The sequence below is a fragment of the Lonchura striata genome, chromosome 28 (assembly GCF_050655825.1).
Source record: "Lonchura striata isolate lonStrDom1 chromosome 28, ASM5065582v1, whole genome shotgun sequence".
In the NCBI taxonomy this organism is placed as follows: domain Eukaryota; kingdom Metazoa; phylum Chordata; class Aves; order Passeriformes; family Estrildidae; genus Lonchura; species Lonchura striata.
Window position 1 is genome coordinate 7454835 of NC_140730.1, and position 71596 is coordinate 7526430.

Sequence of the window (71596 nt, forward strand, 5' to 3'; positions counted from 1 at the left end):
AGAGATCCTGGAGTGACCTGGAGTACTTGTTGTGTGAAGAGGTGGGAGAATTCCAGGGAGGAGTTGCAAAGAGAGGCAAAGATAATGGGATTCTGAGAAATACTGGGATACCAGTAGTGCCTGTGGGGAGAGAACTGGGTGGATTCTGATGTGTAGAAGACAAAAAGTTGTAGTCTAAAGAATTCTGATGAGAAAGGGATAATCACTTCCCTTGGCCTGCTGGCCCTGTCTCTGCTAACCCAGTTCAAGTTTTGTTGCCCTCCCTTTGCTGCCAGGTGTACTGCTGGACCTTGTTCACCTCTCTGTCCACCAAGATGCACAGATTTTTTTTCCACAGCTCTGCTGCCCAGATGTCTGTGCCCCACTGTTGGGGCCTTCAGACTGTGCCAGCACTGGAGCTACTTGCCTCATTGTTTTCTCAGGAAAAAGGAATAGAGAGGATGCTGTGGTTAGAGGACAGCACCAACAGTCAGACTAGTGCCTCCTTACAAACACAGTATGTGTATGTCCAAAGACACACTTGCACACCAGACCTTCACCAGCAGACATACTCATGCTGGCCAAGCACAGGTACATGTTCCCACCTGTGGAGCATGGGGAACTCCAGTAGTTAATTTAGCAGAAGGCCATGCTGACTCACGGCAGTTTGCCAATACATTTAGGGCAATTAGAAACTGCTTTTCAGGCTGGAAAAACGATTCACAGGATCTAGCTGCTGCATTTATGCACAAATTTTGGAGTGAGCCATTCGACCCCCACCTGTGGTGACTGTTGCCTTGTTCTCTCTCACACCTCCCAAAATGTTTGAGTGACATCTAGACAAGTGGTCACAAATTTTGGCCAGCTCTGGAATGCTTTGTCCTAGTGTAATCCCTTACCAGTCATATCTGTGGCCCTTCAAAGCCTCCCACCCTACTCCTCCATATCCAGCCATCCCATAATGGGTCATGCAAAAGCATCAACACTTGCACTTTCCTTATTACCTGGCAGTGCAATGCTTTTTCCTGTGTGATTCAGTACCACAGGGAAGAATCACGCATTTGGGGCCAAAGTCAGGAATAGGAGCATAAGTGTGCAGTTTTGAATGCCAAAATACACAAAGCATCTAAAGCTGTTAAAGAGTATCCAAAGGAGGCCATGAAATGGGGAAGGGTCTAGAGAGGAAGGGTATGAGTAGCAGTTGAGGGCACTTGATGTATTCAGTCTGGAGGACTTCAAGGGGAGACCTCATAATGGAGACCTCCCCTGAGGGGAGGCAGAAGCCAGCTTTGACCTCTGTTCTCTGAGACCTGGGGCAGGACCCTCATGTACCCCCCGCTTGAGGGCATCCCAATGGATCAATATTAGGAAAAATTCTTCCCCCAGAGGGTGGTCAGGCACTGAACACTCTCCCCAGGGAATGGTCGCAGCTCCAAGGCTGCCAGAGCTCCAGGAGTGTTTTGACAATGCTCTCAGGCACAGAGTGGGATTGTTGTGGTGTCTTTGCATGGCCAGAAATTGGACTTGATCCTCAGGGGTCCCTGCCAACTCAGGATGTTCTAGGATTCTGGGATTCCATGGACTTTTCTTCCCTGCCTTCACTATTCCAAATACTGAAGACAAATTTCTCATTCACTGCCCTGCCAGGACTTGTGGCAGGTCAAATGAAATCAAACCAGCACCCCTTTTAAATTCAGGCACAGGATATTTATTATGTGATTAAGAACCTGGCACTGGGTAGAAAGTGTATTGCATCTTTGTGTGCATAATTTGAGCAGAAGCAGTTGTGACAGAGCTCAACATAAGTTCTGCTTGCCCACACTCATCCCAAAACTAGGCAGTGGCAGCCCCAGACTATCACTGACCAGTTTGGGACATTATCTTCCTCAGTCAAATACCCAAGTAATTATTTTAGCTCTGGAAACCTCAGGCTGTTTGAGAATACTAGAGGAAGGAGCTGGATGGCTTCATCCTAGGCAAGTAGATCTTTCCTTGTAAAACAAAGCATATAAAGCAGAGTCATGACCCTCAATCTCTTCCTCTGAGTGCACAGAAACATTTACATGGTGTTACCCGCATATTTCACTCTGACATCACCAATGGCCTCAACACCCCTGTCTAGGCTGTAAGCAGATGGGGCCCTCAGGAACCTAAGATCAGTGACCATCAGCTTCCTGGAGAAAGGCTTGACTGATGTATGCAGGGGACTGTGGTGAACCCACAACTCCTTTGTGGTGCAGAAGGAGTAAGTTGCAGGACTTCGCTGTATCTCCAGATCTTTAATTGTGCAGTAGGTAACCTCAGGGCACAACTCCACTTCCTTGATTGTACAGAATGTGGGTTGCTGGAGGGGGATTTTGAAGCTGCTGAGATGCATAATAGGGTTTCCTGTTGACTCCCTCCATTCCAGCAGTGGATACCACACCTCTTGGGTCTGCAGGGACTGGTGCCAGGAGGGTTGTCCCACCAGACACATCCATGCCAGCCAACCTGCTAGAGCCAGCATGGTCAGGACCAGCAGAGCCAAGGAAGCCAGGTAGAGCACCCAGTGCAACAGGCAGCAGTGCCTCAGCACCCACTGCCCCCACTGCAGACCCTCCCCACCTGCCTGCAAACGCAGCACAGGTACAGCTCGTCCTGGGATGGAACAAGGGCAGAGGGGAGGAGGAGCAGGTAGGAGGGAACATGCAGGTTGGGTGAAGTGTGTGGTGTCCAAGGGAGGTGGTAGTGTTGGGGCATGTGTGGAAAGCATGGTGTTGGCTGACATCAGAGGCTGACATGGAGATCTGACAGTGGAAGAGGCCTCTATCATGGCAGTGGAAGGCATTGCTGTGGAAGTGTTGGGAAATATGCCAGTGGACCCCATGAGGCTGCCATAGATACTGCTGGTAGCAAGGGTGGTTTGGGAATGGCCACTGGTGCTAGAAGGGCTGCTGCTCATAGTTGTTAGCAGTGAGGTGGCATTGTCAAGGGTGGCAGGTCCATGCAGTTTGATGGTGGTAGCAGCTGTGAGAATGGTGGCAGTGCTGGGGGTCTGTGTGGGTGTCATGGTGGGACTGGCTGGTACAGGAGTGGTGGTGCTGGGAGTTCTGATGCTCGTCAGCATCACAAGCAAAGTGTTTGGGGAAAGGGTGGGGGTACAAGAGGTGCTGAGGGAAGGTCTAGTGAGAGGAGATCTTGTGGTAGTAAGGGTGGGAAGGCAAGATGAGGTAATAGCGCAGGGCATGGTAGTGTGCTCTTTGGGGATGTATGGATGTGGGGGGAAGGTGCTCGTGGTAGCTTTCTCTGTTGTTTCTTCCCCATAATTATACTCATCCCCTCCTTCCTCATCCACATCCTCCATGATGCTGCAGTTAAGCTTGAAGCGAATGATGGGCTTCTGCCTATGCTCAGCAGGGCTGTGGCACAGTACCTTCTCAGGTGCAACCTCCACCTTTGTTTCCTCCAGGCCCCGCTCTGGCTGATAAACAATGTCAGCATTCTTCTGAATCCAGGTCTGGAGGTAGTGCAGGTCACAGTCGCAATGCCAGGGGTTCTCAGTGAGGAAAACATACATGAAGAGGTGCCCCTTTGGGAAAAAGTCAGTTGGTAGGGTCTGAAGCTGGTTCCCTGAGAGCCAGAGGGTCTCCAACTTCTGCAGGTCCTGCAGCAACTCCTTGGGTAGCTCCTTCAGGAGGTTGTCTGAGAGGTCCAACTCCTTGAGTGCCTTCAGCCCTGCAAAGGCCTCCTGGGGCAGCTGCTGCATCTTGTTCCCTCGCAAGTCAAGGTTCTGCAGCTGTGGCACTGTGCGGAAAGCCCCTGGGGCCAATGTCTCCAGGCTGTTGTGAGCCACAGCCAGGTGGGTGAGTGCAGGCAGGCCCTCCAGGATGGGTAGGGCTGACAGTGCATTGTGAGAGAGGGTTAGCTCCTTCAGGGACAGCAGCAGGGCCCCTGTGTGCAGAGCCACCAGCCCATTGTTGGCCAGGTCAATGTCCTGAAGTTGGGTGAGGGACAGAAAGGCAGTGGTGGAGAGGGACTCCAGGCGATTGTCACTGAGCAGCAGGATGCCTGTGTCTGCAGGCAGGTCTGGGGGCACTGTGCTGAGAGCCTGCCCCGTGCAGTTCACCTCCAGGAGGTCCTTGACCTTGTTCATCTCTGAGGAGCAGGGCTGGGTGGGGGGGAGCAGGGCCATAAGAGTAACCAGGGTCAGGGCAAGGACCTCCATGACCTGGAGGGGGAAGAAAAGAGGGGTGTGGGTGCAAGCAGGCACGCACCTTCACATTGCCTTTCTTCCCCCACAAGCACCATTTGCAGCAAAACTGGTATCCCCTACCAGCCCTTCTGGCACCCTCTGAGCTCTGCAGCTCCTCCCTGGGATGGTGTAAGGGAGAAATTAATCCCACACCTACTGCCATCTGGTCCTTGGAGGCCAGCAGATGATATTTTGGCCCTTTTGCTCTCCTCATTCTCTTCCATAGTGAGGAGAATCTGACTGATGGGCCTCTTCACAGCAATGCCTTCTTCACTGCAGCAGCATTGCTTCCCTCACCACTGTAAAAGTCATGCCTCTGCAGTGTTTGTGTCCCAGCATACCCACACCCAGCTCAACCCTGACAAATTGTGTGCTAGAAGATGCTCTCCCTGAATATGCTCTTACCCAACACCAACTAAGCCCTCTGCTAGATTTGGAGGGTAAGAGCATGAAATACGAGAAAGGAGCTTACTGTGCACAGATGTGTCCTCCATGAGCAACCAGGCCCCTGTGAACACTGACTCACCTGCAGATCTTCCAGTGTTTGCTCTTCTGCTGCTCTGCCTCCTCCTGCCCACAGACTAGGCAATGCTCTGGGACAGTACTAGCGAGGAGCTGCCCAGCCCTCTATCAGCACCCACAGTTGTGGGAAGGGAGCTGTGGTTTCCTGAGCAGCCAAAGCCATCTCCTCTCCTTTTGTACAGCCCTTGCTTTGGCTGCACTGCCACATCACCATCTCTCCTTGCAAAATGTCGGCAGGCATTGTCCAAGCAGCAAAGGGTCATGGCCCACTACAGTCAGCACTGGATCCTGCTTGTTCTGCTGCTCAAGCCAGTTTTCCCCTTATGATTTGCAGGAGTGCCTGCAGAAAATAATTCCATTGTCTTCTGGAGAGGAAAGGGGTAGGAACATCGGCCACAGCTTCTGAGAGCTGTGGTGGCTGAGGTGGTAACAAAATGACTCTATGCCCATGATGCTGGAGAAGCCCTTGCATCTGGATGCAGGCAGACCCATCTGGACCAGGATGCCTTGAGGCTCAAGATGTCTCTTGCTGTCTGTGATAGGAGTGGGATGGACTCTGCTCCCTCAGCAGCTGTAGTTTAAGGCCCTTTTCTCCAGCTTGGCAAGCCTGTGAGTGAAGATACTCTCTGCCTTTTCTGACAGATGGACTGCATCTGCCCTCAGCACACTGGGTTGTTCAAAGCAAGTCTGATGGTCTAAGCAGCCAAACTCCTGGCTGTGGCACCAGTCCTGTAACCATTTGTCAATTCCCCAGATTGGACTGGCTCTTTCAGACTCCTTTGCTTTGACTGGGAAGGTTGCTGAAAAAATTACCTGTGCTCCAGAGTCAGCAGCTACTGCTGCTCCCAGGGCTCTGTAATCCTTCTTTATGCTGCTCACTGACACTCACGTGAAACAGCTGCAGCAGGTAATGGTGGACTGTGCAAGGCATGGTAGTCTCTCAGTGACATCTCTGATATGAGTCTATGGTAAGCAGCATAATCTGGAGAGTGCAGCAGGCCAGTAAATAGTGACCCTATGCTTCTTACAAGAGAGTCTCTTTCAGCCTGGTTGCTGGAAGACAAAGCTTAGATGCAAGTTATGAATGGTATGTGTGATGGTAACTGCATTGGGGTACTCATCTGCAGATGCATTTCCCTCTGCCATGGAATCATAATCTCTAATAGTATCTGCAGAAGAAATGGAGTCTGAAATGATGCCTACATTTACAACAGTAATTGCAATGGCATCTGTGTCTGCCTACAATACATGAGTTACCTAAGTTTGGAATATAAGTTGTTATTAATATTCTTGCCCTCTTTTATTTTTCTTTTTTTATTCTCCTATTCTCCCTTATCCAAACAAAGAAAACATAGACAGGGTCTTTGGGGATTGAGACAGGAGGTGTCATTTTAACTAGAACCTCTGATTCCCCAGGCTTTTTTGCTTCTTTTTACTTTTCATTTTTATAGTTCGATACACCTGTGTGCTTTGGCTGCTCCATTTCCTAGACCCAAATGTTGGAAATTATGAAATTTCTGTAGTTTTTAAATTAATTATCTTCTAATTATTTAAAATATTTTAAATTATATTTTAATTATTTTAAAAAAATTAATCATAACCAGTATTAAAGTTATGAGTAGTGTGTTAGTCTTAAATCACTTTTAGCCAGCATTTAGTAAAGTTTTCATATGCTCCTTTTATGAGAATATAGCTTGGGAAAATTACTGAAACTTTACATTTTGCTAAACTAACTCTGATATGCTTCAATGAACAAAATCAGGCAGAGGGAAATATGTTGTTGAAGCTGGACATCTAGAATGCAGAAATTATGGACTATAAGGATCTTTTCACAGAAACCAGAAGATAAAGAACTAACGGAGATTCAGTATATGTGTTGGAAAGTTCCTACTGGAGGAAAAAGATGCTAAAAAGACAAAAATAAGGACTAATTAGCATAAGAAGCAAAATTCAACAGCCAATAGAAGATAGAATACTAATTATGAGAGTTACGTAATTTAGAACCAATGGTCATTAATTCCATTAATTTATACATTGCTAACAACGTATAAATAATTTAAAAAGTTTTGCATCGATGTCTGTATGGAGGCTGCATTTTGTTGGCCATACACACTCCTCTGGACCAAGGATAAAGTAATGCCTTACTTGTTAACACTGAAAAGACAGTGTTAGAGGGTTTTATTTATCCTGATGGTGTTGGGGGATTTAGTAACCAGAAAGATAGCAGAAACATCATGATAAGTAAGACTGGCTTACCCCTGTTTGTTCTCTTTTATATATTGCCTGGCTCACACCTCTTTGCCCACTGCTGAAGCAGTGGTGTCACTGCAAAAAGCAAGTGCAGAGTGTATTCTCCAGTGGAGTCTGGAGATACAAACACTGGCTCCACTGCAGTTATTGCTGGCTTCTTATCCTCTTCTGCAAGAGGATAAGGGAAGGCTGTAGTAAGGTCCATGTTGAAGCTACTTGAATATCAGATATGCAATGAATGGATTTTTCTTGTGCATGTTCAACAAATGCAGTATGGGCTGTGAGTGTCTTCTAGTGATCATTTCAGCTGGAGCTGCTGCTAGGCCAGCAGTAGGCTGGAGGGGCATTGCTGGGTCTCTCCTCTCCACTGTGATCCATGGTGTCTCCTCCTGCCACTACCAGAAAAAAAGTGTCTGGCTGAAGCCCCTGTGGGCTTCACACTGTCCCTTTACACTGTGGGCTGTGTAAAGCCCTGAAGCCTTCTGCATAGGATGAGGTGCTTTGTGCCCTTAGCATCTCCCTGGGCATTGAGTGCTTGTGCAGTTCCCCTGCAGCAGTGTCCCCTACTGGCTGATGTCCCTCCAGTACTAAAGAGGAGGGAAACATGTGGGTGTGGAGGGGGCAAACACCATACATGGTGTCGTATTGTGTATATTTGGTGTGAGCAGTGTTGAGCCCTGCTGTGCTATATGTGTACATTTGTAATAGTGTTGCTGTCTCCACAGAACTGTGCAATGCTATCGACACGTGACAGGATCTCCAATGCAATCTGCATATGGAATGCTATATGTAGCACTTGTTATGTCCAACCGAGTGCAGATAGCATTGCAGATGCAGGTAAGTATTGAAGGTTAAGTTGCCATATGTTGTGGTTTGACACTGGCCAAATGCCAGGCACCAACAACAGTAATTTGCTTACCCTCTTCTGCTACAGTCAGGCAAAGGAGAGGGAAAAAAAATGAACAGCAGGCTTGTGTGTTGAGATAAGGATTGGGAGGAAAAATCACTCTAAGGGCAAAACAAGTTCAAATTTAAAGGTATAAAGTAAATTTATTATTAGCAGAGTCAGAGGAGAATAATGAGAAGTAAAATAAGCCTTTAAAACACCTTTTTCCCTCCCAACCTGTCCCTTCTTCCCAGCAACAGCACAGGGAGACAGAGTGTGGGGGTTTTGGTCAGTTCATCACTCAAGATCTTCTGTTCATTCAGGGAGAGGAGTCTTTTTTCTGCTATGCCATGGGGTCCCTCCCACAGGCAGTCATCCCAAACTGTTTGGCTCAGGTCACTCATCCCTTAGGGGTGCAGTCTCCTAAGGATAGGCTGCTCTAGTTTGGAAGCAAGGGGTCCCTATCTCTGGAAGCTGGGGCCCTCTCTCTCTATTCGGCTCTCCCACTGGGTCACAGCTTTCTCTGGCATCCACCTGCTCCAGTGTGAGCACTTTTCCCACAGACTGCAAGTGGCTATCTTCGTTCCCCATGGACTTCATGCATTGCAAGGGAACAGTTTGTTTCACCACAGTCCTCACTACACCTTGCAGAGGAATCTTGGCTCTGACCACTGGAGCACTTATTCACCCTCTTTCTTTACCACTGATCTTGGTGCTGCCATTTTGTTTTCCCTCACAAGTCCTCGCTTCCTCTTCTCTGACTAGAAGAACTGCTGCTTGTAGGTACCATTGTCAACAAGTTTTGCTAATTCAAAGATTCCTGCAGGATCCCACAGTGCTGAGAAGCTGATCTCGTCTAGGTTCCACACTGGGGAATCACCTGTCATGCTTCTGCTGCAGCCACGCGGCCCTGCTGCCATTGCTCAGGCAGTGGTGGCTGCCGCGGCGCTGCACCATTCAATGCCTCTCCTTGTGCAGGGCACCGGGAAGGGGAAGCTGCCACTGTCCCCGCCCATGGCATAGCTGGCTAGGAGTGGCCAGGTGGGCAAGGCTCTCTCTTGGCCACACTGAGATGGCTGCAGCTGTGGTATATTGCTCTGTGCCGCTTCAGGAATGGCCTCCAGTGGTGGCACCTGGCCACCCCTGGAAAAAAAATTGCATGAACGCTATTTTGATTTTCTTCTCAAATATGTAATCACAGAGATGTTACCAACCTCTCTAATTGGGCTAGCAGCATGCCCATCTTCAGAGACATCAGAGAATGGCTTTGTTGGACATGGTGGAAGCTTCTAGCAGTTTCTCACAGAAGATAACCCTGTGGTTCCCCCTGCTATCAAAAACCAGACTGTGCCAAACCAACACATGATAGCAGATTCCATTGCAGAGGAGGATGCCCACTATAGAGTTATCATTGCAGATGAAGATACCATTACAGACAATCTAGAAAATGCAGATGCTATGTCAGATGCCAGTGTAGATTATAAAAACACCCTTTTCCACTAGTGATTTGAATTGTTGGTTTGAAGAGCTGAAAAATTTCAGGGAAGACCCCAGTAAAGTAACAAAATTACTTGATAGTCAAGAACCAGGACCCAGACTGGGGTGATATCGATTTAATGCTGACAGAATTAACAGAAACTGAAAAAGAATTAGTGATTAAAACAGCTTAAGCAGATTTGCAGGGACAAATTGCTAGTGGAGCCCTACGGGTAATGTCAACGTGCTATTCCCTACCATAAATTCCCTGTGGGATCCGAATGATCGAGGTGAATATGCCTCGCTAACCAGATACTGGGAGTTAATAAAATTTGGATTAGAGAATGCCATTCTGAAAGCAGTAAATTGGGCATTAATGTATAATTTTAAACAGGGACAGCATGAGTATCCTACTGATTTTGTAGATAGGCTCTGAGTGGCAATGTGAAAGTTTACAACCCTTGATCTTTCTTCAGAAATGGGGAAGCAGCAGTTAATCTCCTTGATGCTAGGACAGTCCAGCCCAGGTATCACAGAGATTAAAAGAGCCAGGTAATAGAAATTTAGAAGCAATCATGGAAGAAACATGGAGGGTATGTAACAACTGAGACAAGCAGGAGAAGAAAAACTCACAGGAGCCAGTGACAGCCTTAGAGCAGCATCAAAGAAGAGAATGTGGTCAGGGACGAAGCAGAGGCAGAGGTAAAGAAATAATAGTGATGGCTCAAATCAATCCCAAGGGAAGTTAGGATCAAATCTGTATGTTTACCGTAAGAAAGCACTGGCACTGGAAATGCCAGTGTCCAGAGTTATTGAACACTCTACAGAAAGCTGTTGTTGCAGCAATAGATAACAGTGAGTTACACTGACCTGCAGATCTTTCCTTACTGGACCCGCTGGTTAAGATAGAGCTAGGGAATTTTAAAGAAGTTGAATTCTTAAATTCACCAAAATCCCTATTAGACAGAAATCTCCTTGAAATTTAGAGACAGCAATTGAATTTAGAGAGGGAAAAATGAAATTTAAAGTACCCAAAGGCAAACTGATTTTAGCATTATGTTTGGCCATTGATAGAGGATCAGTAAACAATAGCAATTATTTGCAGCAAATAATGAATCAGATATACTTAGGAGTATGGAATACCGATGTCCTGGGAGGTCAAAATTGGCTGACTCTATTAAGATTGAATTACAGACAGGAGCCAGGCCAGTAGTTAGGAGACAGTATCCCTTGAGAATAGAGGACAGAAAAGGGATTGAACCAATTATTAGCAAGTTTTTGACACTAGGATTGTTGGAAGAATGTGAATCCAAATTTAATACTTCTATACCAGTGAAAAAAACGAATGGAACTTATAGATTAGTGCAAGATTTGCGAGCAGTCAATGGGATTGCTAAAAGTATCCACCCAGTGGTTGCAAATCCCTACACTTTGCTAACTAAACTCTGCAATGATCTAATTTGGTTCTCGGTGATAGATCTCAAAGGCACTTTCTTCTGTCTGCCACTGGTGAAGAAAGTCAAAACATACTTGCCTTTGAATGGGAAAACCCTAGCACAGGCAGGAAAAACCAACTTATCTGGACACTGTTATGTCAGGGGTTCAAAAACAGTCCCACAATTTTTGGGAATCAATTGGGCAAAGAATTGGAACAATGGCAGTCTCTGCCTGGGGAGGAAACACTCCTAAAATATGCAGATGATTGCTACTAATTGCTACAAAAACTATCAAAGAGTGCCTTATATAGACAATAAGTTTGTTGAATTTTCTTGGTCTGTATGTTTATCAAGTGTCTCAACAGAAAGCTCAGCTGATGCAACAACAGGTGACCTATCTTGGATATGAAGTCTTTGGAGGACAACGAATCCCTGTGAACTGCATGGAAGGAGGCAATCTGCCAAACACTGAAGCCATAAATTGTAAGAGAACTCTGCACTTTTCTTAGAATCACAGGTTGGTGCCAGTTGTGGATATACAACTACAAACTGATGGCAAAACCTTTATATGAGCTAGTGAAAATTTCTAAAAATATTGTGGTGTGGACTCCTGAAACAAATCACACCTTTGAAAAGTTAAGTGCAAGCTCATGAGGGCCCTGGCCTTGGGACTTCCTGGGGTAAGTAAACAGTTTTGGTTATTCTCACATGAGAGGACAAGGATTGGCCTTGGGGGCTGGTACAACACCTGGGTCTTTACAAATGGGCAGTAGCTGATTTTTCTGAACAACTCAATATTGTGAGCAAGGGCTGGCCTCCCTGCCTTAGGGCAGTAGCAGCAGTAATTGTGAACATTGAAGAGGAATGGAAGTTTACACTAGGACAAAATATGACTTAGTGTCACACATGGTGCAAGCTATTTTAGAACAGAAGGGCTGTCATTGGCTATCTCCTCCAAGGTTCCTAAAACACCAAGCAGTCCCGGCCAAATCTGATGATATTGAAATGAAAGTGACCAATGTTGTTAACTATTGGGATACACAGGACAGATGATGGACTTGGGACCTGGTTAGCATAAGAGATTTGGTAACAGGATGCCTTGGCAAGAACAGCTTTGAAGATTGCAAGAAGATTAAATCAGATGGGTTTGCTGAAAATAGAAAATTACATCAGACTTCTGCAAGCAAGAGATGTAAATTTGGATTCTTTGACCAACACACGGAGTCCCCATCTCTCTCTCTCTCTTCATTCCCAATAGTTAACCCTGCCTCTTTTCTGCAAGGAAACTCTGAAGCTGAACTTGCAGTACTTGACTACCTACAGACTATCAAAACTGTGTACTCCAGCCACCCAGACCTAAAGGAAGAGCAGCTCCCAGGTGCCATGAACTTGTTCACTGATGGCAGTAGTTTTATGAGACAGGGAGTGCGAATGGCAGGATACACCATGACCACAGTATCGGAGGTAGTTGAGTCAAACCCATTACCAGTAGGAACCTCAGTACAAAAGACTGATCTGACAGCCCTCACTTGAGCATTAGAACTGGCAAAAGGAAAGAAAGTTAATATTTGGACTGATTCCAAATCTGCTTATAAAATTGTTCGTGCCCATGGAGTCATATGGAGAGAAAGAGGACTCCTGACTGCACAAAAGAAGATTGTCAAACATGCAACTGAAATCCTCAAACCTCTTGAGGCAGTGAAGCTCACATTTGCAAGTGGCAATTTTACATTGCTGAGGGCACTCTAAAGGTAACACTCTTCCAGAAGCAGGTAACAAATTTGCAGGTTATGAAGATATAATCACTGCTGAAAGAAATTAACCAATTGTGGCAGCTGTAATACCTACTGTAGCATCAACCAAGCAGCCTGTAGAATACCAATCCTCCAATTACAAATGGATTAATGAAAATAAAGGAAAACTTTTAGAGAATGGTTGGGGATAATTAGAAACAGGTCAACTAATAATACCATGAAAGTTAATGACATATTATGTGATATCTGAACATGATAAGACTCGCTGGGGAGCAGAACCCTTACACCAATATTTAAGGGAATCAATTGCAGGCCCACGCTTGCAAGATATTGTTAAAGAAGTAGCATCACTATGTATGACTTGTTTGAAGAATAATCTAAATACAACAGTTAGACTAGAACAAGGAGTTATTAACAGAGGAACTTTTCCTGAAGACTTATGGCTGATAGACTTTTCTGAACTCCCAAGAAACGAGGGTTTTTGATATTTGCTGGTACTTACTGATACCTTCTCCGGGTGGTCAGAAGCATTCCCTTGTAGGACATATAAAGATAGAAAAGTATTAACAGTAGTGTTGAATGAGATCATACCTAGATTTGGAGTAAATAGGGAAATATCCTCTGATAGAAGATTGCATTTTTGTGCATAAATTGTACAAGCTATCAGCAATACCTTGGGAATTGAGTGGCAACTACATACTCCTTACAGGTCACAAGACAGTGGTCAAGTAGAGAAAATGAACTACATGCCTAAACAACAAATAGCTAAGATCTGTCATGAGACAAATTTGTACTGGTACCAAGTATTACCAATTTCCCTTATAAGAATAAGGATAAAGCCAAGGCCAAAAAAAAGGGTTAGCCCATTTGACATTTTGTGTTGTAGACCTTATGGATTAAATGCCCCTCATGATGAAAACCTGGCACAGGTTGGGAATCAATATATTTATGAATACTTAGAAGCCATTAACACTTAGTTGCATCAGAAGTATAATATTGTATTTGAAAACCAAGCTAAGCAACCAAATTATAAATTGCACATGACTGATCCTGGTGATTGGGTGTACATTAAGAATTTTTCAGGTGATCCTCTACAGGAGAAGCGGGACAGACCATTTCAAGTCCTCCTGACAACCTTCACTGCAATTCAACTGAGAGAAAAACCCAGCTAGATTCATTACACCTGAGTGAAGACATTTCCTGTTGTACCTTGGACAGTAACAATCATTCATAATGGTGGACTGAAGCTGACTCAGCCATAAATCATTAATACTTTGTTATGCTTTGTTGCTTTTTGGCAGATTGTAGTAACTTTTGATGTAAATACTGAGGTCATAACTAATCATACTGGAATAAGAGATTGTTGGCTGTGTGGAGAGGTACAACAATTACACTTACCATTGATAGGGGTATCCTCTAGTAATTGGATAGAATGAAGCCCATGTACCTTGTATAATATTTGTACACAATGAGAACAAATAGGTTCATCTTTAGGAAAACCCCTTTTTCAGTTATCACTCATCAATCAGTATGTTATTTATGTGGAGTCAAACTTTATAGGACCAACTGGCCAGTTTAATAATACTACAAATTGGACCAGAATTACTACCATTCTACAAAACATACCAGATATAAATTTTAAAGATCAATTTGCTCAATGGCATGACTATTTGTTTGCAACATGAGCATTGCAGCTACCTGTGATTTGCCAGATTATTTTTGGTGGTTGTGTGGAAATGGAATAGCCCTTAAACAACTACATGGAAATTGGACAGGTCAGTATACTATGAGGTATCTCATCCCACCTATACAAGTTATAAATCATATTAGTTTAATTACAGGAATCCTTAGAGGAATTTTGAGAAACCAATTTAGTCAAAATATGCCTTCTAATCCTCTGACTAGATATAATCCAGGCTTCCACAGTTTTGTCAGAGCTTTATTCCCAACCTTAGGAATTGTACACTTAGAAAAAGCAATAATGAACATCTCAGCAGAGATGGAAATAATTGCAAACTCAATGGTGCAGGTCCCATTGGATGGTTGCAAAGAGAAATTAATTCTTTAAAAGAAGTAGTATTTCAAAACTGTATGGTATTAGATATCATCACACAGCACAAATGGGACAAGTCTGTACATTGATAAATACTAGTTGTTTTATTTATATAGGTCAATCAGGTAAAAAACAACAGATATACATACAATCTGGCAACATTCATAGATACTCCATGAAGTAACAAAGGATGATAATCTTGGTCAACTGATTTATGGGAGACATTTACGTCTTGGCTCCCTAAGCTAAATTGGTTGAAACAATTATTCATGGGTATTTTGTTAGGAATAATAATTTTGTGTACATGCATATTTAGAAAGTGCTTTTTGTGGTGCTGTCAGTGAACCACAATGTCTTATGATGATTGGAAGAGATATAAACTGAGACACAGAGTAAAAAGAGGAACATATTTCCAGAGAATAAACACATGATAATTTGTGAAAGAACTCACAAAAGTAAAAAGAAAGGGGGGATTTGAAACCTAATTGGTGCGTAACAAAAAGTTAACCACAAGTAATATTGTAACAAGATGTGCAGGTAAAGCATACAAGATAGTGGAGTGAGTGAGATAACATGTGCAAGCAAAAGCAAGTAAGATAGCAAGTTTTAACAGAACTTGAAAGCTGCTAAATTAGCTCTAAAAACAAGTTAGACTGAAAAACAAGAAGCAGAGAGCATGTGCTGAAGACAGAGGTAAAAAGTTAAAATGTGAGAAAGACTACAGAAGCCTTTATCAAAAAATCACCAGAAGACTGGAAGACCACTACAGAAGGAACTGACATGCATGAAAGCAATGAACTGTTACAAAACCATAACACAACTTTATGCAAATATGAATATGCTAATGATATGTTATAATTGTGACATTGCACAGAATGACTGTTAAAATGTAAGTGAAGGCTAAAGAAGTTTGAGTGAGTTTTGTGGCTGGGGGATCCCCTCACTCCCAGCATTGAATAAACAAATACCTGCTCTGTAGCTGAATTGACTATAGAGTTTTATTTTCTTGCCTAGTTTTGGGCATCACCTCATGAAGTGTTGGTGATCAGCTCCCTTCAGCGCTGGCTGGTACTGGGTGATTGATTGGGTATCTGAAATCATCCAGGAGACAGATGAGATGTGGATCAGGGGGATCCATGAACAGTCCATAGGAAAGGACCACTGGACATGGATGCCCAGAGTCGGGCAGTAAGGGAAAGTCAAGAAGGGTCTCGGCAAATCCTCACTGGTGCGTACAAGTTCTGGGAGTAAAACATGGCAGGACACCCAGAGTGGACGACAAAAGAAAGTTGAAAAAGGGTCTTGACTATGGGGCTGATGATCCCAAAATACCTCTGAAGGGTCCTTTGGGAGAATGTTGAGATGGTTTGTGCATTCTCCCAGAAATAATTGAAGGCATAGACGCCCAGAGGGGACAATAAGAGGAGCCATAAAAGGGTCTTGGCAACCCACACCCAAAGGGGGCAATACGATGTTAGTTTGGGAACGGATTGGTTGAAGAGGAATGTGGAGAAATATGGCTAAGGCAAATAGCACAGGGGGGCTATGTGATAATGTGATAAGGAAAGAACAGTGATGACTGGGATGTTCTCCACCTTCTCCTGTCTTCAAAATCTGCAGTGTAATACAGGGCCAGCTGTAAGTCTTTTTTATTCCCAGCTTCCAGGAGAAGGAAAATAGGCAGGTATTGTTCCTACACCCCTACTCCTTCCTGGGTTATTATGGAGCCTGAGTGGAGGATTGGGGTTTGTCTCCTTGTTTCTCAGGACTTGAGACAGTTTCTTTGTGGTGAGGAATGCCAAACTCAGGTGCAGATATTCAGGATTGGCAGCATGAGCTGGGAACCTGTGGGGGAGGTGTGGCACTGAGCTGAGGCTGTGGCCAACACTGTCACCCCTGTGGGCAGAGGCCTCCCCAGCCCCATGAGTCTGGTGGGATGTTCTGTCCACTTGTCCATCCCTGTAGCACCATCAGCTGTACCCACTCACTGAGCTGTGCTGGCACCTCGTGCTTTACAGTTTGTGATTCTTGGAGAACGACCCATATGTGCTGTAGGCGTGCATTTAAACACTGTGGTTTGACAGGCACCGGATTTGGTATACATTATAAGATACAGGGAGCAGCTTTGGTGTGCACAGGAAGGTATCACCAGGGATTGAGTGATTTTGCAGAGAGTTCAGCAGCTGCAGAAAGTGTTATAGATGAGTAATGTAAAGGTTGGCTCTCATAATTAAAGGGTGAATATTATGTGTATGTATAGTGATGTTATTGGAACATGTCCTCCCATAGTCCTCTTTCCCCTCCCTCTTATAATAGCCTTAGTAGTCAGGACATTTGGAGAGGGCCAGGAGGCATGGCCTAACAACACCTGACCTCCAATCAAGATGTAAGAAAGTCATCTCCATCAATGGACGGCAGAGAAAGAGCTGACTGACAAAACTTTGGGAGGGGCTAAGGGTATAAAAGGCAGAGCATCCATTTTGTAGATGAGCTGATAGCCATGGAGACTCCCAGTACTGAAATTTTTCCTTATCCAGTCTTTTGTTGTATATTTTTGTTAAAGTTTAGTAAACCTTTTAAAATTTTAAAAGTGAGAGTTGTTTCTCACAGAAGGTAAGAGCCCACAAACAGCAGGAGGAGGGGCTGAAGAAGTGGCTGAGTGGGTCCCTGCAGCAATTGGGTAGAAAGGCACCTCAGGTACATGGAAGATGTGAAAGAGGGGACAAGGAAAACATGATATGTGGATTGTTAAGGGTGTCCGGAATCTGCTGTTGTGCTGGGGAACCACACTGGAACCCTTACTGAACCAAGAGGTATGTTTCCTGGCAGACACAGGAACTTCTCAAACTAATTTGAATTTTATGTCAAAGGGGGAACAATTGTTGTAATGTTCTTTTTATAAGTATTATAGGTAATAAAATTATAAAGCCAAATTAATAATTAAAAAATAGGTTTTTATTTTGTGACCGAGATTCTATCTCTGATAGCCACAATCAAAGAGGCAGCGCCAAGACTGGGATTGGCACTGGGTGAACACTCATCTGAACTCTATCGCTTTGCATCCCCTCTGTTCATGAATGTTGTCTCTGTCCAGTTAGTTTTATACAGGTTTTTCCACCTGGGGCAGAGGTTCTCCTATTTTTTCGTTGCTTCACATATTCATGGGGTCTCCTTTTCTCTGTGCTAGGCTGGACAAAGCTGTTTCTGGGAAGCGATGAATGCTGATTGTCTAGTTATCGGAACCTGGTATTGGGACATAGATACTTCTCAAGTATTCATCGCTTAGGTGTCACCTGGATTATCCCAGGAAAGGGCCCATCTCTGCACGGAGCCATGTTTTTTCGTTTGTAAATTAGGTTTTTCTTTCTGCTGCCATCTGTATTTTCACAATCTTTCCCCGGCTTCGGCTTATGGTCTTTTAAAACTTTAAGTATCTTTTCATACAAGCAGAACTTATTTCATGTATATTTTACATAAACATGAATTATTCCATAACATATATTACTTAAGTAAGAAAGATGAGTGGGTGGAATTTGTGTAAAATAACACAGGGATGCCTGTAAGAGTTTGGTGAATGGAAGAGATGGGTTTGAAAAGGATGAGTTTCTGATTATTCCTAGTTGTGATTGTTGTTTGCTAGGAGGGGATTTGAAGACTGGAGTTGGGAATGTGAGTTAGTGTTGTGAGAGGTGATGGGGATTGTAATGAATAAAGTTCCCAGTTCTCCCGGGATCTCCGGGCAGACAGGGCCTTCCTAGTTCCCATGGCAACACTGGAACAGTTGCTAGCTCTAGCTAAGTACCAATAATGAAACGTTAATTAGCTAATTGCTCTTTTTGTTTTCTCTAAACTACCTGGAGGTCACCTACCCACCACCCATGCTGTCATTCTAGGACTAAGATGCAAATAGGAAAACCCATGGAACCATGGGAGCTTGTTTTGGGGTATAAGAACACCCCTAAATGGAGAACTAAACACAGTAGAGGGGGCTGGACAGGTACGGTACACTGGCTGAGGAAGAGGAAAACACATCCCCCATTGACATTTGACCTGGCACCATAACCTAAGGAAGACTAGACTAGAGTGGGCTGTGGAAAGCAGGAACAAAAAGGCAAGATTTTTCTGGTGTTAGCACAAAGAAAGGAGAGGAGATAGCTGCTGCTGGGGATTTCAGCAGCAGACTGCACACCTCCTCACCCTTTGGCTACCTGGAAAAACTACAACAGTGGGGGCAAGCTCCATGTCGAGTCCCGTGCCCAGCTGATCTTTATTAAAAAGAGCTGAACATTAATAAAGGCATAAGCCCTGTTCATTTCAGGCATACTAGTGCTATTGTGATATAGAAAACTGGATATGGAGCATCTCCATGTTACTCTGAGGCAAACTGGACAACTGGTGTCTAAAAAGATATACGCTCTTCCAACAGAAGGAAGGAAGGGGTTGCAGCCTGTATCTAAATTTTGGTTAAATGCAAATCTTTTGGAGCTGTGAAAATCCCCTTATAACACCACTATCCTGTCAGTTATGGTGCAGGACCTGGGAATAGTAGGTGGGACTGTTGAGCCCAGGCACTCCACATCCCAGATCCTTGTACGGCCTTGACCCAGGTTCCCTCCTCACATTGCTAGAAACCTAAAGGGGAATGGGAGGAGGTGGTAGGGGAAGCCACTGTAAAATTGTTCCATTTTCTGACTGCCAGAGAGGTTTGGAGTGTTTGAAGGTGCGTTGGTTTTGCATTGGAGTCACCATGGAAGTGATTTTTAAAAATTTTTTTCTTCTTTTTCTTTTTTTTGAGAGGAGCTGCTGAGCGCTTCCTCTGTGCCCCATAAAACCAGTTGGTAACTCATTTTGAATATTGACACTTTAAACCACTAGAAAGGTGAACACGCCTCTGTGAACACACATATTAAAACCAAAGAAACCCCAGGAAAAGCTCTCTTTTCCTTGTGGCCTTGAACAGGTAACAAGGCCAGCATGGCCCACATCTCGGCCGGGCCAGGCCGGGTGGGCCCTGCCGTGGGGCCGGGCCCCTTTCTGGGGAGCCTGCCGGGCTGGACCCAAGAGGCTGCAGGGCAGGGGGAAGGGAGACCATTGGCTGCTGGGTCCTAGCCTGGATGCTGAGATCCTCGCCTTTCCTGCAGTGTGGCCACCGAAAAAGACCCCGGAGGTAGCCCTGCAGCCCATGCGGAGAGTGACCCCTCAGCTGGAATTGAACACAGCTAAAACCAAAGAACAGCCATGCGGCTGATCCTGACAAAGCACAGCAGCTAAGAAACCTCGACTGTAGAACAGCTCTGAGCAGCAGGGATCACGTGACCATCTGCAGGTCCTGGGTGAGTGACTAACTCTTTCAGTGTGCGGATGAGATCTACACACATCAATCCTCTCTCAAGTGAAAGAAAAGGACCAAATGAAGACACATAGAGGACAATATGGAGACACCCAAGTCAGTAAGGAGTCAAATCCCAGATGGAAGGTGAATGAGGAGATGCTTTAATTTTAGGGTGAAAATCCTTTTGTATGCCATGCTGATGGACTATGATGCACTGAAATATCCCTGTAACTCGTTGAAAATATAGGGGTGGATTGTTCAAACTGTGGATATGAACAAAAGCATCTGTGCTGAAGCAGGCAAAAGTTGAAATAGCTGTGATTCAATGAGAAGTTTGAACAGAGAGAGAAAAGAGTGATGAAGACCCTTTGCCCCCAGGGAAGAAGAAGACCTCTATTCTCAGAGAGTAAGATGATATCAGGAGTAGATGAAGAGAACTTTTGCTTTTGAACAACTCATCCTTAAAACAGTACCCCATAAGTTGACATGGTCCATAAAGGCTGCTGTGGTGAAGCAATACACAGAATGAATAAATACACTCCACAACCTGGTGTGTTTATGAAGTGGGTATGTATGTCAGCGCCCAGCACCAGCCGAGATATCTCTCCAAAAACTTGTGCCCTGAACCTTGGTCTGACCCACATCTTTATACACAAAGGTGTTCCATATACAATATATTACACAACCTTTCATGCATATTCAACCCCTGGCCCCACCTGTCCTTGCTTCTCATGCTAAAGAGGTCCACGTCCTTCTGGGCATGTGTGGTTTGCTGTGGTGGTCGTACGGTCTCAGTGGTCCGGAGGCTGAAGATTGTTGTTTTCCTCATGACTGAACTTCTGAATTTTTTGTTTTTGTGTGTATGCTTTTGGTCCCTCGGTGCTTATCTGAGTACGTCTGTCAGTCTTGATAAGCTTGGAGACAGAGGAGCCCCTTTATCTGTGTTCTTTGCATCTTTGGCTTTCTCCATTGTTGTTCTTTATGCAAGAAGCTTCAGAAACTTGCATTACCGATGCTCTTTGTACCATGGCAAGGTTTCTTAAGTAAAAGGTTGAAATTCAACACATAATTCTACAAGCTAAAATTTAAATGCTTAATTCATTTTGTTAACTCAAGTGAACTCCAAAAATCTCTATTTCAGTGGGAAGGCTGCCAAAGATGGGAGGGGCTTCACAAATGCAGATTCCCGGGTGGCTGTTATTCATGGAAATTGAAACCACAAGAGAATTGTTTCTCATTTAGAAGTCTCCATGGCATGTAAAAAGAGACTCCTCTCCCTGTGTGAACTGAAGAAACACTATTCTAGAAGTGGTAAACTGACTGAAAATTTTAGGTTTTGTCTCTTACATTGTCATTGGGAAGAAAAGGAGGGTGTTCGTAAGGGGCGGAGAAGTGTTCAAAGGTTTTATTCTGATTCTTCTTATTTTTTTAGTTTCTGTTAATAAAGTTTTCTTTCTAACATTTTAAAGGTTTGAGCCTACTTTGCCTTCCTCCTAATCGTATCTCACAGCAGGAAATGAGTAAGCATATTCTGTGGGTGCACTGACATTTGGTCAGCACTGAACCCACCACAAAAGGGAAGGCAGAGGTGATGGAGGGAAAGGCTGAATGTTTTAGAGCATATTTTGACTGAAGGCTTGCAGTGTGCTGGCCCAGAGAGGGTCCAGGGAACCTTGGAGATGCCATGGCCCAGGACTGAAGGGGAGCTGTAATAATTTTTAGAATTTATATGGTATTTTAGGACCTGGATTAAGGATTTTTATTCTGTGGCTTTTAAACCAAAGATAGTCCCAATGTTGTGTGCAAACTTTTTGTATGGATATTAGTGTACATAAGCACTTGGACTCTCTATCCTGTTAATTTTTGTTGTCATGGGGTAGATTTTAATGTATCTGTCCCAAAGTAAACTGTTAGGAAAATGCACAGATGCCAGAGGTTTATGTCCAAAAATGAGACAAAGGAGTCCTTCATTTGAATAAAAGGAGAGAGTCCACTGGGGCACACACCCACAGATCTTTTCTCTCTCAAGATTTTGGAGAACACAGCCTCCTTTTATCACAAACTCCTGGCTGCATGTTGTTCTCTTCCTTTCCCTATTGGCTGAAGAACTAGGAAGGTACAGCCTTCCTAAACTGCCTACCACATATCTCCTCTTGAAGCTGTCATTTTACACCAAAGTTCAGAAGTTCAGACCTTTGTCTATTCAGGAGCCAAACTGTCAGGGCCAAGTAACAAACCTGCTGGCCAAAGTTAGTAGAAACATTAAGACCCATTTCAAAGATGCTAACACCCATACTTTCACCCATCAAATTATTTGTAAAGATATTAGGACACATCTTTCCTCTCAAAACTCACATTTTTAGGTGGTTCAAACTTTTAAAATGGTGACTTTTAAGATGATTCTTAAAGTAATGAGTGTGTCTTTACTAAGAGTCTATGTAAGCCTGCTTGTCGGTAAATCCAGAGACTGATAGGTAAGAAAGGAATGTTACGAGTTTACAAGGAAATGTTGCTCAACCAAGGCCATGTTCCTGAATTTAAAGATGATGAACAAAAGAAAGGGGGGTGGGGGGGTGTAACATGTTAAGGGAGTTCTATAGGAAGCGATTAAAGAAATCTGTACCCCTCAAGTACCACAGTCAATGTGGAAAATAGAGGATGATACAGCCATGAAAATAGGATTAAAAGGAGGCTTCATCCTCCAGTAAGCTTAGAGACCCCAGGGAAATACCCCATGGCCTCTCCCTTTATTCAAATAAAATTACAGGAATCCTCTGTCTCCTTTTTGGATATAAACCTCTGGCGTAGTGAATTTTCCTGCAAAATTCTATTTGGTTTGGTCTTGGGGTTTGTGAAAAACTTGTGTTAAAATTTTAGAAGCGTAATAGTAATGAAAATTAGGGTAATAAGAGTTTGGACAATCAAAGTTAGGACAATGAAAGTCAATAAAAAGCAAAGAATTATGGGCATCCAGGCACTTTTTGCTTTGCCAGAAAAGCACACCTTCCTAACAAAGGATTAACCCATAAAAGCAATAGCCTACTGTGTATTCATATATCTCACACATAAAGTCAAACATTCTTTTCAAACAAAGGGTGTTCCTGCTTAATATCAACTTCTCCCATCATCTTGTAAATGAATTTTCTTGTCTCCTGGAAGTCTGAGCGTTCTGACAAGGAGGCAATAATTCTTTTCTTGAGATCTTGGTGTCTTGTTGCTGTCATCTCTATCCAAATAGGATCATGTGAAAAATTTTATTATCTTTTGTTTCTTGCACTAGTTACAAAAAAATCTTACTTCACATAGTTTCTATTTTGATATTATTCTGCAGCCTAAAAACTATAATTACCACGCTACTTGAAAAAGATTAATACAGTACTACTTAAAAAAGATTGATACAGCACTTGCAAGCATAACACGTATAGTATTCCTTTTAACATTTGCAAAGAGCCAATCATATAATATGCCTTTTTCACAGGGTTAATTTTTCTAAGAGCCAAGTTGGAGATCCTGTTTCCTTTATGTCTTGGTTTAAGACAATTTAAAAGGTGGATGCTGTGAAAAATGCATATTATATGACTGGCTCTTCACAAATATTAAAAGAAATACTATATGTGTTATGTTGGAAAGTTATATTGTATTACTTTCTTTGTATTAATCCTTTTAAAGTACTGTAGTCAATATAGTTTTTAGGTTATAGCATAATATTAAAACAGAAACTATGTGATGTAAGATACTTTTTGTAACTAGTTCAAGGAATGGATAAGATAACCAAGAAACTCTTTGCATACAGATAACAGCAACAAGACATTAAGATATTGTTATAGATAAAAATTGATCAAGACAAATTAAAAATGAAAAAATAAAAATTTTATTTAAGATTGAATTCTCTCTGAGCCAGCCACAAGGAAAAGGACAGCGCTGAGTCCAGGATCAGCACTGGGTGCATCACAGAGCAGATAGCCTGAGCAAAGGTTCCCCCTATGCCCACAGACCACCCTCCTGGTACAAGCAGTTTTTATAGGAAATATTCTGCCTGAGGCTGGGATTTTGGCAATGAGTCTTTTCTTCCTAGTCAAAGTCCCATATATTCATAAAGTCTCTTTTCTCTGTACTAGCGTGGAACAATTTGGGGTCTGGTGGTGATGAATCTTCTTGATGGAGGTACGCGAACACAGCTTTCAGATGTATCAGCCCAGAGTATTTCAGGGATCCCAATCTAGAGCCGTTGTTGGGGTCATCAACGCCTAGACTCCTGTATCACCTCGAGAAATGACCCATCTCCGGGTGAGCCACATGTATTAGGTTGTAATTGAGGTTTTGTCAGAAACCGGTTTTCAAATATGTGGGGGCAGCTCCCAATGCTGGCGTGTGTACTTGTAACAATATCAAATGTTACACATATCATATTATACTGCCTCGAATTACATTTATTACATATAATAACCTCAAGAGAAGAATTATTGCTGCCTTATCGGGACTGTTCAGACTTCTCCAGATTTCTAAGAGCCAAAAAATTTATTTGCAAGATGAAGGTGGGGGGAAGAAATGAAACAGAAGACATCCTTTGCTTGAAAAGAATGTTTGCATCATGTATAAGATATATGAATGTGCAACAGGCTATTACTTTTAAGAGTTAATCCTTCATTTGCTAGGTGTGTTTCTATGGCAGAGTGCCAGACACCCAGATATCCGTAATTCTTTGCTTTTTATTGTCCTTTATTGTCCTAACTATGATTGTCCAAATTCTTATTGCTCTAATTTTTATTACTATTTTTATAACCAGATGCTTTCAAATGGTTTCTTCCCCTTACAGTTTTCATCAATCCCTTTCCACCAATAAGGAGAAACTAATACAAGTAGGCACAAAAAGGGAAAAAATAACAGCCTACTACCAGGCAAAACAGCAATGGGCAAAAATTAACAGTAATAGTCACTAATTACAAAGTTGCTGAAGTCTCAGGGACTCCCAGGAAAAAAGAAACTCAAAATGGCAGAGTGACCCCTTACCCCAGATGGTGGCCCCCACAGTTGACCACATGTATGGAGTCGAAGGGAGAATGGTGGCATCTGTGAGGAACTGCATTGACTTGTTTGTTCATCAAAAGTATGAAATTAGGATAAAAGGGGGGGAAGTCGGGACATGGAATTTGCAGGCTTGACTGGTAACCACAAACAAAGATTGTGAAAGATTTTGCAGGACTGGCTGGAACTGATAACCGCAGTGGAAACCCATTGTTGCTGAAACTGATAACCGCAGTGGAAGGAGACTCACCACCCCCACTTGTAAAACCCATTGTGCTGGAACTGATAACCACAGTGGAAGGAGACCCATCACCCTCACTTATGCAGGATAAAAAGGGACTGAAGAGAAGGAAAGGGGGTCAGCTTTTGGCGGAACACAGTCTCCACAGCTGCACCCAGCGCTGTTTGCTTGCTACGGCTTGCTGTAATTAATAAAATTATTAATTGATCTTAAAAGGATGAATCAAATTATTCACCTCAATTTATAACAAATTCGGTGCCGTGACTCGGATCGGAACACCCGGAGAGGAGGCCTTGCTAAGGAGGCGCCTCACTGCCTTTGCTTTAACAGTGGCATTACGGGGACACTCCTCCCCGGACTCCGACCGACGAACCTGAAATCCGATAGCAAGCAAGGAACTGCCGGTGACCCCCTTAATCTTTGTGCACGAAGCCCCAGGCGAAGACACCGGATGGTGTAAGTATTTTCCAAAGGACCTGGTGTCCGGAGGAGGCCTGTTCTGGGAGAATGGGACCGCCTGGTCGGGGGTGGGGATCCTGGAGTGTGACGAGTGTGGTGTATGAGAGGGGGGCCGGCAGCTCGGACTCCCCAAGCAAGTGCGGACCTCATAGTAGTGCGGTTCCCATATCCGGCGACGGACTGGGCCACGAATTGAGGGAAGCAAGTGTGTGTGTGTTAGAAGGCACTCCAGAAGATGGGTCAGAGGAAAAGCAAGCCTGCTGAACCCATGGGTGGGGGAATCCCTGTAAAACTTCCCCATATTTCAGAGGATAGTCCATTAGGCTTAATGATTAAATATTGGAATTACTTTCCTTCTAGGAAGGGAAAAGATAAAGTAAAAATGGCTCATTACTGCATGGAAGTTTGGGGGGGGAAACAAATAAGAGGGGATCAGTTATATTGGCCAGTATTTGGGTCTTCTGAGGATTGGATCTGTCAGGCCTTAAATTCTACGTTAATTCAAAAGAACCCTTTAATCTAGAAGAAAGTGAATATGCAGCCCTCTGGATAAGAGGAGAGAAAAGGGCAAAATTATTTGCTCTCAATACCGAGAAGAAGAAAAAGAGGACAAAAGAAATTGAATTACCTCCAGGCATTCCCCCTCCATACATACCACCACCACCCCCACCTCTTCCATTGCCACCTCCACCACCACAACTTTTAGACCCCCCCTCCCGGAACCTTTGCTAATAGACCACCCGGGTCCCTCGGCACCCACCCAAGAATTATCGGAGGATGAGGGACCAGAAGGTGAAAGGTTGGAGGAAAATATCCCTGAGGGTTCTCGGCGAGTAACCTGAAGCCAGACCCGACAAAAGGGAAAGCAAGAATTGGGTATATTTCCCCTTAGAGAGCATGGAATGGGAATGGTGCCTAACCCGAATGCTGCGCAACCAGGACAGCCTGCCCAGATTCTGGGAATAGGATATATATCAGTTCCATTAAACTCAGGGGATGTTAGGGAATTTAAAAAGGAAATGGGACATTTGTTAGAAGATCCTTTAGGGGTGGCAAAGCGGTTGGATCAATTTTTGGGACCTAATATTTATACTTGGGAGGAGATGCAATCCATGTTAGGGATTTTGTTTTCTGCAGAAGAAAGAAGAATGATTAGAGAAATGGGCATGAGAATCTGGGATGATGAACATCAACAGGGACCATTAGCAGATATTAAATGGCCCCTACATAATCCCCAGTGGAATCAAGACCCGTTACACGGTACCCATATGGGCAATTTGCGAAATATAATAATACAGGAAATAAGGAAGGCTGTCCCTCGTGGACAGAATGTACAAAAGGCATTCAAGGAACAACAAAAGAAGGATGAAGATCCAACTGAGTGGTTGGAGAGGCTGAGAAAAGCCTTTAAGTTATATTCAGGGGTGGACCCTAACACTCCTGAAGGAGAGACATTGTTGAAAGTTCATTTTGTAGTAAATTTGTGGGTGGATATTCAAAAGAAGTTGGAAAAGTTAGAAGAGTGGCAAGCAAGGGGGCTGGATGAGTTACTGCGGGAGGCCCAGAAGGTTTATGTTAGGAGGGAGGATGAGAACTACAAGAAGCAGTCTAAGATTATGTTAGCAGCTGTAAGGGAAGGACAGAGGCAATCTCCCCAGAGAAGGGGTGGTGGTCACCCAGGAGGTTTGAGGGGAGCTGGTCAACAGGTGCATGAAGGAAGACAAGGTGGAGGAGATAGGATTGTTTGTTTTTACTGTGGGAAAAAGGGACATATGAAACGGGAATGCCGACAAAGGATGGCTGATGAAAAGCAGTTTAAGGAAGATTAGGGGTGTCAGGGGCTCTATCTGCTGGGGACAAGAGAAAGAACAGAGCCCCTGGTAAAATTAAAAATAGGTCCCCAGCAGCAAGAATATGAGTTCCTTGTGGACTCAGGGGCAAAAAGATCGACCCTCCAGACCCTTCCCCTAGGGTGTAAGATTTCATCTGAAATAATACAGGTGATTGGAGGCAAAGGGGAACCCTTTGGAGTACCTATAATCAAGGATGTACTCTTAGAAAGTAACTCCAAATTAGGAATTGGGTCGTTTTTATTAGTACCAGAAGCAGATTATAATTTACTGGGAAGGGATTTGATGATTGAATTGGGGATAGGGATAGAGATTAGTGAGGGGGAACTGACAGTAAAATTGTGTCCTCTCCAGGCTGAGGATGAGAAAAAGATTAATCCAGAGGTGTAGTATACCCCTGATAGTGTAAGAAAATTGAATACTGAACCCTTTGAAGTAACTATTAGGAACCCAGAGATACCTGTCAGAATTAGGCAATATCCTATATCTAAGGAGGGGAGGCAAGGACTGAAACCAGAAATAGAAAGGCTTTTAGAAAAGGGACTTTTAGAACCATGTATGTCCCCTTTTAATACCCCCATTTTACCAGTAAAGAAACCCAATGGTAGTTATAGGTTAGTACATGATTTACGGGAAATTAACAAAAGAACCGTTGAAAGGTTCCCCGTGGTAGCTAACCCACATACCCTTTCAAGTCAACTTGGCCCAGAAAACCAGTGGTATAGTGTAATAGATCTCAAAGATGCCTTCTGGGCTTGTCCCCTTAAGGAAACTTCTAGAGATTATTTTGCTTTTGAATGGGAGGATCCAGATACACATAGAAAACAACAATTGAGGTGGACAGTCCTTCCCCAGGGATTTACAGAATCCCCAAATCTGTTTGGACAAGCTTTAGAACAAGTACTGGAAGGTTATTCTTTAGGGGAAGGGATGGTGTTACTACAATATGTGGATGATTTATAAATTGCAGGGAAAGAGGAAAAAAAAGTAAGGGAAGAAAGTATAAAACTCCTAAATTATTTAAGCCTTAAGGGACTTAAAGTCTCTAAGTCAAAATTACAGTTTGTAGAAGTAAAGGTCAAATATCTCGGGCACTGGTTAACAAGGGGAACCAAGAAATTGGACACTGATAGACTCCAAGGAATACTTTCCCTACAGGCCCCACAGAACAAAAGACAAGTCCGACAGTTACTGTGACTCTTCGGGTATTGCCGACAATGGATCGAAAATTTTAGTGGAAAAGTCAAATTTTTATATGAAAAATTAACTAATGATGGGTTATTGAAATGGAGCACCAATTATGAAGATCAATTAGAAGCATTAAAAACTGAACTAGTCAATGCTCCAGTCCTTAGCATTCCAGATTTGAAGAGATCATTTTACTTATTTATTTGTGCAAATGAGGGAGTAGCATATAGTGTATTAGCTCAGGATTTGGCTGGGAAAAAGAAACCAGTAGCATACCTCTCCAAACTCCTGGATCCCGTTAGCTGGGGGTGGCCCACATGCTTACAGGCTATAGTGGCTGCTGCTCTCCTGGTAGAGGAAGCTGGGAAGATAACCTTTGGAAGTGAGCTAAAAGTCTTATCTCCCCATAACATTCATGGAGTTTTGCAACAGAAGGCTGATAAATGGATAATGGATGACAGACTTCTAAGGTATGAAGGCATCCTAGTCTCTTCTCCTAAGTTAAGTATAGAAACAATGAGCCTGCAAAACCCGGCCCAGTTTTTATATGGAGAACCAATTACAGAACTAACACATGATTGCCTTCAACAAATAGAAGAACAAACAAAAATAAGGCTGGATCTTGAGGAAAAAGAGCTAGAGGAAGGGACTCGATTATATGTAGATGGGTCCTCTCGAGTTCTGGAAGGGAAAAGGAAATCCAGGTATGCTATAATAGATGGGAAAACATTTTAGACAGCAGAATCGGGTCCCCTTAGCCCCAGCTGGTCAGCCCAAGCATGCGAATTATATGCGGTGCTTAGGGCTCTAAAATTATTGGAAGGAAAAAGTGGGACTATTTTCACAGATTCTAAATATGCCTATGGAGTAGTTCATACTTTTGGAAAAATCTGGGAAGAAAAGGGACTTATTAACTCACAGGGAAAGGGGCTGGTACATAAAGAATTGATTCGGCAGGTATTACAAGCTTTGAGAGGGCCAGAGAAAATAGCCATTGTCCATGTAAAAGGACATCAAGCAGGGATTAGAAATTCGATACGAGGAAACAATTTGGCAGACCAGGAAGCGAAACGAGTGGCCCTGATGAATTTAAAGCCATGGACAGAGCTTGTCACAAGGAGAGAGGATTGCTCCACTTGTGGAGCTGACTTAGAAGATCCACCGTGTTAGGTTTGCTGGAAATACTATGGAATAGACTCAATAAAATGTGCCTGTGATACCCCTCGAAAGAAACATTGCTGGTTTCATGGACCTATTGATTACATACTAGCCTTCACTGTGCAAGAAAAGGAGAAATTAGGCCAGATGGGGATAAGAGAAAAAGAGGAAGGCAAATGGGTATTGCCCAACGGGCGGGAAGTACTCCCAAAAGAGATGGCAATGAGGGTCCTACAAGCAATCCATGAGAAAACCCACTGGGGTACACAAGCCTTGGTTGATCAATTTGCTATAAAATATATGTGTATAGGAGTCTATAACCTTGCAAAACAGGTAACTTAACAGTGTTTAACTTGTCAAAAAGTGAATAAACAACAACTGAGAGAAAGACCAATGGGCGGCAGGGAGCTAGCACAAAGACCCTTCTCACACATACAAGTAGATTTTACAGAATTACCAAAAGTGGAGAGATATAAATATTTATTGGTACTAGTAGACCATTTGACCCATTACGTGGAAGCCTATCCTACTGCCCGAGCCACCTCAAATACCGTAGTAAAAGTATTACTAGAACAAATTATTCCCCAATATGGATTAATTGAATATTTAGACTCAGATAGGAGACCTCATTTCACTTCTAAAATCGCAAAAGATGTTTTAACGGCCTTAGGAACCCAGTGGAAATATCACACTCCTTGGCATCCACAGAGCTCGGAGAGAGTGGAAAGGATGAACGGGGAAATAAAAAAACAACTGATGAAACTGATGTTAGAAACCAAGATATCATGGGTAAAATGTTTGCCTCTAGCTTTATTAAATATTCGAACTCAACCCCGAACTGATGTAGGAATCTCCCCATTTGAAATGCTATTTAGAATGCCTTATGATATGGAAGCCCCTACAGACCATCCATGCTTGAAGAATTCCCAGATTAAGCATTATATTATACAAATTATGAGCTGAAGGCAGGAATTGAGAGAAAAAGGGATGTTGACACAGAGGCCACCTTTAGACATTACAATACATAAAATCAAACCAGGGGACAATGTGCTTATTAAATCCTAGAAAGAAAATTCTTTAACCCCACGTTGGCAAGGCCCCTTTGTTGTTCTGCTTACTACAGGAACTGCGATACGGACAGCCGAGAAGGGGTGGACGCATGCCAGTCGAGTTAAAGGTCCGATCACCACAGATGACCAGTGGAAAGTGACCAGCCTGCCTGGGGAATTGAAGGTTACCATTAAGAAAAACCGATGAACTCTGTGTGTACCATTCAAGTTAATCACAAAGGGGAACAAAAGGGATATGATTACCTGCTTGTTAGTGATTATTTGATAATTTGTAATAAGGTAGATTGTGATTGTTATCCTTTTGTGTGCTTTGCATGTAGTTTGCTAAGAACGGTAGTAGGTCCATTGCCAGAAGGGGAGGCCGCCAACTGGGGTCTGTACAAAATGCTATAAGGCTGAACGAAAGTTAACCAAAATTGTGTTAAAATTAGGGGAATTGGAAAATCAGTGGGTTCGTTTCGAGTCTGAGGATTGGTGGAAAATATACACAAAAAGAGTGCATCCAAGAAACTTTTGTTTCCATACAAACGAACCCACTCCATTTGTTGCCCAAATTATAAAAAGGTGTTGTCGGAGAGAACTAAAAGGGGTCCCGTGCGACCCACCCCTGATCAAAGATAAAAATTGGGAACAGTACAAAGTTAGGCAGGAGCAGGGGAAGGGACGCCCAGGTGAGTACCACTGCTGCCGAGAAGATGGTTCACCTCGCGGCTCAAAGCACCCGGGTTGGCGAGCGAGGCAGAGGGGAAAAAGCCAGGTCCCCCCCCCAATAGAATAATGCTAAAATGCTCCAACTATTGCCAACTGAGTACTAGGTTCCCCTGGATGACCCGTCTGATTGCCTCTGAAACACGAAAAAGGCAACAAACCCAAAAAGGGAAAACAGGATATTATGCCATAAAAACAAGGTCAGGACCCCACCCTTATTGGCAGATTATAAGTATTTTAATGCTTTGTATCATACATAAAGGGGAGGGTTCCTCGGCTCTGCACCAGCCCTTTAAGTGGACGCTAACCGGAATAGATGGCAGGGTAATTCGGAGTCAGATAACATTCGGACCCCCTATTTTTACCCCACAGTTATGTAAACTAGCCCCTGTAGAGCCCTGTTTTAATACCACAAGATTTTACATGTGTCCAGCATCGAACCCAGGAAAGGGGTATTACAATTACCCTGGAGAATATTTCTGTGGGTACTGAGGGTGTGAAACAATAGCCTCAGACTGGCAAGCAGCAGGAAATAAATTTCTTAAAGTATCATGGAGACCATATGGGTGTACACCTCCACAAAAGGATTCTAGTGGCGTCTTCTTAGGTGAGTAGAAAGGGAGTTGCCAATTTGTGCATTTAAACATAACTGAGCCCACAGACCCAGGATGGATAGTGGGAAGATCATGGAGATTTCAGTATTGGGAACCTGAAAAAGACAGAGGGAGCGTATTTACCATAAAGAAAGGGCCTGTACCAGCAGACACACAGGCAGTGGGCCCTAATCCTGTAATAGTTGGGGATTTAACAGCTAGGAACCTGATAACAGATAACCAAACTTCAACTCCTACAACACCGCCAAGTGGGGATTCCCAGTTTAACACTCTCTGGAAATTAATGGAGTGAGTATATAAAGTCTTAAATGCTACTCAGCCAGAATTAACAGAACACTGTTGGCTCTGCTTTAATGTTAGGCCTCCATTTTACGAAGCTGTAGGGATATCTGAAAAGGCGAGACGTCTTAATGGTAACAATCCCCCGCAATGTAATTGGAAAGATTCCCGAGGTAAAGGAATGACTTTGGCTTCAACAACGGGGAGGGGACGATGTATTGGCAGAGTACCCACACACCTGGAATATTTATGTGAGACTGTTACTAAAGCTAAACGGGAAGATACTCCAGCTAAATGGCTAGTTCCCGCTAAAAACACCAAGTGGATCTGCTCAAAAGGAGGATTCACCCCCTGTATTTCCTTAGAAATATTTGACGAAACCTCTGACTATTGTATACAGGTGGCTGTGATTCCCAAAATTATCTATCACCCCAACGAATATATGTATAATGTACAAAACATCCCAGAACACCACATACAAAAACTACAACCTTTGACCGCACTTACAGTGGCAGTTTTAATACTTGCAGGGGGAGCAGGTGTCGGTACGGGAGTAGCCTCCCTAGTAAAACAAACAAAGGAGTTTAATTCCCTGAGGATTGCTGTAGACGAAGATTTAAAACGTATAGAACAATCAATATCAGCATTAGAAAAGTCAGTAAAGTCCTTATCAGAAATAGTTCTGCAGAATAGAAGAGGACTAGATCTGCTATTCTTACAACAGGGAGGACTGTGTGCGGCTCTCCGGAAAGAATGTTATATGTATGCAGATCACACTGGAGTGGAACGAGACACTATAACAAAACTAAAAGCAGGACTTGAGAAAAGGAAAAGGGAAAGGGAGGCCCAGCAGAGCTGGTATGAGACCTAGTTTAATCACTCTCCTTGATTAACTACCTTGCTATCTACAATTGCGGGTCCTTTAATATTATTAGTGTTAGGATTAACATTTGGCCCATGTATATTCAACAAGGTAATTAAAATAGTAAAAAGAAGATTGGAAGCAGCACACCTGATGCTAATCAAAGCCAAATATGAAACTCTCCCTAGAGATCCTGAAGTAGAAGAGACTTTAATTCTAGCCCACCAAGAAATAAAATGATTTGATGAACAAAATGATAAAATATGGAATGGGGGACTGTGAGGAACTGCATTGACTTGTTTGTTCATCAAAAGTATGAAATTAGGATAAAAGGGGGGGAAGTCGGGACATGGAATTTGCAGGCTTGACTGGTAACCACAAAGATTGTGAAAGATTTTGCAGGACTGGCTGGAACTGATAACCGCAGTGGAAACCCATTGTTGCTGAAACTGATAACCGCAGTGGAAGGAGACTCACCACCCCCACTTGTAAAACCCATTGTGCTGGAACTGATAACCACAGTGGAAGGAGACTCATCACCCTCACTTATGCAGGATAAAAAGGGACTGAAGAGAAGGAAAGGGGGTCAGCTTTTGGCGGAACACAGTCTCCGCAGCTGCACCCAGCGCTGTTTGCTTGCTACAGCTTGCTGTAATTAATAAAATTATTAATTGATCTTAAAAGGCTGAATCAAATTATTCGCCTCAATTTATAACAGCATCCATCTCTCTTATCGCTCCAGCAGTGGCAGCTCCGTTGGCGAAGGTGGCTGGCACTCTCTGGCGGCTGATACTCAAGGCCTAGAACTCGTGGAGAGATTCTTCCTCTCGGTAGAAGACAGCAAGGCATGGCAAGGCAGCCGGGCCCGGGCGGCTCCATGCCTGCCCGTGTCGGCCAGGCGCCGCTGGAGGCTGCGGCGGGCTGCACAGAGCGGGGCTGCTCCACTCAATGCCTGGCTGGGACTGCAGGCAGCTGTTTCAAAATTTACTTTGCAACACTTTTTGATTGGGAAACAGAGCTTCTTGAGTTGCTACTGTTGTGAGTACTGACAAGCAGCAAAAAAAACCCAAGGAGCAAACCACGAGGCCAGAGACAGCTCCTTCTGCGCGCTCCAACTTTAAATAGGCGCTGCCGAGCCCCAGCCCCCGTTCCGGCCCGCAGGCTCTTAAAGACGCAGTAATGATTTTTTTGGCACAGGTCGATACTATAACAATAACATTCGGGGTTACTCAGGACACTCTACATGAAGACATTGCTTCTTGTTTGTGTTTGCTTTTACTCCATTTATGGTAACTACAGGTACACACTGTAGTAAGTATTTATTATTAAAAATAACTGTAGGAAGTATTTATTATTAAAAATAAGGCTATAGTTTGTTCCCATCCCAGAAGAGTTGGATTGTCAGTGTTCTAGTATTTCTGTATTTTGGGGAGGCAGGTAAGGTGTTCAATTGCTTAATGTTCTCTGCCTCTACAGCAGCTATGCCAAAAGTCCTCCTGAGTCCCTTTGGGTCTTTGTAATAGCTGTTCTGGAGAAAGTTCATGCTCCTATCCCTCTCAGCCCCCCAAATTACTAGGCTAGCCCAGATATACAAGGCCTTGAGGGAAGGCACATCAGGAGATGGGCAAAGATTCAAAAGAGGCTCCAATTCCCCCAATGTGGTTGCAGTTTCTTTATTCCATGAGATAAGGGGGAAAAGAGAGTGAACAGGAAGGGCCATGGCCTTATCTAGGATCTGGACAGGGAGGGCTTTCTGGCTCTCTGCCAACCCCATCAGAGAAGGAAGGAAGGGACCACACTTATCCAATTCCAACCACAGGGGTCCCGGGAAAAAGACGCAAAGCATATCCTGAGCGCACTGTAACAGAAAGTCTATGCCCAGAATACATGGGGCTTCTGGGCTGGTCACAATGGATGTTTCTGCTACTCCTTCCCAGTCAGGCTCACCTCAGCTTCCACCACTATCAATACTGCAATCCTCCCATCACCCTGGCAATGGAAACAGATTCTGCCCCTACGTGTCCCAATGGCATTAGGGTACACTGAGCACCAGTGTCAGCTAAGGTGCCATATTTCTGTGGCTCTGATATGCCAGGCCACTGGATCCACACCATCCAGAAGATCTGGTTTGCCTCTGCCTCCTCCTGGCTAGAGGCAGGGCCTCTCTAGCCCTGGTTATTATTTCTTTCCTGGGCATACATCCCTCCCAAAGAGTACCTCCAATACTTCCACTTCTCTCAGCTGCTGGATCTCTTCTTCAATGGATCCCTTCCAGTGCATTCTGTGGTGGTGCTCCTGCATTCTCTCCCTGTGCACAAATCTCTCTCTGACACTCATTAAAAGCCACTCTCAGAGGGAAAGGGACCCTGGCTCCCTTACAAAAATCTGATTTATACCTGAATCCTGGGTCAAGAGTCCCAAATTCTCATCACCATCCAGCTGCACGCCTGTACCCATAAGGTCCCAGACCCGAAGCAGCCAGGTTGTATACGCCTCATGTCGCCATCATACAACGTCATTGTGCAGATTATGGAGACTTTTCTACATCAGGGACTTGGTGATGATCACAACCTCTGGCTCCTCTGTGGGTTGTGAGGGCACTCCATTCTTATCCAATCTGGGTGCTCTGATTTAATCTTAGACCTCCTTATTTCTACAGGGGCAACTGCTGCTGGCTGTGACTGCCTTTGTGGTTCAGCTGGAACCTGGACAGTTGTAACATCTGTGGGTTCCACTGCTGCACTATTAGACTCCCTCTTTGAAGCAGGGGGAGGGCTTCTCACCAGCTGGGGAAATGTACTCCTTCAGCATCTGGCCTGTCTTCTTCACCAGAACCCCCACCAAATCTGGATGGTTCATTTCTGAGGTGGACTGTGGGGCAGGCTCAGGCTCCAGGGTAACAGCATCCCTACTCTCTGGTGTAGGTGTCAGGGTGGTTATCCAGGTTAATCTTCCCTTATTCTTGAATGCTAAATAGAACAGGCCTATCAGCAACACCAACAATTGTATGATATCATTAGCATTTTGAGTGGATCTGAACCCTTCAAAAACTGGTGGGGCAGACCCAAAGAGATGGTTAAAGGGTTGGGAGAAAATTTCCCCTGGTGTCATTTCCTCACAGTAGGTACCATTGTTAAAATAACCCCCAAAGCATACAGTTAGTGTGTGGTACCTCTGAATCCATGTACCTGCCTTCCAGAGGAAGTTAAAGATCTATTAATTCCTCACCTTATTAACCCATAAAACAACCTGAATAACAGCCACAGTACCCTTAGTTATAGGACCCATGTTTAGATAAGGGTCTGCAAATGGGAGAAGTATAGCCACGACCACATGCCATCCAAGCCAGGGTAAGCTAGTGTTCTGGTTTGAAAACAAAACCAGTGAGAGACTCTAAGTCAGAAATATAATTTACTGGGAAAAGGGAAAAGAGACAAAATACATGCAATAATATAAAAGGAAGACCACCGACAAAGTCAGAATAAAACCTGACACCCCTTTGGCCAGCATGCTGGTAGCAGTCCAAATTGGAGTGGCTGCATGTCGTGGTTTGACACGGAAAGAGAATTTTTCCCGGAAGGAAGAGGTCAATATGGATATTGACCAATTGAAGGTGGACACGCCTCTGAGAACACAGAGGGGTTAAAAGCAGAATGGCGAGGCGAACTCGCTCTTTTTGGTTCTGGTCAGCATGCAGTGCAAACTCTCCCCTACCCAGCCACGAGCTGGGTGGGGGAGGGGAAGCCCCATGGCCTGACAAAGGTAGGCCCAAGGGTGGTGGAAGGACTGGAACCGGGCTGGCCCCTGCAGATGGAAAGGTGGAAGAAATCTGGGATGTCTCCATTCCCCCCCCCCAGAGTTTCTCTCCCGAGAGGGAGAGAGAAAGAGACAGCGGCAGTTCTGTCAGCAATTCCACCAGGAGGAAGGAGGAGTGGGGTGGGGGGGGAGGAACTGCAAGGTGCCCAGTGTGTGGGAGTTGCTGGATGTCTGGGCATTGAGCCATCCCTGGGAGTTCGGACTTTTAACCCTTCCTTGAGAAATGAAAGCTTTGTGAATTTTCCTTTCCCCTCCTCGGTTTGAAAGAGAGGAAGAGGGACACCTTGGACCCTGGGATGTTAGAAGGAGGAATTCTAGATGGGAGAGGGACAAGGAGTGGTTTTTGGCTGGACTTTTCCATGTTAGCCACAACCTGAACCAATCTTCTCCTCCAAGAGAGACTGTGTTTTGGGAGGGTGCCAGTGAGTCAAGAGACCTGCTTCAGCTGGGAAAAAGACAAAAATGGAGTGAACAGAGAAAAGGTTAGGGGGTTTGTGGTGGTGCCCCCTGTCCTGGAAAGGAAAGAGAAGAGAAGAAGATCTCTGTTCTTGAGCCCTCGGCCCCAGGGGAAATGGAAAATGGCGGGGACTGTGGTCCCAAACAATGAAAAACTGAACTGTTGTTTTCTCCCCTCTTGGCAGGGCATCCTTGAAAGGAAAAATCCTAAAAGCAGTCTGTCCATCCATTCATTGGTGGTGAGAGCACTGTGCATGGAAAGGAGAGGGGTCACCATGGCAAACTTTTCTCCGGGCGGTGCCATGTGTGACATGGAAACACAGGATGTGGAGCTGTGTTTTCTTGAGGGGTCTGTGGCACAGGAGAGACTCTGTTCCCTCGAAGGCCTGAGTATCGATTGTCTGGAGGGTGGAAACCTGATTGGGGTCCAGATTGTGTCTCACTGTGGTTTGTTGGAGTTGGGTGGTGGGGGGAGGAATGCTTCGCAAAGTTTTCATTTGATCTTTGTATGGTTTTTTTCCCTTCTTTAGTTTTCTCTTTTCTTTTGTAGTAGTAGCTTAATAAAGTTTTTTTCTGTTATTAAGCTTGGGCCTGCTTTGCTCTGTTCTAGATTCCACTTCACAGCATTCAAGGGAGGGATCACATTTTCATGGGGGCACTGGCATTGTGCCAGTGTCAAACCATGACACTGCAGTCCTCTTGTAGTGGCAGATGTGGCTTCTGTTTGAGCAGTGGTCTTGTAGAAAAGGTGTAGTTAGTGTAGTGGAAAACTGTGTGTGCGGCTTTCGGGGGTCACTTGTGGCTGTCCCCCATCCCTCCCCGGCCCCCCGGGACTCTCCGGCTAGCTGTCCCCTCCAGGGACCGGGGTTTGCTGCGGTCCCACTGCACTGGGCTTACCAGGCAGTGGCTGGGTTAGCACAGTCTTGAGCACCGGTGCGCCTCGGTTGCCGCAAGGGATCGAGATAAAGAGACAAAGAGAGGCCAATGGTATGCTGTCCAAAGAGATTGTATTGCCTGAATGGTTGCAGGGACCAAAGACCCTGGGCTACTGCCCAGATACAATTTTTATACAGCAAAATTAAGAGATAAGGTCTAAACAATGGAGACACTGTCCAGCTTAGGCACATCAGAATCATCACAGGGGTCGGGTCCAATAGGAACTGCTCAGGGGTGGGGAGAAGGGGGTTTACAGAGGAATGCTGAAGCGAAACTTTCCTGAAACAATGGGGCATACAGAAATGTATCTTTTCCTCAGTTTTCCATTCCCAAGGCCTTTCTAAAACCCTTCCTCCACACTACCATGCCAGCATGATAGCAACATCTCCCTCTTCTTTACTTAATAAGATGAACGGTGCCTTGGGAGAAGGTAAAACTGTGGCTCTTAAACTGCAGTGTCATTCTGCTTGTCGTCTTCCCACCAATCGCCTTCTGTGACAGCAGCAGCGATGAAAACAGGCGCGGAAGCCTTTGGCTTTGAGGTGATGACCTTGGAGATGATTCGCTCAAGAATCCCGAATGCTAACAGAACTAAAAACAGTGCAACTAGAAAGTAAAAGATGTCTTTTAAAAGAGACACTGCCCACCCAGAAAGATCCCAGTCTTTGAACAGATCTTTAAACCAATCCTCATTTTCCTTCTTCATACTCCCAATGAGGCTTCTCATTTCCTGAATGGATGAGTGGATACTCTGACCTTTAGATGACAGATCAAAACAACACAATCCATTAAACTCTTTACATCCATGACAATGTGTCAACAGCAGGAAATCAATAGCTGCCCGATTTTGGAGGGTAGCCTTTCTGGTTATTTCCTCGTCCTCTAGGAGGTCACTCAGGGCTGCTGATGTTAAATTTGCCTGCTTCGTCACCCAGCATTCTAGATTGCCTAATTCACTCAATGCTTTGGCTGCTGCAACCCATGGTAAAAACACAGAGATGGCAACTCTTTTGGATTTTGCCCAATGGAAAATTTCTGCATCACAATGTTCATCAAATTGACTTGTACTCTGCTTAGTAATTTTTTTCTCACCTTTTGCTGACCAATTCCCAATTGGAATTTGGGTCATGCTGGGGGAAGCAAGGGTCAGATGCCCAGAAGTGCATGGACCTCCAATAAGACGAGAGGGGATTCCTGGGTATGGTCTGTCCCCACATTCCCTTGTCCAGCTTGCAGGGATGGAAATCAGTGGTGGATGTAAACCTTCGCTTATAGATAGCTGCGCACCATTGACCCGCCCTGAATTCTACCTTGTACTGTTTGACTTGCTCATATAGTTTCACTTCTTTGGTTGGGGAATAATCAAATCGAATGCAATATTCAGCTTTTGCAGAGCCTAGGAGTTCTAATTCCCGGGGCTCTCCCTCGGCAGTGGGCAAATGTGGGACCCATCTTTGCCACAAAATGAGGGGGTTTCGCACTGGTGTTTCCCATTCCCAAGGCCTTTCTAAAACCCTTCCTCCACACTACCATGCCAGCATGATAGCAACATGTGTGTTCTTGGAAACCTGTGGGAAGGCTGTCTCTCTGTCTGAAAAATCACAGGATATATAAAGGTGGGAATGCTTAGCTCCTTCCCCCGGGCAGAGCATCTCACCATAGGCTGATGCCATTCTGAGTCATGTGGTGGGCTCTTGATCCCCTGTTAAACAGAAATGGCTCTGGAGGGAGTTATCTCTGAGCCATGTTCGGAGACATTGATGGGCCCATTCACAGGAGATAAGGAAAACTGCCCAGAGGGCAAGGGCTACACAGATGGCAATAGAAAACATCTTGCTTCTCAGTCTCAGACAGATAGACTACATGGTGACACCTAATGAGGTTTCTATATCAGCACACAAAAATTAGATTACTCAAGAACTGTTACTCCCTTTTTCACCATTTTTCTCTCAATGCCCTCAAGCCGCACATTGGGCAACAAAATCTGTCTATGGTTTGAAAAGACAAGTGTTTGCTTAGGAAGGCAGGAGCCTCCCCTGAAATGGAAAAGGTAAATCCCCTCCCTCCAAATTGTTATAATTTCAAAATTAAAAGGCTCTCAGGCAAAGATATGGGAATAGGAATAACAGTTCTTTACTAGGAAAAAAAAAATACAAATGCAATAGTACAAAGAAAAAACCACTGACAGAGTTAAAATGCAACCTGATGTGCTGCGGGTCAGGGTGTTGGTAGCAGTCTTATTATATGGTGGCTGCAGCCCTCCTGAAGTGACTGATGTGGTTCTTTTGAAGAGTGACTCCGTAGAAGGGTGTAGTTTTCTTCTGAAGGTCTAGTAGTGGTTCAGATGGGCCTAGTCTTCCTCTGGGAATCCAGTAGAGAAGAAAGCTGCTCTTTTGGGAATCTAGTGGGAAAAGGCTGCTTGTGGTCTTTTAAATCTCTAATTATATCCAGGTAAGAATGCTTAGCTCCTCACTCTGGGCAGATCTTCTCACAATGGGATGATGTAATTTTTATCATGCAGTGAGATTCAATGGCCTAAATATCACCCCAGAAGCAGGATTGGTTGTGGAAGAGATAAAGAAAACTGCCCAGTTAACAGAAGATAACTTCTGCACCCCTAACAGATAGGAATAGAATGCATACCCTTATTTCTAACCTAAGACATACTAGTTTGGCCTGTAATTAAGTTAAATTTCTTCAGAATACCTTTTATGAGACCCATGTTTGGTGCCAAGAACAGGGTTTATACCACAGGGATATTTTAGTTGCAGCCCCCTCATTATTAGGGTCAGAATCTGAATCTGAAACCCAAGGGGAAAAAAAAAAAAAATTAGATCCCACACATTTTCAAGGTCCAAATGATTATTTTTCAGATTTAACCCTGAGTTTTTCAGGTACAAACATTACTTTTATGACACAATCCACACAAAGAGGGAGAACCGCATACATTGTAAATCACCAGAACCTGTGTTTGGGAGAACAAATAGTCAATTTAAAGTCTAAACCCATATTTTTAGACTATAAGATTGCTAAAATTTGCTAAATTCCTAAAAAGCAGTTAATAATTGCCAAGGTTTATGCTTTTAGAGTTGAAAGATATATTTAGAGGGTCCAAAGCATTATTTTTTGAGGCTCAAGTTCCATAGCCTTATTTGTGAGTCCAAAGGCTCATTTTTGCCCCCAAACCTTCCTTTTTAGTTTTCTAAAACTTCAGTGTCGGGGATCAAAGCCCCTTTTTAGAATTCAGTCTGCAATTTGGCCATCTCCAATCCTTCTTTTAAGATTTCAAAGACTCATTTCCTCATGTACTCATGAGTAAATTATGTCCCAAGACACTCTGGGGTGGGGGAGGTGTGTGTGGAGGGTTGGGGGCAGGGAGGGAGTGAGAGTGCTCGTCTTTGCTTCTTTGCGGTGGTGTGGGTGTTCCCCGAGTCACACTGGGGCGCATGTCAGCTTCAACAGTCTGTCTGCAGGTGGCTCATCCTTCAATAGCCTTTTGGGAAAGATGAAACATTTCTTCTGTGACACTTGAGACAGGGAGCTGCAGATTTTAGAGGTTGTCAGGGCTTTCTCCACTGAGGATCAACTCACCAGCATGAGGTAGACCAAGACAGGCTTCTGGGAGAGACTGGCCCAGCATCACCCCTTGAGGTACAGACATCTGCAGACACCACAGGACTGTTGCCAGGACCCATGCAGCACTGTGGGACACGGCAGCTGTCCTGTGGGTGTCTCTATCCAAGGCTGCAGACAGCAGTGGCACATCTGCCAATGCTCCACAGCCCAGGGGTTCTGGGAGAGTTGAGAGCCAGCAGATGCAGAGCACAGCCTGGCTTTGCTTTCCAGAGTGAATGGCTGTCTGGGACACAGTGGCTGGCTACATCCAACAACAGCTCTTGCTCTACAAGGTAGGACAACACCCATTTCCTCCTCATCTGCATAGAGATGTGGGGAATCCCATAGCCTTGGAGCATGGCCTGCAATTCTCTCTGAGGAGAGCAAAAGGCCCACTTCAAAATGCCCTGCTGCACTTTTCAGAGAGCACATCCAAAACTGAATGTGTTCAGGGATTTCTTCCACACAAAAGGTAACAGGACAGAAAGCTATTGCTGGCATTTAGCTCCCCATGACAGCCTAAAGCTTAACTTCTTGGCAGTGGAGAAGAATCACTAAGTTCTAAAGGGTCTTTTGTATCATCTTACCTATTAATTTTTTTCATGCATAAAGCCTCAATTTTAGGGCCACAACCTGAATTTCTGAGCTTCCAGCCTGTTTTATATTACTTTTTATTGGCTGTAGGACCTGATTTGGAAGGTCCAGATTTTCATTTGTAGGGTAAAGGCACATCTGTAGAGTCCAAAGCCTTCTTTAGAAAGTCCAAAAGGTCTTTCTGGGGTTCAAACCCTCTTCTTAGCTTCCACAGATCTCCCCTCTGAGATCAAAACAACTGAGGCTCTAGACCCTACAGATGAAGCTCTGGACCTTCCAAATAGAACTTGGAGCCTTCAAAATGATGCTTTGAGCTCTTCAGATGAGTCGCGGTGTGTGGCAAGCACATTTCTCTCTCTCTCAAGCTTTTTCATAAAGGTTCACAGAGAGAAAGAAAGAAAGAAAGAGAAAACAATTTATATTTCTGCTCCTTGTTTTTCTCATATGGAATGTGTTTAGAGAATTGTTTACCTGGGGTGATTGGATTCTGATGAGGATTGAGCCTGATGGCCAATCCAATCCACCTGTGTCTGGACTCTCACGAGAGGGTCACGAGTTGTGTTAGTCAGAAATGATAGAATAAGTAGGTTTTGTAGTTTTAGTATTTTTCTATATATAGTATATTAATATATTTTAGCATAATTGTAATAAAGAAATCATTCAGCCTTCTGAACTGAGTCAGACATAATAATCTCTTCCCATTGGGTTTGCCTGCATTTACAACAGTGGTGTTTGTGCCTAAACAAGGTCAGTTTGGACTTAAACCAGGATCTTTTGGACCCTAAAAATGAAACTGTAGTTCCTAAAAAAAAGACTAAAATATATGGATACTAAAGGAATATCCTTAAAAATGCAGATTTACACCCTGTAAATAATTTGTTTTAGCTTCCAAATGAGACTTTGGGCATCAAGAACTTAAGGCTTTGAACTTTCAGTGAGCTTAAAATGAGGCTTTAGATTCTAATGTGCTCTCCTGAGAGGTGGATTCTAAAGAATTCTGGTGCTAAAAAGCCAGCAAGAATGAGTGAGCTAGGGTGAGAGAGAAGCTGGGTGGGTGCCTAGCAGCCATTGAAGGTCCACCCAAACACAGTTTCTGAAGGTGTTTATTTGGTATTTCTAGTTCAGGATCAGCTTGAGGCTGACCTTAAGGGCAGAGAATGAATTGAAAATGAACCCTAAGAGCCCAGGTGATTTACTACACAGGTCACATGGACAAATTACACTGCCTGGGAAGAATGGAAAAGAAACCCCCAGCACTACAAGTGTTTCAGCCAAACCAGTGGCTGGGCTCATAGCTCTCAGCAGCCTTTAATTCCTCTGGCTGCTGCAGCTCCAGGAAGAGACAGGAACTTGGTTGGTGGGTGAATTCTTTACCAGGGGCAGTCCAGTGACTTCCATTTGCCTGGGTTGTGGTAGCCGGTTCCATGGGCACAACAGGAGATATCCCCATGCAGCCTCATGTCACAAAGGGGCAGAGATGTGGCACCTGTCCAGCCACTGTGACCTCACCTGCCCAATGCTTGGTATCCCGAGGAGCAGACCAATAAAGATTGAACTGGTCTTCAGGATAACACACCTCCTTCCTTTGTTACTTGCATGTCTGCATTTTTTCAAGCATTCTCTGTCTTTTGCAGTGTCTACAAGCACCAACAAAATGATCCTGACAGTTAAAGCTATTCTGTGGGTCGCATTTCAGTTTTTTAAATTTTCAAGCTACATTTATTTTCTTTCTCAACAGGAGATGGGTTTAGTTCTGATCTGTTCTGGAGGAGGATCTGGATCCTTTGTCAGCCACAACTTTTCCATCTGTTCCTGAGAGGAGCAATGGCTGCAACAGGAAATAATTTCTGTAACACTTTTGCCAGCAGCCTTGAACGTTGTGAATGCCCACAGACAATATGGCTGGTGCTTTATTCTTGAGTGTCAGTGTGCTAACAAACTAGAGTGAAATCTGGGGTGTTTCCTGAGAGCAGCCAGCCTGACACAGGTGATTTTGGTTAGACACGGGAAAATGCATTTGGTCACTCTGTCGCTAGTGCACAAGACTTTGAAAGAGGATATTGACATTAGAAAGATCTGACACCCATAGGTATTTGCTTGTTCTTTTCACGTTACAATGAGGAAAAATGAACTGATAATCCAAGAATCTAGAGGGGAAGGAAGGTAGCCTGAGGTCCAGAAATCAGAGTGGGCTTTGTTGGACTTTTGGCAGACTAAACAGGGGAACATACTATTTTCCAAAACTGTTTCCATACCTGTAGACGTAAATGGGCTGTTAGGCTTTCTCTAGTGCTTCTGTGACGGCAGTTAGAGCTGTTGTTCTTGGTGCTCCCGTAGAGAACTCAACATTTGAATGTGCTTTCAAGCAATAATATTGTCATATCTCATAATGTATAATTTCCCTGCAGCGGCAAGCATTCCTGAGGGAATGGCTCTGCCACAAAGGATCCTCTTTCCCCCAGAGGAGATTTGCATGGACTGGCAGCAAAGACAGAGACCTGGAGCAGGACTCTGCAACCTGGGCAGTACTTGCTACATCAATGTCATCCTGCAGTGCCTGACATACACATCCCCTCTGGCCAACTACATGCTCTCTCGTGACCATAGCCAGTTGTGTGAGTACTTTCAGGAATATTTCCTTGTAAATCTCTTGAGCACATCCTAAGGATTAAAGAACCTGGAACTGTATTTAGGAGGACAGAAGCCCTTTGTCAGCCCCATGAGCTTGTATTCAAAGAAGAAGAAGCCATTGCTCCATTGTGCATGTCCACAGACGACACAAGATGTGTGTCCATCTTCAGGAAGACACTTCTTTCTTGCCTGGTATCTCTGTCCCTGCAAGTTAAACCCTCTTGGCTAATTGCACCAAAAACTTGTGACTATTTATGAAGAATGTTTTCCCTACATTAAAAATGTCCCAGGCTTGTTAGGAACAGTTGGAACAGTTGGATAGATGGGCAGAATTTAATAAGATGAAGTCGAGTAAGTCCAAGTGCTGTCTTGCATTTTGGCCACAACAACCCTTGCAATGTTGTGGGCTGGGGACAGTGTGGCTGGATAATGCCCAGGCAGAAAGGGACCTGGGGGTAATGGTTGACAGCTGACTGAACAGGAGCCAACAGTGTGCCCTGGTGGCCAAGAAGGCAAACAGCATCCTGGCCTGTATCAGGAATGGTGTGGCCAGCAGGAGCAGGGAGGTCATTCTTCCCCTGTACTTGGCCCTGTACAAGGCTGCACCTTGAGTCCTGTGTCCAGTTCTGGCCCCTCAGTTTAGGAGCATTGAGATGCTCGAGCATGTCCAGAGGAGGGCAGCTAGGCTGGTGAGGGGCTTGGAACACAAACCCTATGAGGAATAACTGAGGGAGCTGGAATTGTTTAGCCTGGAGAAAAGCAGACTCAGAGGCAACCTTATCACTCTCTACAGCTACCTGAAGGGTGGTTGTAAGTCAGGTGGAGGTTAGTTTCCTTTGCCAGGCAACAGCTGACCTGAACCAGAGGACAGAGTCTCAAGCTGCATCAAGGGAAATATAGATTGGATATTATGAAAAAGTTTTTTACAGAAAGGGTGATAAAGTTATGGAATTGTCTGCCCAGGGAGGTGGTAGAGCCACTATCCCTGGATGTGTTTAAAAAAAGACTGGATGTGGTACTCAGTGCCATGGTTCAGTTGAGGTCATGTTAGGGCATGGGTTAGACTCCATGACTTAGAAGGTCTCTTCCAGCCTAGTGATTCTGTGATTCTATGACATTATCAGCTTGGGAGAAGAGGAGTGAAGACTGTTCTTAGAACTTCAAGGTCTTAATTAGATTTCCCAGTGCTAGGGATTATGTGCTAACCTGAGGAGCTTTCCTCTGTCCCTCCCTCTTCAGGTCATCAGCAAGGCTTCTGCATGATGTGCATCATGGAAGCACATGTTAGGAAAGTCCTGCGCTCTTCAGCCAATGTTATCTGGCCCAGGGCTGTTGTCAGGGTCCTCAAATGTAAGTAATTTCAGATGCTTTGATAGGTTCTCTCCCTTTCTTGTAAGTGAGAACTACTTCTTTCTTAGTCATAGGAGAAGAATTTGAACCTGACATGGCCGGAGATGCCTATGAGTTCTTACGCTGTGCTCTTGAGGCCATGCAGAGAGCTTGTCTGAGTGGAAGCAGTGAGTAAGCATAAGTAAATAATCTTTGACATGTTCCCAAGCCCACTGGATTCCTTGGATGTGCTCCCATCAAGGAAAGCCTATGCCCAGGGCTTTCCAAGCTAAATTCTTGGAGGAGGGGATAACTCTGCGTTGCCATTTATTTCCAGTGTGGACATCTCTTCTCAAACAACTACTATAATCCATCAAATATTTGGGGGCTTTCTGAAATCCAGAGGTAATGTTTCCACATCTATTGTTCTCCTTGGCATTGTTTTCACCCTTCTGTTTTTCTGTGATAAATGGCTGGTCCTGTAATTGGCATGACTGGTACCAAGAGCATAAGTTGTCACCATCATTTAACTTCTTCACTTAGCATTTTGATTTTCCTTCCAGTCACATGCTTGAGGTGCCAAGCAGTTTCTGATTCCTACAAGTCCTTCCTGCATGTCCTTTTGGATATCAAAGTAAGAGCGCTTGCAGTTGTGCTTCAAGACGTCCCAAGGTCCCTGTAGTTTTTCAAACCCAAAGCATTTGTCTTAACAATGAATCCTGTGAGCACAAGGGAGCTTGGTTGTGGGTGGGAAGGAGAATGTACCTCCTTCTGCAGAGACCATGGCACTCATCTCATTCTACAGAGGAAGCTCTTGATGGTCCCAGCAACTCCTGGGACAAAAAAGAAATTTCAGCCTCTCTCCCTCCCTTCCCTCCTTCCTGTCTCCTGACTCCCTGTCTCCCCCCTACCCTCCCTTTTCTCCCTCCTTTCTTCCACAGCCTGCAGAGTCATGTTGAATCTCCTCAGCATCAGGTGCCTGGATCTTTTTGTTGACTCCTTGAAAGTGTTCAGGCATGTGCATTTCCCACAGCTCAGTGGCTCCTTTTGCTCTTCTCCAGGCACCCTCATCCCTCACCAAAGCCCTGGAGAACTTCGTGACACCCAAGAATCTGGATGGAAAAGACTGCCTCAAATGTAGCAAGTAAGATGATTTCTAACAACTTGTCAGCACTTGATTCTGTGTGGAAGAGCTGAATGTCATTGAGCAGAACCATCTTTTCATGGAGGTTTAAAGTACGATAATGAGACATGAGTTTTTTCATGTGACCTTATGGCATGGAATAGCCTTAAAATACTGTAAGGATATGTGAAACACAAAAGCTTGTCTGGTCTTGTTGGGCAAAGATAGGGTGCATTTCAGCACTTGGCTCTGCTTTGTTTCAAGGTGTGAGAAGAAGGTAACCGCCTCTAAGAAGGTTACAATCCATTGTGTGCCCAAGGTCTTCACGGTGTGCCTGGAAAGGGCTGCTGATCACACAGGCAAGAAGATTAGCAAGGTGTGTATGCAACTGCAGTGCAACTTTCTGTTTGAAGCAGGAGATTTCCCAAAGAAGTACACTCTTTCAGAAGCTGCTCATGTTGGGGTTTTTGTGTTCTGTTATGGGTAGAGGAGAATTCCTATGAGAAGATCTGGACTCTGCTACAACAGAGCTACTTTAGCTGAGAACAGTTTCCTGCTGCCCAAACCATTGTGTGCTGAAGGACTATTCCATGTGGTAGCTTGGGATAATTTCTGAGGCCACTTGGTATTTCTGTAGATTGTTGAGTATCCTGAGTACTTGGATCTTCGGCCATACATGTCTGACACAGCTGGAGAACCCCTCCTCTACTCCTTATATGCTCTTGTAGTGCACAGTGGTGACACCTGTCTTGATGGACACTTCTTCTGCTATACAAAGGTAACGAGCAACTTCTTTCTTGATAAAGTAACGTGCTGGGAAAACAAATTTCCCTGTCAGTGTTACAGGTATCCAAGGCTTTTGGGAGAGAAGGTCTCTTTCAGGGATGATTTGGATTTGTGTGGTGTCCTCCGTGTTCAACTGCTCTCTCTCTTTGGTGTTGTGGAGAAAATCTCCAGTTCCTTTCCAGAAATGGATGACTTTCTTTGCAGGCCAGCAATGAGCAATGGTACAAGATGGATGATGAGTCTGTGGAAAATTGTGGCATCCACGCAGTTCTCAGGCAGCAAGCCTATTTGCTGTTCTATGCCAGGTAATAATCAGGGTCATGTGTTCAGGATATGTTTCCTTTTCCTGGCTTTGCTCTTTGTCTTCTCATCCTTGTGGGTGTTTCTGTCATAGGAGACAATTCTTCTCTGCCCACTTCAGAGCTGTCAATTCTGAACTACATCGTATCAGTCCTTCTCTTGCTGGGCTTTAGGGTGCTGGCCTGTGTAAGCAGCTCCTTGTGTACTCTCTGAAACTAAGTAATGTTGAGAGGTCTTAAAGGGGACTCCAGGAAAGATGGAGAGGGGTTCTTTATCAGGGAAAGCAGTGATAAGACAAGAGGTAAACATTTCAAAGTGAAAGAGATATTTAGGCTAGTTATTACAAAGAAATTCTTGCCTGTAAGGATGGTGAGGCACTGGCAGAAGTTGTCTATGAGCTTGTCTGAGGTGTGGCTGCCCCATTCCTGGAAGTGTTCAAGGTCAGGCTGGATGGAGGTTGGAGCAACCTGTAAATGTCCCTGCTCATGGTAGGGGGAGGTAGAACTAGATGGTAGTTTGGTTTGGTAGTCCAACTCATACCTTTCTAGGATTCTGTGAAATGGAGGCTGTAGGAAGAATAGAGATGAAGAATTGTTCTGACAGGGGCAGACCTGGTGGGAAGACCCCCATCAAGTTTTCCATTGGTGATCTTGGTGAAATCTTCCCTCTGCATAGAAGCCACTTCTAGAAACTGATTGAATCCCAGAGGAGCTTGCAAGGAATGTCTTAAACAGAGATCACTTTTTTTTTTTTCCTCCAGATGCTCTGATTTGAATATGGAAGGAATGGTGGCTTCCTCTCTGACACCATCCTATGCCCATTCATTCCTCAGTCAGTGTGGGGTCAGCAGTGAGCAGGCAGGTTCTGCAGGGACATACAGTAAACCTGGTAGGACTATGTCAATGCACTGCCAGAGGACAAGTGCCAGGGAGAGGATCCAGAGTAGATCCCTACAGTGGGGCAATGATCACTGCAGCTGGTTCATGAATAGCACTGACTCAAACAACTCAACAGGGAGGAAGACAAAGAGAAGTACTCCTCCAGGTTGTGACCATACTGTCAAACATGACACAGCTTCAGGGCCCTTCAACAGAAGCTGTCAGTGGGCTCCTGCACCCAGTACTGCTTGGGTACAACACCTGCCAAGACAGAGAGAGCAAAGCCAGTCCTCATGGCAGGGCTATGATCTTTGCAGACAGTTTGTGGAGATCACAGACTACCACCAGTCAGTGAGGAGGAGGAGGAGCTGGTGGAGAAGAAGCCCTCCACATTATGACCAAGAGCCAAAGGACAATACACTGGAAGTGACTTTGAATGCTAGCTCCAAGAGGGCTACTGCACTCAGTAATACTTCGGAGCAATCCCTGCTAAGGCAGAGAGAGCAGGGCAGATCACCACAGCAGGGCTATAATCTCCGCAGACGATTTGTGGAGATAACAGACTACCACCAGTCAGCAAAGAGGAGGAGGAAACACTCATTTGGAACAAACAGGCAGAAAAGATAAAGCCAGAATTAAAACTCCTTGTTAGCCTTGTGTGTATCATTTACAAAGTGCTTCCTTCTCTGTAAGTTTTGTGGGTATTAGTGGAAATACCTCCCATGGGATGTTTACATAATGGGATTTTGAAAGCTGCATGCTTGCTTTCATGGCAGGTCTCTTTATTTTCATGGCTTTCATGCATGCTTGCATGGCAGGTCTCTTCCTGCCAAATGCACGTGATGAATTGACAGATGGTCTGCAGGAGAAGGGCAGGAAGAGAGGAAGAATGCATGGAGTGATTCAACCACTTGGTGCTGGGCTGAGCAGTGACAGCAGGCCCAGTCCAGGTGGGGATGGCCGCAGGTACCTGTGCTGTTCTGTGGAAGCAGCCATGGGCATGTTCCTGTTCTTGTGTCTGGTCCAGGGCTGCATCTAGTGAAGAGCAAGCGTGGCCAGAGCTGCTGAGGGGCCTCAACATCAACTGCACAGGGAATGCCTTGGAAAAGCTCTGGGTCAGCAAGGAAGGAGTGTGGGGGCTCCTCACAGCACTGCTCTGTCCTGTCCTGTCCCGCTGTGTGCACTGAGCACTGTGGTGTGGCTGTGTCGCCACCGGCACTTATCTCAGGACGTGTCACAAATGGTCACCCTTGTACACTCTGTTCCTTTCCCTCCCACAGTGACCACGGTGTCACAAAGAGCCCTAGGACACACCTCCATGTGCCCTGGGGACACGCCCACCCCACCCAAACTGCCCCAGCTTTCAAGGAAGACCTTCCCCCAAGTGGTGAAGACACCACCCAAGTGGTGAAGTTCCAACAAGAACTTTAGGAATGGCCCAAACAACAAGCAGCTGCTCCTCTGCTCCGCCTGCTCAGGGCTACAGAAGGAGCCCCCACAGCTGCCAACAGAGACGAAGCAGGAAGGACAGCTGGAGCTTCTACAGAAGCTGCCACGGCCTCTTTGGGACCAGTTCCAGTGCTGGGTGGCCCTCATACACGCAGGGGTGTAGCACAGACATGGGACAGGTTGCCCAGATCATGAATGCTGCTGACTCCTGGCGAGCGCTGACATCAGCAGGTGTGGCAGAGTCCCTGCCAAAGGAGACCAGCCACCCCCAAGCTCTGCCAGTGCTGGTGCCTGTCACCTGCCATAGAGACCTGTGGCCCCAGGGGACATCTGTTCCAGAGGACAGCCAAAGCCAACGTGCCTTGGTGTCTATGTGATCCTTTCTGCAGGTGGCTGCAGGCAGGAGCACCTGGAGCAGAACTTGGTAGCCACACTTGGTATCTGTCAAAAGCTGTTGATCCTCCCTAGAATGATTTTTGCTTGGAAGTGATAATCTGCAGCACAAAAAACACCATCCACTGTTGACTTCCAGAGGACAATTGCATTCTTACAGAGATACTGTCAAGTTTCCTTGCATCCTTCTGTTTTTCTTGCTTTCTGGGAAAGAACATCAGCCCAGCATCTGATGCCCAATGCTCCAGTTGCTGCCTGTCAGGCTGTGGCCAGCAGCTCATGTCCAAAGACAAGCGGGTGCTGCCTTCTGGGCAAGGGAATGGACAGGCACAAGCAGAGAATTTCCCTGGTGAAGTTGGGAGGAACCTGGGGAAGTGCAGAATTTTGGGATAACGCTGGCATGAGAAAAGCTGTTCTGTGTCTCTGATGACGGTGCCAGCAGTGTGAAGGAAAAGCCAAGAGAAGCGCTGGAAGCAGAGATCCTGCCGCTTTCTGCTGTTCAATGGACACGGAACACACTTGTTCCCACAGCTCCAGAAGACTTGATGCAGGAAGAAAAATGTTCAGCAGGACCACCAAAGGCCAAGGGGATTTTGGCCACTTTCCCTTGCCCACCGCATGCTTGGGCAACTTGCCGAGTGCAAGCGCCTTTTTTCCCCATCTCCCCATTGGCCTGAAGAATCTGGGCACCAAGAGAAAGCTCCTGGACCTCCAGGTATGACACCAACAATTTATTAATGCAACCCTGGGGTGGAAGGAAGTGCTTGCAGAGGGCAGTTGTTCCCTGCAGGCTCAGGTGGCCACAGTAGATGCAGCCAGGCGGATCAGTTCTCCACAGCGCTGCAGCAGGACAGCCAGCCACGGCGGCACGGGAAAGGCCGTGACTTCCAGAGCTGGTGGAGTTGATCTTGCACATTCTGGAGTCGGGAGGAGGGAATGGCCTGTACAGCTAAACTGATGTACAGGGTTTGAAGGGCCAGGCATGAGATGGCAGGGCTGACGTCATCCACCATGTCCTGAAGGGCTGCGAGAGAGAGGAACAGATTCTTGAAAAAACAGGAAATCTTGGGAAAAAGCCTGAAATCTGGGGAAGAAACGGAAATCTCACCAGAAATCCACCCCCCAATCCGCTGGGAATGACCCCAAATCCCTGCTGGAACCTCCCCAATTCCTCTGAATTACCCCAAAATCCTGCTGAAATTCCCCAAATTCCTTCTAGGACTTGCCAAAATCCCTCAAAAACGTCCCTGATTGCTTTTGGAACTGCCCCAGATCCATTCTGGAGCATCCCCAAGTCCCTCAGAACTTCTGAAAATCCCGTGGAAGACCCCAAAATCCCTCTTGGAACTCTCCCAAATCCATCAGAATTCCCCCAGATCCCTCAGAAAGCCCCAGATCCTCCCCAGATCCCCTCTAAATTCCCCCAGACCCCTCAGAAAGACCCAGATCCCCTCTGGAGCCTCTTCCAGATCCCCCCAAAATCCTCGGGAACAACCCCAAACCCCCCGAGCCGTCCCCAGCTCCCCCCGGACTGATCCCAAATCCCCCCGGAACCAGCCCAGGTCCCCTCTGGAAGCTCCCCGAGTCCCTCGGGAAGCCGCAGATCCCCGGGAGCCGCCGGGCAGCGCCGGGAAAGCCCAAAGCCCCGCGGCAGTGCCGCATCCCGGCCGGAGCTGCCCCGGGAGCCCCGCGGGGCCGGGGCCGGGATGCGCCGTCCCAGCGGATCCAGCACGCCCGGCCGGGCTCAGCCAGCGCGGCCCAGGGCAGGGAGCGCTGGTGGGGCGGGAGCAGGAGCGGAGCGCGAACGGGACCAGCGCAGAGCCAAGGGGGGAGAGGCCCCGGCCCCACAGAGAGCGGGGCCGGAGCGCGGGGCCGGGCAGGGATGGCTCGGGGATTGTTCCGGGCGATTCGGGCACTCGGAGCGATCTGGGCGGGATTCTTGGGCTGCTTCTGTGAGGTTTGGCTGGGATTTTGAGGGAAGGTTTCGTGGGGATTTTTTGGGTGGATTTCCTCGCACTTCGGGTGGGATGTGATAGGACTTGGGGGCATTTTTTGGGGAATTTGAGAGGGGTTTGGTGGGATTTTGGCACGGATTTTTTGAGTGGATTTGGTGTGGATTTTGCGGGGGTTTTGGGGAAATTTTGGTCGGATATTTTGGGTGATTTGGTGGGATTTTTTGTGTGGATTTTGTGTGATTGGGGGATTTTTGGCTGCATTTTTGTACAGATTTTTCTCTGTGGATTCTGTGGGATTTTCATGGGGATTTAGTGGGACTTTTTGTGGGATTTTTGTGTGGCATTTAAGGGGATTTTGGGGGCGATTTTTATGGGGATTTTGAAGGAGTTCTGTGAGCCTTGGGGTGATTTTTGTGTGGATTTTTTGGGGTGAGTTTTGTGGGCTTTTGGGTGGAATTTTTGTGGAGATTTACCTGGGGTTTTGTGTGGTTTTTCTGGCATTTTCAAAGAATCTCCAGTGGAATTTTTGTGGGAATTTTATGGTATTTTTGGTGGGATTTTTTGTGAGGATTTTGAGTCGATTTCTATTGGATTTTGGGGAGTTTTGGGAGATTTCTTAGGGAGATTTTTCTTGGATTTTGGGTGATTTTGGGGGGATTTTTATGGGATTTTGGTGATATTTTTGTGGGGGATTTTGGGGGGATTTTTGTGAGGTGGTTATTGTTATAAATTGTGACACGACAATTTGAAGTGTCTTAATTCAATAAAGCAATTTTATTTAAAATAGCAAGCGAGTAAGGCAGGCAAAGCACAGCGCTGGGCGGCCGGGAGTCTCCTGCTCCACCAACGGCACGCAAAAATGTTCTGTCCCAACCTTCCTTTTATCCCCCCCCCCCTTTGCAGGCGTGACTCTCCAGATGTAGTCTGAGTCTGGTCGTTGTGATAGCTTCTAAGTCTCTTCTTTTGAGATACAGCAAGCAGACCAGATACACACACCCAGGACTCTAATCCCAACCTCCTTATCACCTTGTAAGCAAATAAGCATTTCAAAGACACACCAGTACATTCTTATGCAAACCAAGGTAAGCGAGCATATCACAGTGAACAAATGATCTTCCACTTATCTCAATTCCCCCCTTTTTCTTGTTCATCTTTATTTTGTTCACTGAATCTTTGTAACTCTTGGTGACTTAGTATTAGGGTCTCATCTACATCGTGTATGGGTTCATATTTTGCCCTAATGAGCATTAAATGTGCTGCTTCTAAGCGTCCCTTCACTATTTTTATTGCCTTATTGAAGATGCATGGCCCAAAGGTCAGTCCCAATATTATCAGTATCAGAGGTCCTGCAAGGGTGGATAACAAGGTAGTTAACCAAGGAGATTGAGTGAACCATGATTCATACCAACTTTGCTGTGCCTCTCTTTCCCTCTTTCTCTGCTCTAATCTTCTCCTTAATTCTGCCATGGTGTCTGTAACAACTCCAGTATGATCAGCGTATGCACAGCATTCCTCCTTCAGGGCTACACACAATCCCCCTTGTTGTAATAATAGCAAGTCTAAACCTCTTCTGTTCTGCAACACCACCTCAGATAGGGACCTTAATGATTTTACCAATCCATCGATGGCCTGCTCAATTTTACTCACATCTTCATCTACTGAAATTCTTAATGCTTTAAATTCCTTTTGTTGATTTACTAGGGATGCCACCCCAGTTCCAGCTCCTTATAACTCGTGAATCCCCCCATCTTCCTAAAGTCCACTTGAAAGGTTCATGAGTTGTTACTTCCGCAGTATTACAAGATATACAAAGGAAAATCACAAGCAGTAAGCAAATGGCATGTGGGGTCTGGTTTCTCACACTGCAACAATTATACCCTTGTGACTTCTTTCCCTCTATTAGCTGGTTATCACCAAAATACCCTTGAGCCCAAAAACTATTTCTGCCTTTGTTACTCCCAGTCCTGGGGTAGTTCCGCAAATATTGCTTGCGTATTCCATCCTGAGGGCTCCTTCCTCCACAGCTGTTTACTCCTCTGCCTCGCCTGTCGACTCGGGTGCTTCGAGCCACAGGGTGTACCATCTTCTCGGCAGCAAGAGTATTCTTCAGGAGGGGATTTATGCCCTCTAGTGCCTTGCCGCATGCAATAAGAACGCCAATTCTGATCTTTTACCTCCGGTGCGGTACAACTGACCCCTTTTAGGTCTTTCCTACAAAGGCCTTCTATGATCTCTGCCACAAATGGGCTCGGCTCGTTTGTATGGTAGCAGTAATAGTCTGGGTGAATGCCCTTTGAGAAAATTTCCCACCACTCTTTAGATTCCAATCGGATTTCCCCTCTAGTCACTTTACAGGTCAGTACCCAAGCTGTAATCTCTCTTTGTACGTTCCAACAGGAATTGCAAGTTCCTTGTGGAGGATACCCTCTGTTGCAATGTGACCACCACCATTCCCCACACACCTTACAGATATAGCATACAAAAGGATAGCAATTACAATTTTGATTTTTACACTTTACTCTAACACTTGAATTACTAATTAGTCCACTATCTAAGTAATATAAGTCTGATGTGTATTCAATCTGATAAGAGTCCATTAGTTTCTCTGTAACTTCAATTTCAGGTTCCCGGGAGGACTGGTTACTTGCCACACAGTGTTGTTAACTGGTCCTTTTACTCGACTGGCATGTGTCCATCCTCTTTCTGCAGTCTGAATTGCAGTTTCTGTAGTGAGTAACACAAGATAAGGACCTTCCCATTGTGGAGTTAGTGTAGATTCTTACCAGGATTTTATTAACACATAGTCTCCTGGATGTATTTTATGTATTTTTAAATCTAAAGGGGGTCTTTGCATAATGATTCCTTTTTCCCAAAGTTCATTGTGGCGTTTCATTAAGGCAATAATATATGAGGTTATTTTATAGTCCTTCAACCAGGGGTGGTCTCGGGGTTCCTCCAAATCATATGGCATCCCGTATAGCATTTCAAAAAAGGAAATCCCAACATCTGCTCTGGGTCTTGTTCTTATGTACAAGAGGGCTAAAGGGAGACACTTGACCCATGTCAATTTTGTTTCTATTATTAATTTGGTTAATTGCTTTTTTTAGTTCCCCATTCATTCTTTCCACTCTTCCCGAACTTTGGGGATGCCATGGGGTATGGTATTCCCACTTAATTCCCAGAGCATGTGAGATATCCTCAGTTATTTTGGACACAAAGTGGGGTCCCCTATCAGAATCTATTGTTTCTACTATCCCATATCTAGGGATTATTTCTTCTAATAATATTCTGACCACTGTCTGAGCAGTAGTCCGAGTAGTGGGGTAAGCTTCTACAAAATGGGTGAGATGATCTACTATTACTAACAAATATTTATATCTACCCACTTTAGGCAATTCAGTGAAGTCTATTTGTATTTTGGCAAAAGGCCTGTGAGCTAATTCACTTCCTCCCATGGGCCTTTCCCTAAGATGTTTTCTGTTTACTTTTTGACAGATCAGATAATCTCCCACTACTCTTTTAGCCAAATCATAGATTCCAATACTCATATATTTAGTGGCAAATTGATCTACTAATGCCTGAGTTCCCCAATGAGTCTGGTCATGCAATCTTTGCAAAATTTCTGAGGCCTTGCTTTTAGGTAAAACAGTTCTCCCATCTGGGAGCTTCCATTGCCCTTCAGACCCCTCCTCAATTCCCATCTTTTGTAATTTTTCCTTTTCTTGAGTGGTAAAACTATATATTTGCCATTTTTCTTTGGGGGAGTCCACAGATACAGTGTCGCCCTGCCCCAAGTCCCCCCGAGTTCGTAGGGCTGCTTTCTTGGCTTCTTGGTCAGCTAAATTATTTCCCCTGTTTCTAAAGTCCAATCGTCTCTGGTGTCCCCTTAAGTGGACCACAGCAATTTGAGCCGGGCCCCTTAAGGCATTTAAAACTTGGACAATTAGCTCTTGATGAATTAGATCTTTTCCCTGTGAGTTTATAAGTCCCCTCTCTTCCCAAATTTTCCAAATGTGTGCACTATCCCATATCCATATTTAGAGTCTGTGTATATTGTTCCAATTTTTCCTTTTAATAACCTTAAAGCCCCGAGTACTGCATATAATTCACAAGCTTGTGCAGACCAGGAGTTACTTAGTGGTCCGGATTCAATTACCTTTAAATCTTTTTATGGATTTGCAACTACTGGAAACCGGGCCAAAGTCCTCTTATTTATTTCTCTTAAATCGTGCACCAATCTGTAGGACCCATCTGACTTCTTTACAGGCAGGATGGGAGTATTGAAGGGAGACATACAGGGCTCTAAAAGCCCTTTTTCCAATAACCTATCTATTTCAGGTTTTAGTCCTAATTTTCCCTCCCTAGGGATAGGGTATTGTTTTATTCTTACGGGTTTGCCAGGATCACTTATTTCCACTGAGAAAGGCTTAATCTGCAATTTCCCCACCATTTCTGGGGTATACCACACCTCAGAATTAATTTTCTTTTCATCCTCCACCCTTAAAGGGCAGAGCTTTATCTGTAATTCTTTATTTACAACTTCTAAATTAATACCCAATTCTATTATCAGATCTTTCCCTAATAAATTGTAATCTGCTTCAGGTACCAGTAGTAAAGAACCTATACCACATTTGGAATCAGTTTCTACCATCACGTCCTTGATAACAGATACCTCAAAGGGCTCTCCTTTTGTCCCAATTACATGTACAGTGTCAGATGACTTTTTACATCCAAGCGGCAAGGCTTGCACCGTGGATCTTTCAGCCCCGGTATCCACTAAAAATTCCATCTCTTGTTGTTGGGGTCCCACTTTAAGCTTTACCAAGGGCTCCTTATGATGTTTCTTCCACAACAAATAGAGCCCTTGACACCCCTAATCTTCCTTAAAGGCCTTCTCATCCGCTATCCGTTGTCTGCATCCCCTCTTCATATGTCCCTTCTTTCCACAGTAGAAGCAGACAATTTCACGACTTCTTCATTTTCCTTCCCTAGAAATATAACTCTGCTCCCGATTCTCCCTTTGTTCTACATTCCTTGCACGGGAATTAGGGTTAGGCCCTTCCCGCACAACTGCAGCCATAATCCTCCTCCCTTCTCACAAAAAACCTTCTGCACTTCCCTCAAGAGCTCCTCTAATCCTCTAGTCTGCCGTGAACAAAATCCTTAGTATTGACTGTAACTCCTCCCATGTGTACACATTGGGCCCCAAAAATTGGTCCAACCATTCTGCCACTCCTAGAGGATCGTTCAACAAATGTCCCATTTCCTTCTTAAAGTCCCTGACTTGCCCAGAGTCTAAAGGCACAGTTACATAGGCAACCCCTGCTATTTGGGGTGGCTGACCTTCCTGTCCTGCTTGGGGATTTGGGATCATACCAATGCTTTGTTCTCTTAGGGGAAACATCCCCAATTCCTGTTCCTTTTTCCTAGTCTGACTTCTAGTTACCCTACGATTGTTTTCCCTTGTTCCTCCACTCTCTGCCTCATCATCAGAGTCTGAAGGAGCCGTGGGGACCCCGGGGCCAACCGGGTCCGCAGGCAGCTGGGGATATATAGTTTGACTAGCAGGGGGTGGGAGTGGAGGAATATATGGAGGAGGAACGTAGGGGGGCATATTATCTTCCTCCTTGTTTTTCTTGTTCTTTTCCCTGGCTGATAAGGCAAATAGTTTTGTCCTTGTCTCCCCAACTGTCCACAGGGAAGCATATTCGCTCTCTTCTGAATCAAAGGCTTCCTTTGAGTTAACATATATATTTAGAGCCTGACAAATCCAATCCTCAAAGGACCCGAATACTGGCCAATACAAATGGTCTCCCCTAATTTGTTTCCCCCCCCACACTTCCATACAATAATGTATTTTAACTTTGTCTTTCCCTTTTCTAGATGGGAAAGCATCCCAATTAATTATCATCAAACCCAAGGGGCTATCCCTGGGAATCTGGGGAAGCTTAGCATGGGTCCCCTCTCCCATGGGACCAGAGGGCTTGCTTTTCCTCTGTCCCATCTTCCGGAGTGCATTCAATTTCTCACACACGTGCTCCCCTGGTTCGTGGCCCAGCCCCTCGCGGGGAATGGAAAACGCACTAATACAGAGTCCGCACTCACTTGGTCTCTACGAGACCTCTCACACACAGCACTCCGGGAAAACCACCCCAAACCGAGCAGGAAACCGGCCTATACTCACGCGTCCTGCATCTTCGCTGGTTCTTCGTGCACAAAGTTTACAGGGGTAACCGGTTCTCCTTTGCCCGTTACTCAATTTAGGTTCGTCGGTGGAGAGTGATCAGAAAGCCTGGGGCAGCCGGGCCGCCATAAGGGCGGGGCGCCTCCCAGATTGTCCCGTAGCGACTGATCTACTTCTCCATCCGAGTCACGGCACCAAATTGTTATAAATTGTGACACGACAATTTGAAGTGTCTTAATTCAATAAAGCAATTTTATTTAAAATAGCAAGCGAGTAAGGCAGGCAAAGCACAGCGCTGGGCGGCCGGGAGTCTCCTGCTCCACCAACGGCGCGCAAAAATGTTCTGTCCCATGCCGCGCTCCCGCCCCAAATCCCTTTTCTCTCAGCCCCGGCTAGCTCTTGTGGGGCGAGGGCGGGCGATGGAGGCAGCCTCCGCCGCTCCCAGCTGGGGTTTGGAGAGTGCCTTTGTGGGTTCCGGGCAGCGCTAGCAAGCCTCGCGGTGGTAAATGAAGAGCGGATCCTGCTGGGGGCTAAGTCCAAGTTTATTGTAGCCCAACGGGGCCAAATATCCTAGAACAGGGCCAGCCAACAGGAACAAGCACAAGGTGCTTGCACTGGCTTATAAACTGTAAGGGAGGGGTATCCAACGACCAATGGGGATAGGGATAGGGGGTGGCTCCGGGATGGGGGGATATGGTGGGGTCCAATGGGGGAAGGATATGGGGGGAGTCCCAGGTCCTCGCCCAATCACCCGGTGCCCTGAGTAGAAGCTTCTGGATGGATGGGAAGGGGCACCGAGTGATAGACAAGGCACCCGGGGGGGGTAAAATGCCTCTTTCAGGGTGATGGATAGATACTGGGAAGGCGGGAAGGGAGGACAAGGCGGGAAAACTGGGGATAAACCAAGTTGCACACGGGGGTACAAAGGAATAAACCAATACATAATACAGGGATAATAAAACATACAAATAACGCAACTCCACATCTCCTCCTTTTTTTGTTTAAAAAGAAAGGGGAAATGGGCAAAATGAGTCTTTAAATGGGGGCTGCACAGTCTCTGGGCTCATCTTGAAACTAGATGTTGTTTTCTTCAGGAAGTTCTTCTTCTTGGAACCCTTCCTTGTTCAAGGGTTCCAGTTCATCACTACGCTAAAGCCTGTAATAAACACAATGAGTCCCAGCAGCAGCAAAAGTCCTGTTTTTTTAGAAAGCAACTGAAATTAATAGTCAAGGTAGGGGAGGTCTAACTCAAAGGGGAACAGAGAATCCCAGGAGCCAGAGAGGGAAGAGGGGGGATCAGGTGAGGGGGACCTTTTCCACCGTCGGAGGGCGGCGTACCCAACTTGAGGACTGTCTGGTTTTTTCTTCTGGGTCTTAGGGACATATGGTCTGACGAATTTGGAAGGGACCCATCTCAGGCCTGAGGGCGTGGATACGCAAGCGTACCCCCGTCCCCAGGTGACCAAGTCATAGGGTCCTTCCTGCCGCCAGGTCTCAGGGTTTTTAATGAGAACTGGCGGCTTTTCCCTGACCTTGCTCTGCTCGTAGGAATTGAAGTGCCTCGCGATGGGGGGGTTGAGGCACTCGAAGAAACAGTTTAAGAAATTGATGGTAAAAAGGGCCCGCGCCAACTGAACCTGGGGGGACTCATTTTTAGCTGACGACTGTTGTTGTTTAAGCATCCTTTTGATGCTTTGATGAGTTCTCTCCACCACGGCTTGACCTGTCGGGGAATAGGCGATGCCAGTTTTATGTTCTATTTCCCATTGCTGCAGGAAGCCTGCGAATTCCTTGGACATGTACCCGGGGGCATTGTCTGTTTTTATCTGTTTTGGGACGCCCAGCATGGAGAAGGCTTGTATCAGGTGTTTCTCTACTTCCTTGGCCTTCTCCCCTGTGTGGGCAGAGGCGAAAACTGCTCCAGAGAAGGTGTCTACGGAGACATGGACGTACTTCATCCTCCCGAAGGAGGGGATATGAGTAACGTCCATCTGCCACACCTCACAGGACTTCAGACCCCTAGGATTAGCCCCTGCGCTCACCGATGGTAGAGGGAGCGACTTACAGGACGGGCATGTGGCCACAATGGCCTTGGCCTGGTCCCGGGTTAGATGGAACTGCCGGACCAGACCAGGCGCATTTTGGTGGTAAAGCTGGTGGCTGATCTTTGCTTGCTGGAACTTGTCCGGGAGCGGCGCCAGCTGTGCGGGGGCGGCAGCGAGAGAATCGGCACGCCGATTGCCCTCGGCCAAGAACCCCGGCAGGTCGGTGTGTGACCTGATATGCATCACATAAAATGGTTGCTCTCGGTGGGAGACTAGCCTTATCAGCTTTGAGAGCAACCTGTTAAGGGCATCATTGGAGACACCTTGCAGGATTGCATCCTGTGCTCTAGACACTACACCTGCTACATAGGCCGAATCGGTTACCAAATTAAAAGGTTCAGAGAACCGCTCAAAAGCTCGAACGACTGCGGCCAACTCAGCTACTTGAGGGGATCCTTCCACCTCAACAACATCTGCCTCCCACTGCTGAGTTTGAGGATCTTTCCAAGTCACTACTGACTTGTGGGACCCTCCGGACGCGTCCGTAAAAACTTTTAGAGCCTTTAAGGGTTTTTTACTCTGAATTTGTTTTGTTGACAGAGTGAATTGGATTTCCGAATTGAAAATTTTGTGGGCCGGTCTCAAAACAGAAATTTTTCCGGTGTAGCTGTCCAGTGCAAACTGCAATGATTCATTCTCTTGCAGCAGGTGTTCCAACATTGCCTTTGTGAATTGGCCCGATTCCAATTTCAAAGGAATGTGGATGTGATCAAAGTCACACCCCGCCAGCTCCCGAATCCGCGTTCTCGCTTTGCGGATTAGCTCTGCCACCAGCTCTTGTGGCCGTGTCAACCTTTTGGATCGTGAATGACTCAGGAATACCCACTCTATGATGGAGAGTGGGTCCCTTTTGTCCTGATCCTTGCCCTTTCCTAGGGTGTCTGCCCACTGAAAGATGACTCCGTGGAGGTGTGGCAGTCTGCCCAATATGATGAATCTGAAGGGCAGGCCCGGATCATACCTGTGGGCCTGCCTGGCAGACATTGCCTCCTGAACCTTCTGCAAAGCAGCTTTGGCCTCTGGAGTGAGTTCCCTGGGAGAACTAGGCTCTTCCCCCCCTTTCAATAAATTGAAAAGAGGGGCTAGGTCTTCGTTGTTAATACCTAACCAGGGTCTCACCCAATTTAAAGACCCACACAGCTGCTGCACGTCGGCTAGAGTCCGAATTGAATTCTTAATGGTCAATTTCTGCGGAACAATGGCCCGCTTGTTTATCTCCAAACCCAGGTACTTCCAAGGTGGCATTTTTTGAATCTTATCCTCTCGCAGCTCGAACCCTACAGCAACTAACGCACTGGTTGTCAGTTCAAGCGCGTGTGTAAGTAAATCGCTGTTGGGGGCACAAATAAGAATATCATCCATATAGTGCTGGATGATCACGCCCTCGGTGGCTGCATGCACAGGGGACAGCAATGAAGAGACGTACCACTGGCAAATGCTTGGGCTGACTTTCATGCCTTGGGGAAGAACTTTCCAGTGGTATCTCTCCATTGGGGCTTCTCGGTTGATGGAAGGAACCGAGAAGGCGAACCGTGGTGCGTCATCAGGGTGTAGGGGAATTTGGAAAAAACAATTTTTGATGTCAATGACAGCCAATTCCCAATTTTCTGGTAACATCGTGGGGGACGGCATCCTTGGCTGGAGAGGACCCATGTCTTCTATTACATTGTTGATGGCACGAAGGTCATGAAGGAGGCGCCACTCATCTTTGCCAGGTTTTTTCAGGACAAAGACGGGGGAATTCCAGGGGGATGTTGTTTCCTGGATATTCCCTTTGGCGAGTTGCTCCTTCACGAGCTCCCGAAGCGCTTTTAATTTCTGTTTATTGAGCGGCCACTGCTCTACCCACACTGGTGTATCTGTGAGCCAATTAAGTTTCCGGGTAGGACGCTCCTCAGTGACAGTTGCCCGAAAAATCTGGGGGGTCGGGATGTTAATTGTGACCCCCCACTGGGCCATCAGGTCTCTCCCCCATAAGGGTTCCGTGTAATCTAATACGAACGGGCGTAAATAGGCCGATTGTCCGTTCGGCCCCTCAAATTTTACGATGTTTTTTGATTGCTTTGCCAATTGAGAACCCCCTACACCTTGAATTTTCCCCGCCACGTTTTGCAATTCCCAGCATGACGGCCAATCCCGTGCGGGAATGACTGTCACGTCTGCCCCTGTGTCCAGGAGACCGCTTAGGTGTTTGTACTCCCCATCCTTCCGCATATAGCAGGAGACCTTTGGTCTTTCCTTCCCTATGACCTGGGCCTGGCACACCTGGTAGCTCTTCTTCGCTGACTTCTTCCATAGATCCTCAGGGTGTGCTGGAGGCCCAGATGCTGGAATGGCCTGGGCGATGATTTGGCCCTTGGGAAGGAAGACTGGAGGATGAGGGCAGTGCAGCCACACCACTAATTGCTCGGTGTTCCTGGATGTCAGGGATGGTGCAATAGTGACTTCGAGAGGCGTGAATTTTGTGTCCCCAAGAACGATGTACTTATTGTGGAGGTTCCTCCAGGTTCCCGGGTCCTCTGTGTCGACAGCGATGGAGTGCCAGTCGCTGTCCCTTAGGTGCAGAGCCTCAGTCAGGGCCAACCTATATGGGGAGAAACCAGATACGATGTTAAGTATCGGCTTGGGCTGGTTCGGGCCTCGACCCAGCCAGGCAGTGGGAATGAAATCCACATCTTCCCTCATATAGGCTGGTTTGTCAGCCATAATCCGGTATGTCAAGTCCAGTGAAATGTCTTCAGGTGGGCATTGCAGGTAGTCGTCCCTCCCCTCCTCTGATGTTATAGAACTCACCATATTTATGTCCTCGCGCAGGGAGGGACTGCGCTGATGACTCAGTTTTTTTGTTTTCCCCCCGAGTTGGGGGCACTCTTTTCTTGTCGCTGCTGTTTAAACCTAAAAAACTCGTCCCTCAGCGGGCATTGGGAAGCCCAATGTCCCTTCTGCCTACATAGATTGCAGGCCTGATGGTGCTGTTGTCCCCTCGGGGGTGCTCCTGTAGGGCGGCGATCTGGAGAAGGGGTGGCTGGCGGTGTCACGGCTTTAACAAAGGCTACTCTCTTTGTTGGTGGTTTAGGAGTCTCTGGAATGTCTTTAGCAGGAACTGTCACCTTCCTCGCACAGACTTGCAGCATGCTTTGAAGGGTAGGCTCAGGATCCAGGGGCAGACTGAGGATGGCTTGCCGGCACGTGTCGTTAGCGTTCTGCCTCGCAACTGTGGCAAGCATCCCCTCTCGCAGCCTCTCGTCCAGGACCTGAGCCTCCATCGCGTGGTGCAAGCGATCCACGAACGCGACAAAAGGTTCTAGGGGTTCCTGCTTTAGGGACAAGAAGTTAATAACCGTACCGCTGGGTCTTAACTTAAAAAACGCCTTTTCTGCCGCCCTAGTGCTGACTTGCAGCGCCTCTCTGGGGATTTTTTCCGCCTGCTTGGTCCCCATTTTCCAATCCCCCTCCCCGCACAAGTGGTCTAGCGATATTACAGCCCCATCCTCATCCCTAGAGCTATCTGCATTGGCCCAGAGGTCAGGTAACACCTCTCTGATCTCCCGCTTCCACTCGGACTCCCAGATGAGGAATTCTCCGTGGGTAATTAAACAGGAGAAGAGAGTTCGCATGTCTGCTGGGACATATTCTTTGGAGGAGAGGGTTGCTTTTAATAAGCCTTGGAAGTATTCGCTTTCCATCCCGAACCCCTTCTTGGCCTTGCAGAGCTCTTTGATGGTCTGCTGGGGGATAGGGGACCACTGTGCCAGGAGCCTACCCCCCCGCCGCGGGGTACAGGTGACAGGTGCGGCCGAGAAGGCAGGTAGGGATTGGGGTGGATTGGGGTTCCCACGCTCCCCCCCCCCGGAACAGAAAGCGTGGGAACGGGATGTGGGGTTGTGGGAACCAGGGGACGAGGCGTGGTCTGGAGCAGGGGGAGTGGTATGGTGGGGACTCCCCTCCCCGGGGGTGGAGCTGAGGGGTGGGGTGTTGAATAATTCAAGAGAGGGGGAGTTGACGGGGGGTGGAGGAGGGAGGTGGGCGGGGAAATCCGGGGAGCAGAAGGGGTTGGTCTGCCGGAAGGGATTATGGGAGGGGGGAGGACAGGGATCATGGGAAGAAGGAGCACGAGTGGCGGGAAAACCCACACGGTCACCTCCATCTTGTGTCCTGGGGAAGGGGGGAGAAGGGGAGCCATTTCGTGGGGTTTGGGGATGGAGGATGGGGGATGAGGGATCTTCGGGGGTCTGGGATAACTGAAAACGAACGGAGTCTCTACAGGACGGGGCTGTACAGCGTGGGGAAGAAGGGGAATGGGTAGAAGCAGAGACAGTGTTTGCACCGCCCTGCGGGGTGTCTAGGGTATTCTCAGAGGGGCCAGAATCTGCCTGCGGGCAATGCCGGGATGCCTGTCTGATAATACCCGACTTCGGGAGAGAGGGAGAGTTTTGCTGCAGTTTTCCCGCAGCGCCTGACGCAGCCACAGCCGCGGGAGCAGCGACAGCAGCCGCCCCGCGCCCGCCGCAGTGGCGAGCGCCGCATCGTACTGCAGAGACCGGGCTGAGGGACAGGGAAGTGGAGTAGGGTTATTTGAACTACCCACCGAAATGGGGATCGGTTTGTTTGCGGCTGGCTGTGGCAGACTTTCGTAGCGATATTTAATTATATCGCGAATTTGGAGAGCCAAATGGGTGAATATGGAGAGAGAGAAATCCGACTGTCGCAGGATCTTTTTCCCTACCTGGTCCCAAAAAGGGGCTTGGTATAATTTAGCTGCCGAAATGTCGGGGAAAGTCTGTGACAACCACTGAACGAACTTCTTAACTTCAGATTTTTTAACCTTAATTCCCCCCACTAAAAGGATACCCACAACTTGGGAATAAATGCTCTTCTCTGGCACGGACAGCTTTGCACCCATGGCTGTTAGATGTTAAATCGTGCCGCAGCGCCTACGATTGGGAAAACACGAACGAAAAACAAAAGACCACACTTCCGGCTTTGTCGCGGTCCTTAAGCTTCCCGCCCGGAAAGGGAAGCACCAAAAACAGGAATTTTTTCCCCGAACCCCGGGGAAAAAGAAACCCACCAAAAAGGGATCCTTCCCCTAAACCCTAGGGGAAAGGAACCAACCAAAAAAGGACCGGGAAAGCCCCAGGGGCCCCTATACTCACAAACCACAGGGGTCCGAGAGGGAAGGGTGGAAAAGAAAATCCAATCGTAGAACTCCTCCGCAAGAGGATCGACTCCGGAGGTGCGTTCCGGAGCTGCCGATCCTGTCCCCGAGAGCGCCACCCACTAGAACGTGGGTCTGCTCTCGCCGGGGTAGCTGACGGCCAGGGAGGACGATTCTTCGGGTCCGCACGACCCTAAAATCCTCAAACGAGGGGTCCAACGCCGCAAAAACGGGGCCCCACGTTGGGCGCCAGCTGCCGCGCTCCCGCCCCGGTTCCCTTTGTCTCAGCCCCGGCTAGCTCTTGTGGGGCGAGGGCGGGCGATGGAGGCACCCTCCGCCACTCCCAGCTGGGGTTTGGAGAGTGCCTTTGTGGGTTCTGGGCAGCGCTAGCAAGCCTCGCGGTGGTAAATGAAGAGCGGATCCTGCTGGGGGCTAAGTCCAAGTTTATTGTAGCCCAACGGGGCCAAATATCCTAGAACAGGGCCAGCCAACAGGAACAAGCACAAGGTGCTTGCACTGGCTTATAAACTGTAAGGGAGGGGTATCCAACGACCAATGGGGATAGGGATAGGGGGTGGCTCCGGGATGGGGGAATATGGTGGGGTCCAATGGGGGAAGGATATGGGGGGAGTCCCAGGTCCTCGCCCAATCACCCGGTGCCCTGAGTAGAAGCTTCTGGATGGATGGGAAGGGGCACCGAGTGATAGACAAGGCACCCGGGGGGGGTAAAATGCCTCTTTCAGGGTGATGGATAGATACTGGGAAGGTGGGAAGGGAGGACAAGGCGGGAAAATTGGGGATAAACCAAGTTGCACACGGGGGTACAAAGGAATAAACCAATACATAATACAGGGATAATAAAACATACAAATAACGCAACTCCACAGTCCCAACCTTCCTTTTATCCCCCCCCTTCTCCTTGCAGGCGTGACTCTCCAGATGTAGTCTGAGTCTGGTCGTTGTGATAGCTTCTAAGTCTCTTCTTTTGAGATACAGCAAGCAGACCAGATACACACACCCAGGACTCTAATCCCAACCTCCTTATCACCTTGTAAGCAAATAAGCATTTCAAAGACACACCAGTACATTCTTATGCAAACCAAGGTAAGCGAGCATATCACAGTGAACAAATGATCTTCCACTTATCTCAGTTATTATTATTATTATTATTATTATTATTATTATTATTATTATTATTATTATTATTTTGGTGGAATTTTTATATTTTTTCTCAGGATTTTGGGCAGATTTTGTGTTGTGTATCCAGAGTGACTTTGGGCAGATTTTGGGCCTGGCTGGGGCAGCTTTGGGGCAGCTTTTGGGCTTTGTCTCCCATTTCCCCCAGCTGTGGGAAAGCCCCGAATCACATCCTGCTCCTGCCCCAGCTCCCTGAGCAGCCCCAGGAGCTGATGCTCCCCATGCTCCTCAGCCAGGGAGATCTGGGCCAATCCCGGCATTCCGGCATTCCGGCCAGGATTTGGGGTACTGCGGGATTTTGGGGCTTGGGGGTCAGAGGGTGAAGGGGGCTTGGGGCTGGATTTTTTGGACAATATCAGGATTTTGGGGGATATGTCTGGGGTTTTAGGGGAAATTTCTGGGTTTTTGGGGGAAAATACCAGGATTCGAGAAGGAGGCAATACTGGACTTCTTAGGAAGGAAATATCTGGATTTTTGGTGGGAAATTTCTGTGGGTTTGGAGGCAAATTTCTGGATTTTTAGGGAGGAATTTCTGAATTTTTTTAGGGGGGACTTTCTAGGTTTTTTTGGGGAGGGATTCCTGCATTTTTTTGCGGGGGGAATTTCTGAGAGCACCCGGTCTCTTCTGATCTTGGAAGCTAAGCAGGGTCGGGCCCAGTTAGGACTTGGATGGGAGACCGCCTGGGAATACCGGGTGCTGTAGGCTACATTTTCCTCCTGAGAGGGGTGCATGGTTTTCCTTGGGCAGTGGTGGCGAGGGGCAGGAGGGAAGGGGCAGGTGGGCCTTGTGTGTTTTTTGTCCCTTGTGTGTGTTTTGTGGGCTCGGGTCTGTCTCGCGATTCCCTTGTGGGCAGGGGTGGCCCGGTTGGCCATGTGGACTCCCCGTGTGCTTGTGGGAGTGTGTCTGCACTGGGATGGCGCGTGCTTGAGAGCGCTGCTGAGGGGCTGCCAGGTGCCCACAGCTACACCACTCTGAGAGCGCCTGATGTTGTCTGATTTGGGAATCTAAGCAGGGTCGGGCCCAGTTAGTACTTGGATGGGAGATGGCCTGGGAATATTGGGTGATGTAGGCTTCTTTGCTGCCTGCTGGCCAGAGGTCCAGCGGTGCGTGGTTTTGCTTGGGCAGCCATGGCGAGGGGCAAAAGGGAAGGGTCAGGCGTGCCTTGTGTGCTTTTTGTGGCTTGTGGGTGTGTACTGTGTTTGGGTCTGTCTCTAGATCCCCTTGTGGGCAGGGGTGGCCCTGTTGGTCTTGTCAAGCCCCTCTGGGGTTCTGGGCTTCAGCCCGAAGGGTTCAGTGGTGGGTTGAAGGGCGCTGCTGAGGGGCTGCCAGGTGCCTATGGCATACTGCCCTGAGAGCGCCCAGTCTCATCTGATCTCGGAAGCTTAACAGGGTCGGGCCCTGCTGCTGGTGCGGGCAGCAAGGATGATGTCAAGGATGACAACCTCTTGCTCCACCTGACCACCGGCAGGCTGAAGATGATGGACTTTGATTCTGACATCTCCTTCAAAGTCAGGTTCCACAGGGAATTTGCTGATGAGTGCACACACAGGGGATACTCCAGATTTGGGCATTGCACAGTCGGGACGGGAACCAAGGGTTCCCCCTTTGCTGGAGTGGATGCAGCTGATCCTTCAGTCGGCTGCCAGGATGCTTTTGGAAGGGCTGGAGGGATGGGCTGGGGTGGGTACAAAATGGGAGTGGGCTCCTGGCCCTGCCAACAGCCCCCAGCACCCACCATGCCATGGGCTGGGCCTGGGCAGAGGCAGCCAGCCCCACACAAACAAACTCCCATGGTGAGAGCAGAGCTGGGACTCCAGACCCGCTGCAGGGGCTGCTTTGCTTTGCAGGCAAGGAAGGGCTTGGGCTGCTCCACTGCCCTTGTTCACTTTGGGATCACCATGGGGGGCAGTGCAGGGGGAAAGGAGAAAGCCTGGGCTTCCCTCACCTGTGGGTGAGTTTTTCCCAGGCATGCAGGGGTTGGGCCTTCCTTAAGACCCTGACAGAAATAAGATTTTTGACCTTTTTTCTTGTTCCCCTTTTTGTCTGTAATCTATTTTAAATAATTTGATGTTTGTTTTTCTCGAGGAAGCATTTCAGGTGGGGTCCAGTCTGGATCAGGAAGTGCTGGGGAGCATCTGCGGCGTGGATGGGCTGTGCCCTTGGAGAAGGCTGAGGGCATCGTTTGGGACCAGCTTTTCTTCCAGCGGGGGATGGCGTGAGGTGGGTCCTGTCTGCTGGGGATGGTGGGATCAGAGCTCTGGGGAGATGGCAGCAAGCACAGGAGCGTCCTGCTCTGGGCAGCTGCTGAGGGCTGGAGGTGCCGTGGCTGGCTGCAGGCTGGGCACATGTCCTGCCCTCCTGCTCTGCTCCCAAAGGCAGCAGTGAAGGGCAGCTCTGGGCACAGCTCTGGCACGGCCAGCATGGCCTGGGCACCGCGGGTGGCTGGGATAAGGGGACAGGAGCTTTCAGCTGACGGGCGCTTTCTGGTTTCTCTCCTTGCAGCCGGGCTCTGTGGGTGCTGAGGCTGCTCTGGGCTCTGCCAGGGCTCTGCTGGAGCTCAGCACCGGGCCGCAATCAGCCAAAGAAGAAATGGGGTGACCTGCAGCACAGATTGGCTTGAGCATTTCAGCAACACAGCTCAAGTTTGCAGGGTGTACACCTCCAAGGAAAAACATGGCACCACCCAAAAAATAAACTTGTTCAATATCTTCTGAAATGAAAGCAATCTCAGATGACCCCAAATGACTTTTTGCAGCTTGCTCAAGCTGTAGCTCAGCCCTTCTCTGAACTGTTCTCTCCCCCACCTGCCTTTTACTTCCCAACTGCTCCCTCTTTTCCCCCAGAGAGTTCCCAGCCCATTCCAGTCTCCATCACACTGTTACCTTCCTTGGTGGCCCTCACCATGAGGAAGGCCGAGCCCCAGGCTTAGGGACTCATCCTGTCACTGGCTGAGGAGCAGCAATGTCTCAGAGGCCTGGTGGGATTTTAGTGTCATTGAGAGCTGCTCTCCAGCCCTCAGCTCTCCTCACTGCTGTGTTCCCACTCCATTTTCCTCGTCCTTGCAGCAGGATGAGCTCTGTGAATCCCCTTGAGCCTCCCCACTCTTCCGAGCCCATGCACCCACCTCAGTTAGGCTGAAGCTGCAGCTTCTCTGTCTCCTCTGGCACACCAGTGCAGTCCCCTGTGTGGGGAGCCCCAGCCCCAGAGCCCAGCACTCAGCAGTGCATTCGGGGCTGGAGCAGCTGCCCTGCAGCCCTGCCTTGGCTCTTTGTGGCAGGGAATGCTCCTTGTTTGCAGCTGTCCCTGCAGGATGGCCC

At 46.4% G+C, this 71596-nt stretch overlaps 1 protein-coding gene and 2 long non-coding RNA genes across 3 annotated transcripts; 2 read left to right on the forward strand and 1 right to left on the reverse strand.

The window, feature by feature from the left end:
• Nucleotides 1-1668: 1668 nt before the first annotated feature.
• LOC110469487 (uncharacterized) lies at nt 1669-4863 on the reverse strand. Its single transcript, XM_031507195.2, has 2 exons — nt 4737-4863; nt 1669-4186 (listed from the first exon to the last, which is right to left on the reverse strand). Exon 2 carries the CDS (start codon nt 4181-4183, stop codon nt 2039-2041), a length of 2145 nt encoding a protein of 714 aa, XP_031363055.2. The 5' UTR covers nt 4184-4186; nt 4737-4863; the 3' UTR covers nt 1669-2038.
• A 2822-nt stretch (nt 4864-7685) lies between these two features.
• On the forward strand, nt 7686-15036 carry LOC146765074 (uncharacterized). The gene is made up of 3 exons (XR_014950311.1): nt 7686-7819; nt 11135-11263; nt 13608-15036. It is a non-coding gene; the product is annotated as an uncharacterized LOC146765074 (long non-coding RNA).
• A 10263-nt stretch (nt 15037-25299) lies between these two features.
• On the forward strand, nt 25300-34051 carry LOC146765075 (uncharacterized). The gene is made up of 3 exons (XR_014950310.1): nt 25300-25641; nt 30964-31102; nt 33767-34051. It is a non-coding gene; the product is annotated as an uncharacterized LOC146765075 (long non-coding RNA).
• The last annotated feature ends 37545 nt before the right edge of the window (nt 34052-71596 follow it).

Coding starts and splice junctions, on each gene's coding strand:
- LOC110469487 (XM_031507195.2), bottom strand. CDS start 4,183: ATGGAGGTCCTTGCCCTGACCCTGGTTACTCTTATGGCCCTGCTCCCC.